This window comes from Chiloscyllium plagiosum, unplaced genomic scaffold (genome assembly GCF_037043375.1).
Source record: "Chiloscyllium plagiosum isolate Xiang-an unplaced genomic scaffold, Cpla_swu_hap1 HiC_scaffold_47, whole genome shotgun sequence".
NCBI lineage: Eukaryota > Metazoa > Chordata > Chondrichthyes > Orectolobiformes > Hemiscylliidae > Chiloscyllium > Chiloscyllium plagiosum.
The window spans coordinates 24899256-24971344 of record NW_028270185.1 but is presented as its reverse complement, the minus strand read 5'-3'; positions in this window follow the sequence as shown (position 1 = coordinate 24971344).

Sequence of the window (72089 nt, the reverse complement as noted above, 5' to 3'; positions counted from 1 at the left end):
CACACACATACTTCACACCCACATTTACACACACCCACACACTAATACACACTTACACACACAAACACACAAACGTACACACACACTTTCACACAAACTCACACTTACACACATTTACACACACAAACACCTATACACTTACACACACACACTCACGCAAACACACACACTACACACTTACAGACATATGCAAAGAAACACAAACAGTTACACACACACTCCTTACAGGCACACACTTATACACACTACGTGTACACTACACGCACACTTAAACACATAAACACACACATACACACATGCAAACGCACACATACACATACAAACACACATATACACACACACACAAACACACACATACACACACAAACACACACACATTACACACACACAAACACACAAAGTATACACCCACACTTACACACACACCTACCCACAAACACACACTTACACACTAAAACACACAAAAACACATACACACTTACACACACACAAACACACACACATACAAACACACACACTACACACCCACACTTACACACACCTACACACAAACACACACTTACATACACAAACACATACACAAAAACACATACACACTTTCACGCACACACACAAACACACACATATAGACACACACACACAAACACACATACACTCACAAACACACACACATACACACAAACACACACTACACACCCACACTTACACACACCTACACACAAACACAAACTTACACACACTTACACAAACACATACACCCTTACACACACACACTTACACTCACACACAAACACACACGTATAGACACACACATGCACTCACACAAACTTACACACGCACTTCCACACACAAATACGAACACACAAACACACACAGGCACATACACACACTCACGTATGCACACACAAACACACAATCACACACACAAACACACGCACACAAACACACACACTTGCACATACAAACACACACACTTACACTCACACAACACACACACAAACACATACACACATGCAAACACACACATACACATACAAACACACACATATAGACACACACAATCACACACACACACTTCACACCCACACCTGCACACACCTACACACAAACACACAGACACTTACACACACTCCTTACACGCACACACTTATACACACTATACATACACTTAAACACACAAACACACACATACACACATGCAAACACAGACACATACACATACAAACACACACATATAGACACACACACATACACAAACACACACGCAAACACACACACTTACACACATTTACACACACACAAACACATACACACTTACTCACACACACTTACACTCACACACAAACACAAACACACACTTACACACACACACACACCTTACACGCCCACACTTACACACACACTAAGCGCACACTGAACACACTTACACACACACAAGCACACATAAATACACACGCAAACACCCACACATACACACAAACACAAAGATACAAACACACAAACACACACACACATGCACACAAACACGCACTTACACACACACACATGTGCACACTCACATACACACCCATATACACACACACTTACATGTACACAGACACACACTTACAGATACACATAAACACACACTTAGAGACACACATACGCACACACATGCACGCATGCTTACACACAATTAATTATACTCAAATGACCACACACACTTACACACACACAAACACACACACACATACACACGCTGCACACCCACGCACACACTTACACATACAAACACACACACTTACACTCACACGACCACACACACGCCTACACACACACATAAACACACACACGCACTTTACACACACACTGAACACACACTTACACACAAGCACACACTTACACACACACCAACACACAAAATTTCACACACACTTACACACACATAAACACACACACTAACACACACACACTTACACTTACACACACAAACACACAAACTTACACACACTTCCACACAAACTCCCACTTACACACATTTACACACACAAACACCGATACACTTACACACACACAAATGTGCACACTCATATACACACCCATATACACACACACTTACATGTACACATACACACACTTACAGCCACACATAAACACACACACATGCACACATACTTACACACGCACATGCACGCATGCTTACACACAATTAATTACACTCAGATGACCACACACACACTTACACACACACACAAACACACACACATACACACGCTGCACACCCACGCACACACTTACACATACAAACACACACTTACACTCACAAGACCACACACACGCCTACACACACATAAACACACACACGCACTTCACACACACACTGAACACACACTTACACACAAGCACACACACATATACACATACAAACACACACATATAGACACACACACAAATACACACATACACACACAAACACACACACATTACACACACACAAACACACAAAGTACACACCCACACTTACACACACATCTACACACAAACACACACTTACACACTAAAACACACAAAAACACATACACACTTACACACACACAAACACACACACATACACACACAAACACACACTTACATACACAAACACATACACAAAAACACATACACACTTTCACTCACACACAATCACACACATATAGACACACACACACAAACACACATAGACTCACAAACACACACACATACACACACAAACACACACTACACACCCACACTTACACACACCTACACACAAACACAAACTTACACACACTTACACAAACACATACACCCTTACACACACACACTTACACTCACACACAAACACACACGTAAACACACACACATGCTCTCACACACACTTACACACGCACTTACACAGACAAATACAAACACACAAACACACACAGGCACATACACACACTCACTTATGCACACACAAACACACAATCACACACACAAACACACGCACACAAACACACACACTTGCACATACAAACACACACACTTACACTCACACGACACACACACAAACACATACACACATGCAAACACACACATACACATACAAACACACACATATAGACACACAATCACACACACACTTCACACCCACACTTGCACACACCTACACACAAACACACACTTACACACACTCCTTACACGCACACACTTATACACACTACGCAAACACTATACATACACTTAAACACACAAACACACACATACACACATGCAAACACACACACATACACATACAAACACACACAAACACACACACACTACACACACACATTTACACACACCTACACACTAATAAATACTTACACACACAAACACATACACACTTACACACACTCTTACACTCACACACACACACAAACACGCATAAACACACACTTACACTTACACACGCAAACACACACTTACCCACACACTTACACACATTTACACACACAAACACATACACACTTACTCACACACACTTAAACTCACACACACACAAACACACAGACACACACTTGCACACGCACACACCTTACACTCCCACACATACACACACATTAAGCGCACACCACACACACTTACACACACAAACACACATAAAAACACACGCAAACACCCACAAATACACACAAACACAATGATACAAACACACAAACACACACACATGCACACAAACACGCACTTACACACACACACAAATGTGCACACTCATATACACACCCATATACACACACACATACATGTACACATACACACACTTACAGCCACACATAAACACACACACATGCACACATACTTACACACGCACATGCACGCATGCTTACACACAATTAATTACACTCAGATGACCACACACACACTTACACACACACACAAACACACACACATACACACGCTGCACACCCACGCACACACTTACACATACAAACACACACTTACACTCACACGACCACACACACGCCTACACACACACATAAACACACACACGCACTTCACACACACACTGAACACACACTTACACACAAGCACACACTTACACACACACCAACACACAAAATTTCACACACACTTGCACACACATAAACACACACACTAACACACACACACACACTTACCCACACAAACTTACACACACACTTACACACAAACTCCCACTTACACACATTTACACACACAAACACCGATACACTTACACTCACACACTCACGCAAACACACACACTACACACTTACAGACATACGCAAAGAAACACAAACACTTACACACACACTCCTTACAGGCACACACTTATACACACTACGTGTATACTACACGCACACTTAAACACATAAACACACACAGACACACATGCAAACACACACATACACATACAAACACATACATATAGACACACACATACACAAAAACACACACACTACACACCCACATTTACACACACCTACACACTAATACACACTTACACACACAAACACATACACACTTACGCACACTCTTACACTCACACACACACACAAACACACATAAACACACACTTACACACACACGCAAACACACACACTTACCCACACACTTACACACATTTACACACACACACAAACACATACACACTTACTCACACACACTTACACTCACACACAAACACAAACACACACTTACACACACACACTTACACTCACACACACAAACACAAACACACACTTACACACACACACACACCTTACACGCCCACACTTACACACACACTAAGCGCACACTGAACACACTTACACACACACAAGCACACATAAATACACACGCAAACACCCACACATACACACAAACACAAAGATACAAACACACAAACACACACACACATGCACACAAACACGCACTTACACACACACACATGTGCACACTCACATACACACCCATATACACACACACTTACATGTACACATACACACACTTACAGACACACATAAACACACACTTAGAGACACACATACGCACACACATGCACGCATGCTTACACACAATTAATTATACTCAAATGACCACACACACTTACACACACACATACACACGCTGCACACCCACGCACACACTTACACATACAAACACACACACTTACACTCACACGACCACACACACGCCTACACACACACATAAACACACACACGCACTTCACACACACACTGAACACACACTTACACACAAGCACACACTTACACACACACCAACACACAGAATTTCACACACACTTACACACACATAAACACACACACTAACACACACACACTTACACTTACACACACAAACACACAAACTTACACACACTTACACACAAACTCCCACTTACACACATTTACACACACAAACACCGATACACTTACACACACACAAATGTGCACACTCATATACACACCCATATACACACACACTTACATGTACACATACACACACTTACAGCCACACATAAACACACACACATGCACGCATGCTTACACACAATTAATTACACTCAGATGACCACACACACTTACACACACACACAAACACACACACATACACACGCTGCACACCCACGCACACACTTACACATACAAACACACACTTACACTCACAAGACCACACACACGCCTACACACACATAAACACACACACGCACTTCACACACACACTGAACACACACTTACACACAAGCACACACACACACAAACACACAAAATTTCACACACACTTACACACACATAAACACACACACAAACACACACACACACTTACACTTACCCACACAAACTTACACACACACTTACACACAAACTCACACTTACACACATTTACACACACAAACACCTATACACTTACACACACACACTCACGCAAACACACACACTACACACTTACAGACATACGCAAAGAAACACAAACACTTACACACACACTCCTTACAGGCACACACTTATACACACTACGTGTACACTACACGCACACTTAAACACATAAACACACACATACACACATGCAAACACACACATACACATACAAACACACACATATAGACACACACACAAATACACACATACACACACAAACACACACACATTACACACACACAAACACACAAAGTACACACCCACACTTACACACACACCTACACACAAACACACACTTACACACTAAAACACACAAAAACACATACACACTTACACACACACAAACACACACACATACACACACAAACACACACTTACATACACAAACACATACACAAAAACACATACACACTTTCACTCACACACAATCGCACACATATAGACACACACACACAAACACACATAGACTCACAAACACACACACATACACACACAAACACACACTACACACCCACACTTACACACACCTACACACAAACACAAACTTACACACACTTACACAAACACATACACCCTTACACACACACACTTACACTCACACACAAACACACACGTAAACACACACACATGCTCTCACACACACTTACACACGCACTTACACAGACAAATACAAACACACAAACACACACAGGCACATACACACACTCACTTATGCACACACAAACACACAATCACACACAAACACACGCACACAAACACACACACTTGCACATACAAACACACACACTTACACTCACACGACACACACACAAACACATACACACATGCAAACACACACATACACATACAAACACACACATATAGACACACACAATCACACACACACTTCACACCCACACTTGCACACACCTACACACAAACACACACTTACACACACTCCTTACACGCACACACTTATACACACTACGCACACACTATACATACACTTAAACACACAAACACACACATACACACATGCAAACACACACACATAGACATACAAACACACACATATAGACACACACACATACACACAAACACACACACACTACACACCCACATTTACACACACCTACACACTAATAAATACTTACACACACAAACACATACACACTTACACACACTCTTACACTCACACACACACAAACACGCATAAAAACACACTTACACTTACAAACGCAAACACACACTTACCCACACACTTACACACATTTACACACACAAACACATACACACTTACTCACACACACTTAAACTCACACACACACAAACACACAGACACACACTTACACACGCACACACCTTACACTCCCACACATACACACACACTAAGCGCACACCACACACACTTACACACACAAACACACATAAAAACACACGCAAACACCCACAAATACACACAAACACAATGATACAAACACACAAACACACACACATGCACACAAACACGCACTTACACACACACACACAAATGTGCACACTCATATACACACCCATATACACACACACATACATGTACACATACACACACTTACAGACACACATAAACACACACACATGCACACATACTTACACACGCACATGCACGCATGCGTACACACAATTAATTACACTCAGATGATAACACACACACTTACACACACACACAAACACACACACATACACACGCTGCACACCCACGCACACACTTACACATACAAACACACACTTACACTCACACGACCACACACACGCCTACACACACACATAAACACACACACGCACTTCACACACACACTGAACACATACTTACACACAAGCACACACTTACACACACACCAACACACAAAATTTCACACACACTTACACACACATAAACACACACACTAACACACACACACACACTTACCCACACAAACTTACACACACACTTACACACAAACTCCCACTTACACACATTTACACACACAAACACCGATACACTTACACTCACACACTCACGCAAACACACACACTACACACTTACAGACATACACAAAGAAACACAAACACTTACACACACACTCCTTACAGGCACACACTTATACACACTACGTGTATACTACACGCGCACGTAAACACATAAACACACACAGACACACATGCAAACACACACATACACATACAAACACATACATACACAAACACATACACAAAAACACACACACTACACACCCACATTTACACACACCTACACACTAATACACACTTACACACACAAACACATACACACTTACGCACACTCTTACACTCACACACACACAAACACACACTTACACACACTTACACACACACGCAAACACACACACTTACCCACACACTTACACACATTTACACACACACAAACACATACACACTTACTCACACACACTTACACTCACACACAAACACAAACACACACTTACACACACACACACCTTACACGCCCACACTTACACACACACTAAGCGCACACTGAACACACTTACACACACACAAGCACACATAAATACACACGCAAACACCCACACATACACACAAACACAAAGATACAAACACACAAACACACACACACATGCACACAAACACGCACTTACACACACACACATGTGCACACTCACATACACACCCATATACACACACACTTACATGTACACATACACACACTTACAGACACACATAAACACACACACATGCACACATACTTACACACGCACATGCACGCATGCTTACACACAATTAATTACACTCAGATGACCACACACACATTTACACACACACACAAACACACACACATACACACGCTGCACACCCACGCACACACTTACACATACAAACACACACTTACACTCACAAGACCACACACACGCCTACACACACATAAACACACACACGCACTTCACACACACACTGAACACACACTTACACACAAGCACACACACACACCAACACACAAAATTTCACACACACTTACACACACATAAACACACACACTAACACACACACACTTACACTTACCCACACAAACTTACACACACACTTACACACAAACTCACACTTACACACATTTACACACACAAACACCTATACACTTGCACACACACACTCACGCAAACACACACACTACACACTTACAGACATACGCAAAGAAACACAAACACTTACACACACACTTCTTACAGGCACACACTTATACACAATACGTGTACACTACACGCACACTTAAACACATAAACACACACAGCCACACATGCAAACACACACATACACATACAAACACACACACATAGACACACACACACACACAAACACACACACATTACACACACACAAACACACAAAGTACACACCCACACTTACACACACACCTACACACAAACACACACTTACACACTAAAACACACAAAAACACATACACACTTACACACACACAAACACACACACATACACGCACAAACACACACTTACATACACAAACACATACACAAAAACACATACACACTTTCACTCACACACAATCACACACATATAGACACACACACACAAACACACATAGACTCACAAACACACACACACATACACACAAACACACACTACACACCCACACTTACACACACCTACACACAAACACAAACTTACACACACTTACACAAACACATACACCCTTACACACACACACTTACACTCACACACAAACACACACGTAAACACACACACATGCTCTCACACACACTTACACACGCACTTACACAGACAAATACAAACACACAGACAAACACTTACACACGCACACACCTTACACTCCCACACATACACACACACTAAGCGCACACCACACACACTTACACACACAAACACACATAAAAACACACGCAAACACCCACAAATACACACAAACACAAAGATACAAACACACAAACACACACACATGCACACAAACACGCACTTACACACACACACAAATGTGCACACTCATATACACACCCATATACACACACACATACATGTACACATACACACACTTACAGACACACATAAACACACACACATGCACACATACTTACACACGCACATGCACGCATGCTTACACACAATTAATTACACTCAGATGACCACACACACACTTACACACACACACAAACACACACACATACACACGCTGCACACCCACGCACACACTTACACATACAAACACACACTTACACTCACACGACCACACACACGCCTACACACACACATAAACACACACACGCACTTCACACACACACTGAACACACACACAAACACACACACATACACACGCTGCACACCCACGCACACACTTACACATACAAACACACACTTACACTCACAAGACCACACAAACGCCTACACACACATAAACACACACACGCACTTCACACACACACTGAACACACACTTACACACAAGCACACACACACACACCAACACACAAAATTTCACACACACTTACACACACATAAACACACACTAACACACACACACTTACACTTACCCACACAAACTTACACACACACTTACACACAAACTCACACTTACACACATTTACACACACAAACACCTATACACTTGCACACACACACTTACGCAAACACACACACTACACACTTACAGACATACGCAAAGAAACACAAACACTTACACACACACTTCTTACAGGCACACACTTATACACAATACGTGTACACTACACGCACACTTAAACACATAAACACACACAGCCACACATGCAAACACACACATACACATACAAACACACACACATAGACACACACACACACAAACACACACACATTACACACACACAAACACACAAAGTACACACCCACACTTACACACACACCTACACACAAACACACACTTACACACTAAAAAACACAAAAACACATACACACTTACACACACACAAACACACACACATACACGCACAAACACACACTTACATACACAAACACATACACAAAAACACATACACACTTTCACTCACACACAATCACACACATATAGACACACACACACAAACACACATAGACTCACAAACACACACACACATACACACACAAACACACACTACACACCCACACTTACACACACCTACACACAAACACAAACTTACACACACTTACACAAACACATACACCCTTACACACACACACTTACACTCACACACAAACACACACGTAAACACACACACATGCTCTCACACACACTTACACACGCACTTACACAGACAAATACAAACACACAGACACACACTTACACACGCACACACCTTACACTCCCACACATACACACACACTAAGCGCACACCACACACACTTACACACACAAACACACATAAAAACACACGCAAACACCCACAAATACACACAAACACAAAGATACAAACACACAAACACACACACATGCACACAAACACGCACTTACACACACACACAAATGTGCACACTCATATACACACCCATATACACACACACATACATGTACACATACACACACTTACAGACACACATAAACACACACACATGCACACATACTTACACACGCACATGCACGCATGCTTACACACAATTAATTACACTCAGATGACCACACACACACTTACACACACACACAAACACACACACATACACACGCTGCACACCCACGCACACACTTACACATACAAACACACACTTACACTCACACGACCACACACACGCCTACACACACACATAAACACACACACGCACTTCACACACACACTGAACACACACACAAACACACACACATACACACGCTGCACACCCACGCACACACTTACACATACAAACACACACTTACACTCACAAGACCACACAAACGCCTACACACACATAAACACACACACGCACTTCACACACACACTGAACACACACTTACACACAAGCACACACACACACACCAACACACAAAATTTCACACACACTTACACACACATAAACACACACACTAACACACACACACTTACACTTACCCACACAAACTTACACACACACTTACACACAAACTCACACTTACACACATTTACACACACAAACACCTATACACTTGCACACACACACTTAAGCAAACACACACACTACACACTTACAGACATACGCAAAGAAACACAAACACTTACACACACACTTCTTACAGGCACACACTTATACACAATACGTGTACACTACACGCACACTTAAACACATAAACACACACAGCCACACATGCAAACACACACATACACATACAAACACACACACATAGACACACACACACACACAAACACACACACATTACACACACACAAACACACAAAGTACACACCCACACTTACACACACACCTACACACAAACACACACTTACACACTAAAAAACACAAAAACACATACACACTTACACACACACAAACACACACACATACACGCACAAACACACACTTACATACACAAACACATACACAAAAACACATACACACTTTCACTCACACACAATCACACACATATAGACACACACACACAAACACACATAGACTCACAAACACACACACACATACACACACAAACACACACTACACACCCACACTTACACACACCTACACACAAACACAAACTTACACACACTTACACAAACACATACAACCTTACACACACACACTTACACTCACACACAAACACACACGTAAACACACACACATGCTCTCACACACACTTACACACGCACTTACACAGACAAATACAAACACACAAACACACACAGGCTCATACACACACTCACTTATGCACACACAATCACACACACAAACACACGCACACAAACACACACACTTGCACATACAAACACACACACTTACACTCACACGACACACACACAAACACATACACACATGCAAACACACACATACAAATACAAACACACACATATAGACACACACAATCACACACACACACTTCACACCCACACTTGCACACACCTTCACACAAACACACACTTACACACACTCCTTACACGCACACACTTATACACACTACGCACACACTATACATACACTTAAACACACAAACACACACATACACACATGCAAACACACACACATACACAGACAAACACACACATATAGACACACACACATACACACAAACACACACACACTACACACCCACATTTACACACACCTACACACTAATAAATACTTACACACACAAACACACACACACTTACACTCACACGACACACACACAAACACATACACACATGCAAACACACACATACACATACAAACACACACATATAGACACACACACTTAAACCCACACTTGCACACACCTACACACAAACACACACTTACACACACTCCTTACACGCACACACTTATACACACTACGCACACACTATACATACACTTAAACACACAAACACACACATACACACATGCAAACACACACACATACACATACAAACACACACATATAGACACACACACATACACACAAACACACACACACTACACACCCACATTTACACACACCTACACACTAATAAATACTTACACACACAAACACATACACACTTACACACACTCTTACACTCACACACACACACACACAAACACGCATAAACACACACTTACACTTACACACGCAAACACACACTTACCCACACACTTACACACATTTACACACACAAACACATACACACTTACTCACACACACTTAAACTCACACACACAGAAACACACAGACACACACTTACACACGCACACACCTTACACTCCCACACATACACACACACTAAGCGCACACCACACACACTTACACACACACAAACACACATAAAAACACACGCAAACACTCACAAATACACACAAACACAAAGATACAAACACACAAACACACACACATGCACACAAACACGCACTTACACACACACAAATGTGCACACTCATATACACACCCATATACACACACACATACATGTACACATACACACACTTGCAGACACACATAAACACACACACATGCACACATACTTACACACGCACATGCACGCATGCTTACACACAATTAATTACACTCAGATGACCACACACACGCTTACAAACACACACAAACACACACACATACACACGCTGCACACCCACGCACACACTTACACATACAAACACACACTTACACTCACAAGACCACACACACGCCTACACACACATAAACACACACACGCACTTCACACACACACTGAACACACACTTACGCACAAGCACACACACACACCAACACACAAAATTTCACACACACTTACACACACATAAACACACACACTAACACACACACACTTACACTTACCCACACAAACTTACACACACACTTACACACAAACTCACACTTACACACATTTACACACACAAACACCTATACACTTACACACACACACTCACGCAAACACACGCACTACACACTTACAGACATACGCAAAGAAACACAAACACTTACACACACACTCCTTACAGGCACACACTTATACACACTACGTGTACACTACACGCACACTTAAACACATAAACACACACATACACACATGCAAACACACACATACACATACAAACACACACATATAGACACACACACAAATACACACATACACACACAAACACACACACATTACACACACACAAACACACAAAGTACACACCCACACTTACACACACCTACACACAAACACACACTTACACACTAAAACACACAAAAACACATACACACTTACACACACACAAACACACACACATACACACACAAACACACACTTACATACACAAACACATACACAAAAATACATACACACTTTCACTCACACACAATCACACACATATAGACACACACACACAAACACACATAGACTCACAAACACACACACATACACACACAAACACACACTACACACCCACACTTACACACACCTACACACAAACACAAACTTACACACACTTACACAAACACATACACCCTTACACACACACACTTACACTCACACACAAACACACACGTAAACACACACACATGCTCTCACACACACTTACACACGCACTTACACAGACAAATACAAACACACAAACACACACAGGCACATACACACACTCACTTATGCACACACAAACACACAATCACACACACAAACACACGCACACAAACACACACACTTGCACATACAAACACACACACTTACACTCACACGACACACACACAAACACATACACACATGCAAACACACACATACAAATACAAACACACACATATAGACACACAATCACACACACACACTTCACACCCACACTTGCACACACCTACACACAAACACACACTTACACACACTCCTTACACGCACACACTTATACACACTACGCACACACTATACATACACTTAAACACACAAACACACACATACACACATGCAAACACACACACATACACATACAAACACACACATATAGACACACACACATACACACAAACACACACACACTACACACCCACATTTACACACACCTACACACTAATAAATACTTACACACACAAACACATACACACTTACACACACTCTTACACTCACATACACACAAACACGCATAAACACACACTTACACTTACACACGCAAACACACACTTACCCACACACTTACACACATTTACACACACAAACACATACACACTTACTCACAAACACTTAAACTCACACACACACAAACACACAGACACACCCTTACACACGCACACACCTTACACTCCCATACATACACACACACTAAGCGCACACCACACACACTTACACACACAAACACACATAAAAACACACGCAAACACCCACAAATACACACAAACACAAAGATACAAACACACAAACACACACACATGCACACAAACACGCACTTACACACACACACAAATGTGCACACTCATATACACACCCATATACACACACACATACATGTACACATACACACACTTTCAGACACACATAAACACACACACATGCACACATACTTACACACGCACATGCACGCATGCTTACACACAATTAATTACACTCAGATGACCACACACACACTTACACACACACACAAACACACACACACATACACACGCTGCACACCCACGCGCACACTTACACATACAAACACACACTTACACTCACACGACTACACACACGCCTACACACACACATAAACACACACACGCACTTCACACACACACTGAACACACACACAAACACACACACATACACACGCTGCACACCCACGCACACACTTACACATACAAACACACACTTACACTCACAAGACCACACACACGCCTACACACACATAAACACACACACGCACTTCACACACACACTGAACACACACTTACACACAAGCGCACACACACCAACACACAAAATTTCACACACACTTACACATCCATAAACACACACACTAACACACACACAATTACACTTACCCACACAAACTTACACACACACTTACACACAAACTCACACTTACACACATTTACACACACAAACACCTATACACTTACACACACACACTCGCGCAAACACACACACTACACACTTACAGACATACGCAAAGAAACACAAACACTTACACACACACTCCTTACAGGCACACACTTATACACACTACGTGTACACTACACGCACACTTAAACACATAAACACACACATACACACATGCAAACACACACATACACATACAAACACACACATATAGACACACACACAAATACACACATACACACACAAACACACACACATTACACACGCACAAACACACAAAGTACACACCCACACTTACACACACACCTACACACAAACACACACTTACACACTAAAACACATACACACTTACACACACACAAACACACACACACACACACACAAACACACACTTACATACACAAACACATACACAAAAATACATACACACTTTCACTCACACACAATCACACACATATAGACACACACACACAAACACACATAGACTCACAAACACACACACATACACACACAAACACACACTACACACCCACACTTACACACACCTACACACAAACACAAACTTACACACACTTACACAAACACATACACCCTTACACACACACTTACACTCACACATAAACACAGACGTAAACACACACACATGCTCTCACACACACTTACACACGCACTTACACAGACAAATACAAACACACAAACACACACAGGCACATACACACACTCACTTATGCACACACAAACACACAATCACACACACAAACACACGCACACAAACACACACTTTCACATACAAACACACACACTTACACTCACACGACACACACACAAACACATACACACATGCAAACACACACATACACATACAAACACACACATATAGACACACACAATCACACACACACACTTCACGCCCACACTTGCACACACCTACACACAAACACACACTTACACACACTCCTTACACGCACACACTTATACACACTACGCACACACTATACATACACTTAAACACACAAACACACACATACACACATGCAAACACACACACATACACATACAAACACACACATATAGACACACACACATACACACAAACACACACACACTACACACCCACATTTACACACACCTACACACTAATAAATACTTACACACACAAACACATACACACTTACACACACTCTTACACTCACACACACACACACACAAACACGCATAAACACACACTTACACTTACACACGCAAACACACACTTACCCACACGCTTACACACATTTACACAAACAAACACATACACACTTACTCACACACACTTAAACTAACACACACACAAACACACAGACACACACTTACACACGCACACACCTTACACTCCCACACATACACACACACTAAGCGCACACCACACACACTTACACACACAAACACACATAAAAACACACGCAAACACCCACAAATACACACAAACACAAAGATACAAACACACAAACACACACACATGCACACAAACACGCACTTACACACACACACAAATGTGCACACTCACATACACACCCATATACACACACACTTACATGTACACATACACACACTTACAGACACACATAAACACACACACGCACTTCACACAAACACTGAACACACACTTACACACAAGCACAAACTTACACACACACCAACACACAAAATTTCACACACACTTACACACACATAAACACACACACTAACACACACACACACTTACCCACACAAACTTACACACACACTTACACACAAACTCCCACTTACACACATTAACACACACAAACACCGATACACTTACACACACACACTCACGCAAACATACACACTACACACTTACAGACATACGCAAAGAAACACAAACACTTACACACACACTCCTTATAGGCACACACTTATACACACTACGTGTACACTTCACGCACACTTAAACACATAAACACACACAGACACACATGCAAACACACACATACACATACAAACACACACATATAGACACACACATACACAAAAACACACACACTACACATCCACATTTACACACACCTACACACTAATACACACTTACACACACAAACACATACACACTTACGCACACTCTTACACTCACACACACAAACACACATAAACACACACTTACACACACACGCAAACACACACACTTACCCACACACTTACACACATTTACACACACACAAACACATACACACTTACTCACACACACTTACACTCACACACACAAACACAAACACACACTTACACACACACACAGACCTTACACGCACACACTTACACACACACTAAGCGCACACTGAACACACTTACACACGCACAAGCACACATAAATACACACGCAAACACCCACACATACACACAAACACAAAGATACAAACACACAAACACACACACACATGCACACAAACACGCACTTACACACACACACATGTGCACACTCACATACACACCCATATACACACACACTTACATGTACACATACACACACTTACAGACACACATAAACACACACTTAGAGACACACATACGCACACACATGCACGCATGCTTACACACAATTAATTATACTCAAATGACCACACACACTTACACACACAAACACACACACACATACACACGCTGCACACACTTACACATACAAACACACACACTTACACTCACACGACCACACACACGCCTACACACACACATAAACACACACACGCACTTCACACACACACTGAACACACACTTACACACAAGCACACACTTACACACACACCAACACACAAAATGTCACACACACTTACACACACATAAACACACACACTAACACACACACACTTACACTTACACACACAAACACACAAACGTACACACACTTACACACAAACTCCCACTTACACACATTTACACACACAAACACCGATACACTTACACACACACAAATGTGCACACTCATATACACACCCATATACACACACACTTACATGTACACATACACACACTTACAGACACACATAAACACATACACATGCACACATACTTACACACGCACATGCACGCATGCTTACACACTTACTCACACACACTTACACTCACACACACACAAACACAAACACACACTTACACACACACACACCTTACACGCCCACACTTACACACACACTAAGCGCACACTGAACACACTTACACACACACAAGCACACATAAATACACACGCAAACACCCACACATACACACAAACACAAAGATACAAACACACAAACACACACACACATGCACACAGACACGCACTTACACACACACATGTGCACACTCACATACACACCCATATACACACACACATACATGTACACATACACACACTTACAGACACACATAAACACACACACATGCACACATACTTACACACGCACATGCACGCATGCTTACACACAATTAATTACACTCAGATGACCACACACACACTTACACACACACACAAACACACGCTGCACACCCACGCACACACTTACACATACAAACACACACTTACACTCACAATACCACACACACGCCTACACACACATAAACACACACACGCACTTCACACACACACTGAACACACACTTACACACAAGCACACACACACACACACCAACACACAAAATTTCACACACACTTACACACACATAAACACACAGACTAACACACACACACTTACACTTACCCACACAAACTTACACACACACTTTCACACAAACTCCCACTTACACACATTTACACACACAAACACCTATACACTTACACACACACACTCACGCAAACACACACACTACACACTTACAGACATACGCAAAGAAACACAAACACTTACACACACACTCCTTACAGGCACACACTTATACACACTACGTGTACACTACACGCACACTTAAACACATAAACACACACATACACACATGCAAACACACACATACACATACAAACACACACATATAGACACACACAAACACACACATACACACAAACACACACACATTACATACACACAAACACACAAAGTACACACCCACACTTACACACACACCTACACACAAACACACACTTACACATTAAACCACACAAAAACACATACACACTTACACACACACAAACACACACACATACACACACAAACACACACTTACATACACAAACACATACACAAAAACACATACACACTTTCACTCACACACACAATCACGCACATATAGACACACACACACAAACACACATAGACTCACAAACACACACACATACACACACAAACACACACTACACACCCACACTTACACACACCTACACACAAACACAAACTTACACACACTTACACAAACACATACACCCTTACACACACACACTTACACTCACACACAAACACACACGTAAACACACACACATGCTCTCACACACACTTACACACGCACTTACACAGACAAATACAAACACACAAACACACACAGGCACATACACACACTCACTTATGCACACACAAACACACAATCACACACACAAACACATGCACACAAACACACACACTTGCACATACAAACACACACACTTACACTCACACGACACACACACAAACACATACACACATGCAAACACACACATACACATACAAACACACATATAGACACACACAATCACACACACACACTTCACACCCACACTTGCACACACCTACACACAAACACACACTTACACACACTCCTTACACGCACACACTTATACACACTACGCACACACTATACATACACTTAAACACACAAACACACACATACACACATGCAAACACACACACATACACATACAAACACACACATATAGACACATACATATACACACAAACGCACACACACTACACACCCACATTTACACACACCTACACACTAATAAATACTTACACACACAAACACATACACACTTACACACACTCTTACACTCACACACACACACACACAAACACGCATAAACACACACTTACACTTACACACGCAAACACACACTTACCCACACACGTACACACATTTACACACACAAACACATACACACTTACTCACACACACTTAAACTCACACACACACAAACACACAGACACACACTTACACACGCACACACTTACACTCCCACACATACACACACACTAAGCGCACACCACACACACTTACACACACAAACACATATAAAAACACACACAAACACCCACAAATACACACAAACACAAAGATACAAACACACAAACACACACACATGCACACAAACACGCACTTACACACACACAAATGTGCACACTCATATACACACCCATATACACACACACATACATGTACACATACACACACTTACAGACACACATAAACACACACACATGCACACATACTTACACACGCACATGCACGCATGCTTACACACAATTAATTACACTCAGATGACCACACACACACTTACACACACACAAACACACACACATACACACGCTGCACACCCACGCACACACTTACACATACAAACACACACTTACACTCACACGACCACACACACGCCTACACACACACATAAACACACACACGCACTTCACACACACACTGAACACACACTTACACACAAGCACACACTTACACACCAACACACAAAATTTCACACACACTTACACACACATAAACACACACACTAACACACACACACACACTTACCCACACAAACTTACACACACACTTACACACAAACTCCCACTTACACACATTTACACACACAAACACCGATACACTTAAACACACACACTCACGCAAACACACACACTACACACTTACAGACATACGCAAAGAAACACAAACACTTACACACACACTCCTTACAGGCACACACTTATACACACTACGTGTACACTACACGCACACTTAAACACATAAACACACACAGACACACATGCAAACACACACATACACATACAAACACACACATATAGACACACACATACACAAAAACACACACACTACACACCCACATTTACACACACCTACACACAAACACACACTTACACATTAAACCACACAAAAACACATACACACTTACACACACACAAACACACACACATACACACACAAACACACACTTACATACACAAACACATACACAAAAACACATACACACTTTCACTCACACACACAATCACGCACATATAGACACACACACACAAACACACATAGACTCACAAACACACACACATACACACACAAACACACACTACACACCCACACTTACACACACCTACACACAAACACAAACTTACACACACTTACACAAACACATACACCCTTACACACACACACTTACACTCACACACAAACACACACGTAAACACACACACATGCTCTCACACACACTTACACACGCACTTACACAGACAAATACAAACACACAAACACACACAGGCACATACACACACTCACTTATGCACACACAAACACACAATCACACACACAAACACACGCACACAAACACACACACTTGCACATACAAACACACACACTTACACTCACACGACACACACACAAACACATACACACATGCAAACACACACATACACATACAAACACACATATAGACACACACAATCACACACACACACTTCACACCCACACTTGCACACACCTACACACAAACACACACTTACACACACTCCTTACACGCACACACTTATACACACTACGCACACACTATACATACACTTAAACACACAAACACACACATACACACATGCAAACACACACACATACACATACAAACACACACATATAGACACATACATATACACACAAACGCACACACACTACACACCCACATTTACACACACCTACACACTAATAAATACTTACACACACAAACACATACACACTTACACACACTCTTACACTCACACACACACACACACAAACACGCATAAACACACACTTACACTTACACACGCAAACACACACTTACCCACACACGTACACACATTTACACACACAAACACATACACACTTACTCACACACACTTAAACTCACACACACACAAACACACAGACACACACTTACACACGCACACACTTACACTCCCACACATACACACACACTAAGCGCACACCACACACACTTACACACACAAACACATATAAAAACACACACAAACACCCACAAATACACACAAACACAAAGATACAAACACACAAACACACACACATGCACACAAACACGCACTTACACACACACAAATGTGCACACTCATATACACACCCATATACACACACACATACATGTACACATACACACACTTACAGACACACATAAACACACACACATGCACACATACTTACACACGCACATGCACGCATGCTTACACACAATTAATTACACTCAGATGACCACACACACACTTACACACACACAAACACACACACATACACACGCTGCACACCCACGCACACACTTACACATACAAACACACACTTACACTCACACGACCACACACACGCCTACACACACACATAAACACACACACGCACTTCACACACACACTGAACACACACTTACACACAAGCACACACTTACACACCAACACACAAAATTTCACACACACTTACACACACATAAACACACACACTAACACACACACACACACTTACCCACACAAACTTACACACACACTTACACACAAACTCCCACTTACACACATTTACACACACAAACACCGATACACTTACACTCACACACTCACGCAAACACACACACTACACACTTACAGACATACGCAAAGAAACACAAACACTTACACACACACTCCTTACAGGCACACACTTATACACACTACGTGTACACTACACGCACACTTAAACACATAAACACACACAGACACACATGCAAACACACACATACACATACAAACACACACATATAGACACACACATACACAAAAACACACACACTACACACCCACATTTACACACACCTACACACTAATACACACTTACACACACAAACACATACACACTTACGCACACTCTTACACTCACACACACACAAACACACATCAACACACTCTTACACACACACGCAAACACACACACTTACCCACACACTTACACACATTTACACACACACAAACACATACACACTTACTCACACACACTTACACTCACACACACACACACACAAACACACACTTACACACACACACACACCTTACACGCCCACACTTACACACACACTAGACGCACACTGAACACACTTACACACACACAAGCACACATAAATACACACGCAAACACCCACACATACACACAAACACAAATATACAAACACACAAACACACACACACATGCACACAAACACGCACTTACACACACACACATGTGCACACTCACATACACACCCATATACACACACACTCACATGTACACATACACACACTTACAGACACACATAAACACACACTTAGAGACACACATACGCACACACATGCACGCATGCTTACACACAATTAATTATACTCAAATGACCACACACACTTACACACACACAAACACACACACACATACACACGCTGCACACCCACGCACACACTTACACATACAAACACACACACTTACACTCACACGACCACACACACGCCTACACACCCACATAAACACACACACGCACTTCACACACACACTGAACACACACTTACACACAAGCACACACTTACACACACACCAACACACAAAATTTCACACACACTTATACACACATAAACACACACACTAACACACACACACTTACACTTACACACACAAACACACAAACTTACACACACTTACACACAAACTCCCACTTACACACATTTACACACACAAACACCGATACACTTACACACACACAAATGTGCACACTCATATACACACCCATATACACACACACTTACATGTACACATACACACACTTACAGCCACACATAAACACACACACATGCACACATACTTACACACGCACATGCACGCATGCTTACACACAATTAATTACACTCAGATGACCACACACACACTTACACACACACACAAACACACACACATACACACGCTGCACACCCACGCACACACTTACACATACAATCACACACACGCCTACACACACATAAACACACACACGCACTTCACACACGCACTGAACACACACATACACACAAGCACACACACACACACACCAACACACAAAATTTCACACACACTTACACACACATAAACACACAGACTAACACACACACACTTACACTTACCCACACAAACTTACACACACACTTTCACACAAACTCACACTTACACACATTTACACACACAAACACCTATACACTTACACACACACACTCACGCAAACACACACACTACACACTTACAGACATATGCAAAGAAACACAAACAGTTACACACACACTCCTTACAGGCACACACTTATACACACTACGTGTACACTACACGCACACTTAAACACATAAACACACACATACACACATGCAAACACACACATACACATACAAACACACACATATAGACACACACACAAACACACACATACACACACAAACACACACTTACACACTAAAACACACAAAAACACATACACACTTACAGACACACAAACACACACACATACACACACAAACACACACTTACACACACCTACACACAAACACACACTTATACACAATTACACACACAAACACATACACCCTTACACACACACACTTGCACACACACTGAAAGACACACCTAAACACACACACATGCACTCACACACACTTACACACACAAATACAAACACACATACACACACAGGCACATACACACACGCACTTACGCACACACAAACACACAATCACACACACTTACACATACAAACACACACACTTACACTCACACGACACACACACACAAACAAACACATACACACATGCAAACACACACATTCACATACAAACACACACATATAGACACACACAAACACACTTCACACCCACACACTAATACACACTTACACACACAAACACACAAACGTACACACACTTACACACAAACTCACACTTACACACATTTACACACACAAACACCTATACACTTACACACACACTCACGCAAACACACACACTACACACTTACAGACATACGCAAAGAAACACAAACACTTACACACACTCTCCTTACAGGCACACACTTATACACACTACGTGTACACTACACGCACACTTAAACACATAAACACACACAGACACACATGCAAACACACACATACACATACAAACACACACATATAGACACACACACAAACACACACATACACACACAAACACACACACATTACACACACACAAACACACAAAGTACACAGCCACACTTACACACACACCTACACACAAACACACACTTACACACTAAAACACACAAAAACACATACACACTTACACACACACAAACACACACACATACACACACCTACACACAAACACAAACTTACACACACTTACACAAACACATACACCCTTACACACACACACTTACACTCACACACAAACACACACGTAAAGACACACACATGCACTAACACACACTTACACACGCACTTACACACGCAAATACAACACACAAACACACACAGGCACATACACACACTGACTTATGCACACACAAACACACAATCACACACACAAACACACGCACACAAACACACACACTTGCACATACAAACACACACACTTACACTCACACGACACACACACAAACACATACACACATGCAAACACACACATACACATACAAACACACACATATACACACACACAATCACACACACACACTTCACACCCACACCTGCACACACCTACACACAAACACACAGACACTTACACACACTCCTTACACGCACACACTTATACACACTACGCACACACTATACATACACTTAAACACACAAACACACATAAACACATACACACATGCAAACACACACACATACACATACAAACACACACATATAGACACACACACATACACAAAAACACACACACTACACACCCACATTTACACACACCTACACACTAATACACACTTACACACACAAACACATACACACTTACGCACACTCTTACACTCACACACACACAAACACACATAAACACACACTTACACACACACGCAAACACACACACTTACCCACACACTTACACACATTTACACACACACAAACACATACACACTTACTCACACACACTTACACTCACACACACACAAACACACACTTACACACACACACACACCTTACACGCCCACACTTACACACACACTAAGCGCACACTGAACACACTTACACACACACAAGCACACATAAATACACACGCAAACACCCACACATACACACAAACACAAAGATACAAACACACAAACACACACACACATGCACACAAACACGCACTTACACACACACACATGTGCACACTCACATACACACCCATATACACACATTTACACACACACAAACACATACACACTTACTCACACACACTTACACTCACACACACACATGTACACATACACTCACTTATAGACACACATAAACACACACTTACAGACACACTTACTTACGCACACACATGCACGCATGCTTACACACAATTAATTACACTCAGATGACCACACACACTTACACACACACAAACACACACACACATACACACGCTGCACACCCAAGCACACGCTTACACATACAAAAACACACACTTACACTCACACGACAACACACACGCCTACACACACACATAACCACACACGCGCACTTCACACACACACTGAACACACACTTACACACAAGCACACACTTACACACACCAACACACAAAATTTCACACACACTTACACACAAACTCCCACTTACACACATTTACACACACAAACACCGATACACTTACACACACACACTCACGCAAACACACACTACACACTTACAGACATACCCAACGAAATACACACACTTACACAGACACTCCTTACAGGCACACACTTATACACACTACGTGTACACTACACGCCCGCTTAAAGACATAAACACACACATACGCACATGCAAACACACACATACACATACAAACACACACATATAGACACACACACAAACACACACATACACACAAACACGCACATACACACAAACACGCACATACACACACACAAACACACACAGTACACCCCCACACTTACACACACACCTACACACAAATACACACACTTACACACAAATACACACAAAAACACATACACACTTACACAGACACAAACACTCACACATACACACACAAACACACACACTACACACACACACCTACACACAAACACACACTTACACACACAAACACACACACACTTACACTCACACAAACACGCACACTACACACTTACAGACATACACAAACACACACTTACACACACACTCCTTACACGCACACACTTGTACACACTATGCACACACTAGACACACACTTAAAAACACAAACACAAATACACACATGCAAACACACACACATACACATACAAACACACACACTACACACCCACACTTACACACACCTACACACAAACACACACTTACATACACAAACACATACACAAAATACACACTTACACTCACACACACGCAAACACACACATATAGACAGACACAAACACACATACACACAGAAACACACACACACATACACACACAAATACACACTACACACCCAAACTTACACACACCTACACACAAACACACACTTACACACAATTACACACACAAACACATACACCCTTACACACACACACTTACACTCACACTCAAAGACACACCTAAACACACACACATGCACTCACACACATTTACACACGCACTTACACACACAAATACAAACACACATACACACACAGGCACATACACACACGCACTTATGCACACAATCACACACACAAACACACGCACACAAACACACACACTTACACATACAAACACACACTTACACTCACACGACACACACACACAAACAAACAGATACACACATGCAAACACACACATTCACATACAAACACACACATATAGACACACACAAACACACACACACTTCACACCCACACTTACACACACTTACACACACTCCTTACACGCACACACTTATACACACTACGCACACACTATACATACACTTAAACACACAAACACACACATACACACATGCAAACACACACATACAAACACACACATATAGACACACACACATACACACAAACACACACACATACTTCACACCCACATTTACACACACCCACACACTAATACACACTTACACACACAAACACACAAACGTACACACACACTTACACACAAACTCACACTTACACACATTTACACACACAAACACCTATACACTTACACACACACACTCACGCAAACACACACACTACACACTTACAGACATATGCAAAGAAACACAAACAGTTACACACACACTCCTTACAGGCACACACTTATACACACTACGTGTACACTACACGCACACTTAAACACATAAACACACACATACACACATGCAAACGCACACATACACATACAAACACACATATACACACACACACAAACACACACATACACACACAAACACACACACATTACACACACACAAACACACAAAGTATACACCCACACTTACACACACACCTACCCACAAACACACACTTACACACTAAAACACACAAAAACACATACACACTTACACACACACAAACACACACACATACAAACACACACACTACACACCCACACTTACACACACCTACACACAAACACACACTTACATACACAAACACATACACAAAAACACATACACACTTTCACGCACACACACACACACACACATATAGACACACACACACAAACACACATACACTCACAAACACACACACATACACACAAACACACACTACACACCCACACTTACACACACCTACACACAAACACAAACTTACACACACTTACACAAACACATACACCCTTACACACACACACTTACACTCACACACAAACACACACGTATAGACACACACATGCACTCACACAAACTTACACACGCACTTCCACACACAAATACGAACACACAAACACACACAGGCACATACACACACTCACGTATGCACACACAAACACACAATCACACACACAAACACACGCACACAAACACACACACTTGCACATACAAACACACACACTTACACTCACACAACACACACACAAACACATACACACATGCAAACACACACATACACATACAAACACACACATATAGACACACACAATCACACACACACACTTCACACCCACACCTGCACACACCTACACACAAACACACAGACACTTACACACACTCCTTACACGCACACACTTATACACACTATACATACACTTAAACACACAAACACACACATACACACATGCAAACACAGACACATACACATACAAACACACACATATAGACACACACACATACACAAACACACACGCAAACACACACACTTACACACATTTACACACACACAAACACATACACACTTACTCACACACACTTACACTCACACACAAACACAAACACACACTTACACACACACACACACCTTACACGCCCACACTTACACACACACTAAGCGCACACTGAACACACTTACACACACACAAGCACACATAAATACACACGCAAACACCCACACATACACACAAACACAAAGATACAAACACACAAACACACACACACATGCACACAAACACGCACTTACACACACACACATGTGCACACTCACATACACACCCATATACACACACACTTACATGTACACAGACACACACTTACAGATACACATAAACACACACTTAGAGACACACATACGCACACACATGCACGCATGCTTACACACAATTAATTATACTCAAATGACCACACACACTTACACACACACAAACACACACACACATACACACGCTGCACACCCACGCACACACTTACACATACAAACACACACACTTACACTCACACGACCACACACACGCCTACACACACACATAAACACACACACGCACTTTACACACACACTGAACACACACTTACACACAAGCACACACTTACACACACACCAACACACAAAATTTCACACACACTTACACACACATAAACACACACACTAACACACACACACTTACACTTACACACACAAACACACAAACTTACACACACTTCCACACAAACTCCCACTTACACACATTTACACACACAAACACCGATATACTTACACACACACAAATGTGCACACTCATATACACACCCATATACACACACACTTACATGTACACATACACACACTTACAGCCACACATAAACACACACACATGCACACATACTTACACACGCACATGCACGCATGCTTACACACAATTAATTACACTCAGATGACCACACACACACTTACACACACACACAAACACACACACATACACACGCTGCACACCCACGCACACACTTACACATACAAACACACACTTACACTCACAAGACCACACACACGCCTACACACACATAAACACACACACGCACTTCACACACACACTGAACACACACTTACACACAAGCACACACACATATACACATACAAACACACACATATAGACACACACACAAATACACACATACACACACAAACACACACACATTACACACACACAAACACACAAAGTACACACCCACACTTACACACACACCTACACACAAACACACACTTACACACTAAAACACACAAAAACACATACACACTTACACACACACAAACACACACACATACACACACAAACACACACTTACATACACAAACACATACACAAAAACACATACACACTTTCACTCACACACAATCACACACATATAGACACACACACACAAACACACATAGACTCACAAACACACACACATACACACACAAACACACACTACACACCCACACTTACACACACCTACACACAAACACAAACTTACACACACTTACACAAACACATACACCCTTACACACACACACTTACACTCACACACAAACACACACGTAAACACACACACATGCTCTCACACACACTTACACACGCACTTACACAGACAAATACAAACACACAAACACACACAGGCACATACACACACTCACTTATGCACACACAAACACACAATCACACACACAAACACACGCACACAAACACACACACTTGCACATACAAACACACACACTTACACTCACACGACACACACACAAACACATACACACATGCAAACACACACATACACATACAAACACACACATATAGACACACAATCACACACACACTTCACACCCACACTTGCACACACCTACACACAAACACACACTTACACACACTCCTTACACGCACACACTTATACACACTACGCACACACTATACATACACTTAAACACACATACACACATGCAAACACACACACATACACATACAAACACACACAAACACACACACACTACACACCCACATTTACACACACCTACACACTAATAAATACTTACACACACAAACACATACACACTTACACACACTCTTACACTCACACACACACACAAACACGCATAAACACACACTTACACTTACACACGCAAACACACACTTACCCACACACTTACACACATTTACACACACAAACACATACACACTTACTCACACACACTTAAACTCACACACACACAAACACACAGACACACACTTGCACACGCACACACCTTACACTCCCACACATACACACACATTAAGCGCACACCACACACACTTACACACACAAACACACATAAAAACACACGCAAACACCCACAAATACACACAAACACAATGATACAAACACACAAACACACACACATGCACACAAACACGCACTTACACACACACACAAATGTGCACACTCATATACACACCCATATACACACACACATACATGTACACATACACACACTTACAGCCACACATAAACACACACACATGCACACATACTTACACACGCACATGCACGCATGCTTACACACAATTAATTACACTCAGATGACCACACACACACTTACACACACACACAAACACACACACATACACACGCTGCACACCCACGCACACACTTACACATACAAACACACACTTACACTCACACGACCACACACACGCCTACACACACACATAAACACACACACGCACTTCACACACACACTGAACACACACTTACACACAAGCACACACTTACACACACACCAACACACAAAATTTCACACACACTTGCACACACATAAACACACACACTAACACACACACACACACTTACCCACACAAACTTACACACACACTTACACACAAACTCCCACTTACACACATTTACACACACAAACACCGATACACTTACACTCACACACTCACGCAAACACACACACTACACACTTACAGACATACGCAAAGAAACACAAACACTTACACACACACTCCTTACAGGCACACACTTATACACACTACGTGTATACTACACGCACACTTAAACACATAAACACACACAGACACACATGCAAACACACACATACACATACAAACACATACATATAGACACACACATACACAAAAACACACACACTACACACCCACATTTACACACACCTACACACTAATACACACTTACACACACAAACACATACACACTTACGCACACTCTTACACTCACACACACACAAACACACATCAACACACACTTACACACACACGCAAACACACACACTTACCCACACACTTACACACATTTACACACACACAAACACATACACACTTACTCACACACACTTACACTCACACACACACACACACAAACACACACTTACACACACACACACACCTTACACGCCCACACTTACACACACACTAGACGCACACTGAACACACTTACACACACACAAGCACACATAAATACACACGCAAACACCCACACATACACACAAACACAAATATACAAACACACAAACACACACACACATGCACACAAACACGCACTTACACACACACACATGTGCACACTCACATACACACCCATATACACACACACTCACATGTACACATACACACACTTACAGACACACATAAACACACACTTAGAGACACACATACGCACACACATGCACGCATGCTTACACACAATTAATTATACTCAAATGACCACACACACTTACACACACACAAACACACACACACATACACACGCTGCACACCCACGCACACACTTACACATACAAACACACACACTTACACTCACACGACCACACACACGCCTACACACACACATAAACACACACACGCACTTCACACACACACTGAACACACACTTACACACAAGCACACACTTACACACACACCAACACACAAAATTTCACACACACTTACACACACATAAACACACACACTAACACACACACACTTACACTTACACACACAAACACACAAACTTACACACACTTACACACAAACTCCCACTTACACACATTTACACACACAAACACCGATACACTTACACACACACAAATGTGCACACTCATATACACACCCATATACACACACACTTACATGTACACATACACACACTTACAGCCACACATAAACACACACACATGCACACATACTTACACACGCACATGCACGCATGCTTACACACAATTAATTACACTCAGATGACCACACACACACTTACACACACACACAAACACACACACATACACACGCTGCACACCCACGCACACACTTACACATACAATCACACACACGCCTACACACACATAAACACACACACGCACTTCACACACGCACTGAACACACACATACACACAAGCACACACACACACACACCAACACACAAAATTTCACACACACTTACACACACATAAACACACAGACTAACACACACACACTTACACTTACCCACACAAACTTACACACACACTTTCACACAAACTCACACTTACACACATTTACACACACAAACACCTATACACTTACACACACACACTCACGCAAACACACACACTACACACTTACAGACATATGCAAAGAAACACAAACAGTTACACACACACTCCTTACAGGCACACACTTATACACACTACGTGTACACTACACGCACACTTAAACACATAAACACACACATACACACATGCAAACACACACATACACATACAAACACACACATATAGACACACACACAAACACACACATACACACACAAACACACACTTACACACTAAAACACACAAAAACACATACACACTTACAGACACACAAACACACACACATACACACACAAACACACACTTACACACACCTACACACAAACACACACTTATACACAATTACACACACAAACACATACACCCTTACACACACACACTTGCACACACACTGAAAGACACACCTAAACACACACACATGCACTCACACACACTTACACACACAAATACAAACACACATACACACACAGGCACATACACACACGCACTTACGCACACACAAACACACAATCACACACACAAACACACGCACACAAACACACACACTTACACATACAAACACACACACTTACACTCACACGACACACACACACAAACAAACACATACACACATGCAAACACACACATTCACATACAAACACACACATATAGACACACACAAACACACTTCACACCCACACACTAATACACACTTACACACACAAACACACAAACGTACACACACACTTACACACAAACTCACACTTACACACATTTACACACACAAACACCTATACACTTACACACACACTCACGCAAACACACACACTACACACTTACAGACATACGCAAAGAAACACAAACACTTACACACACTCTCCTTACAGGCACACACTTATACACACTACGTGTACACTACACGCACACTTAAACACATAAACACACACAGACACACATGCAAACACACACATACACATACAAACACACACATATAGACACACACACAAACACACACATACACACACAAACACACACACATTACACACACACAAACACACAAAGTACACACCCACACTTACACACACACCTACACACAAACACACACTTACACACTAAAACACACAAAAACACATACACACTTACACACACACAAACACACACACATACACACACCTACACACAAACACAAACTTACACACACTTACACAAACACATACACCCTTACACACACACACTTACACTCACACACAAACACACACGTAAAGACACACACATGCACTAACACACACTTACACACGCACTTACACACGCAAATACAACACACAAACACACACAGGCACATACACACACTGACTTATGCACACACAAACACACAATCACACACACAAACACACGCACACAAACACACACACTTGCACATACAAACACACACACTTACACTCACACGACACACACACAAACACATACACACATGCAAACACACACATACACATACAAACACACACATATACACACACACAATCACACACACACACTTCACACCCACACCTGCACACACCTACACACAAACACACAGACACTTACACACACTCCTTACACGCACACACTTATACACACTACGCACACACTATACATACACTTAAACACACAAACACACATAAACACATACACACATGCAAACACACACACATACACATACAAACACACACATATAGACACACACACATACACAAAAACACACACACTACACACCCACATTTACACACACCTACACACTAATACACACTTACACACACAAACACATACACACTTACGCACACTCTTACACTCACACACACACAAACACACATAAACACACACTTACACACACACGCAAACACACACACTTACCCACACACTTACACACATTTACACACACACAAACACATACACACTTACTCACACACACTTACACTCACACACACACAAACACACACTTACACACACACACACACCTTACACGCCCACACTTACACACACACTAAGCGCACACTGAACACACTTACACACACACAAGCACACATAAATACACACGCAAACACCCACACATACACACAAACACAAAGATACAAACACACAAACACACACACACATGCACACAAACACGCACTTACACACACACACATGTGCACACTCACATACACACCCATATACACACACACATACATGTACACATACACACACTTATAGACACACATAAACACACACTTACAGACACACTTACTTACGCACACACATGCACGCATGCTTACACACAATTAATTACACTCAGATGACCACACACACTTACACACACACAAACACACACACACATACACACGCTGCACACCCAAGCACACGCTTACACATACAAAAACACACACTTACACTCACACGACAACACACACGCCTACACACACACATAACCACACACGCGCACTTCACACACACACTGAACACACACTTACACACAAGCACACACTTACACACACCAACACACAAAATTTCACACACACTTACACACAAACTCCCACTTACACACATTTACACACACAAACACCGATACACTTACACACACACACTCACGCAAACACACACTACACACTTACAGACATACCCAACGAAATACACACACTTACACAGACACTCCTTACAGGCACACACTTATACACACTACGTGTACACTACACGCCCGCTTAAAGACATAAACACACACATACGCACATGCAAACACACACATACACATACAAACACACACATATAGACACACACACAAACACACACATACACACAAACATGCACATACACACAAACACGCACATACACACACACAAACACACACAGTACACACCCACACTTACACACACACCTACACACAAATACACACACTTACACACAAATACACACAAAAACACATACACACTTACACAGACACAAACACTCACACATACACACACAAACACACACACTACACACACACACCTACACACAAACACACACTTACACACACAAACACACACACACTTACACTCACACAAACACGCACACTACACACTTACAGACATACACAAACACACACTTACACACACACTCCTTACACGCACACACTTGTACACACTATGCACACACTAGACACACACTTAAAAACACAAACACAAATACACACATGCAAACACACACACATACACATACAAACACACACACTACACACCCACACTTACACACACCTACACACAAACACACACTTACATACACAAACACATACACAAAATACACACTTACACTCACACACACGCAAACACACACATATAGACAGACACAAACACACATACACACAGAAACACACACACACATACACACACAAATACACACTACACACCCAAACTTACACACACCTACACACAAACACACACTTACACACAATTACACACACAAACACATACACCCTTACACACACACACTTACACTCACACTCAAAGACACACCTAAACACACACACATGCACTCACACACATTTACACACGCACTTACACACACAAATACAAACACACATACACACACAGGCACATACACACACGCACTTATGCACACAATCACACACACAAACACACGCACACAAACACACACACTTACACATACAAACACACACTTACACTCACACGACACACACACACAAACAAACAGATACACACATGCAAACACACACATTCACATACAAACACACACATATAGACACACACAAACACACACACACTTCACACCCACACTTACACACACTTACACACACTCCTTACACGCACACACTTATACACACTACGCACACACTATACATACACTTAAACACACAAACACACACATACACACATGCAAACACACACATACAAACACACACATATAGACACACACACATACACACAAACACACACACATACTTCACACCCACATTTACACACACCCACACACTAATACACACTTACACACACAAACACACAAACGTACACACACACTTACACACAAACTCACACTTACACACATTTACACACACAAACACCTATACACTTACACACACACACTCACGCAAACACACACACTACACACTTACAGACATATGCAAAGAAACACAAACAGTTACACACACACTCCTTACAGGCACACACTTATACACACTACGTGTACACTACACGCACACTTAAACACATAAACACACACATACACACATGCAAACGCACACATACACATACAAACACACATATACACACACACACAAACACACACATACACACACAAACACACACACATTACACACACACAAACACACAAAGTATACACCCACACTTACACACACACCTACCCACAAACACACACTTACACACTAAAACACACAAAAACACATACACACTTACACACACACAAACACACACACATACAAACACACACACTACACACCCACACTTACACACACCTACACACAAACACACACTTACATACACAAACACATACACAAAAACACATACACACTTTCACGCACACACACACACACACACATATAGACACACACACACAAACACACATACACTCACAAACACACACACATACACACAAACACACACTACACACCCACACTTACACACACCTACACACAAACACAAACTTACACACACTTACACAAACACATACACCCTTACACACACACACTTACACTCACACACAAACACACACGTATAGACACACACATGCACTCACACAAACTTACACACGCACTTCCACACACAAATACGAACAGACAAACACACACAGGCACATACACACACTCACGTATGCACACACAAACACACAATCACACACACAAACACACGCACACAAACACACACACTTGCACATACAAACACACACACTTACACTCACACAACACACACACAAACACATACACACATGCAAACACACACATACACATACAAACACACACATATAGACACACACAATCACACACACACACTTCACACCCACACCTGCACACACCTACACACAAACACACAGACACTTACACACACTCCTTACACGCACACACTTATACACACTATACATACACTTAAACACACAAACACACACATACACACATGCAAACACAGACACATACACATACAAACACACACATATAGACACACACACATACACAAACACACACGCAAACACACACACTTACACACATTTACACACACACAAACACATACACACTTACTCACACACACTTACACTCACACACAAACACAAACACACACTTACACACACACACACACCTTACACGCCCACACTTACACACACACTAAGCGCACACTGAACACACTTACACACACACAAGCACACATAAATACACACGCAAACACCCACACATACACACAAACACAAAGATACAAACACACAAACACACACACACATGCACACAAACACGCACTTACACACACACACATGTGCACACTCACATACACACCCATATACACACACACTTACATGTACACAGACACACACTTACAGATACACATAAACACACACTTAGAGACACACATACGCACACACATGCACGCATGCTTACACACAATTAATTATACTCAAATGACCACACACACTTACACACACACAAACACACACACACATACACACGCTGCACACCCACGCACACACTTACACATACAAACACACACACTTACACTCACACGACCACACACACGCCTACACACACACATAAACACACACACGCACTTTACACACACACTGAACACACACTTACACACAAGCACACACTTACACACACACCAACACACAAAATTTCACACACACTTACACACACATAAACACACACACTAACACACACACACTTACACTTACACACACAAACACACAAACTTACACACACTTCCACACAAACTCCCACTTACACACATTTACACACACAAACACCGATATACTTACACACACACAAATGTGCACACTCATATACACACCCATATACACACACACTTACATGTACACATACACACACTTACAGCCACACATAAACACACACACATGCACACATACTTACACACGCACATGCACGCATGCTTACACACAATTAATTACACTCAGATGACCACTCACACACTTACACACACACACAAACACACACACATACACACGCTGCACACCCACGCACACACTTACACATACAAACACACACTTACACTCACAAGACCACACACACGCCTACACACACATAAACACACACACGCACTTCACACACACACTGAACACACACTTACACACAAGCACACACACATATACACATACAAACACACACATATAGACACACACACAAATACACACATACACACACAAACACACACACATTACACACACACAAACACACAAAGTACACACCCACACTTACACACACACCTACACACAAACACACACTTACACACTAAAACACACAAAAACACATACACACTTACACACACACAAACACACACACATACACACACAAACACACACTTACATACACAAACACATACACAAAAACACATACACACTTTCACTCACACACAATCACACACATATAGACACACACACACAAACACACATAGACTCACAAACACACACACATACACACACAAACACACACTACACACCCACACTTACACACACCTACACACAAACACAAACTTACACACACTTACACAAACACATACACCCTTACACACACACACTTACACTCACACACAAACACACACGTAAACACACACACATGCTCTCACACACACTTACACACGCACTTACACAGACAAATACAAACACACAAACACACACAGGCACATACACACACTCACTTATGCACACACAAACACACAATCACACACACAAACACACGCACACAAACACACACACTTGCACATACAAACACACACACTTACACTCACACGACACACACACAAACACATACACACATGCAAACACACACATACACATACAAACACACACATATAGACACACAATCACACACACACTTCACACCCACACTTGCACACACCTACACACAAACACACACTTACACACACTCCTTACACGCACACACTTATACACACTACGCACACACTATACATACACTTAAACACACAAACACACACATACACACATGCAAACACACACACATACACATACAAACACACACAAACACACACACACTACACACCCACATTTACACACACCTACACACTAATAAATACTTACACACACAAACACATACACACTTACACACACTCTTACACTCACACACACACACAAACACGCATAAACACACACTTACACTTACACACGCAAACACACACTTACCCACACACTTACACACATTTACACACACAAACACATACACACTTACTCACACACACTTAAACTCACACACACACAAACACACAGACACACACTTGCACACGCACACACCTTACACTCCCACACATACACACACATTAAGCGCACACCACACACACTTACACACACAAACACACATAAAAACACACGCAAACACCCACAAATACAAACAAACACAATGATACAAACACACAAACACACACACATGCACACAAACACGCACTTACACACACACACAAATGTGCACACTCATATACACACCCATATACACACACACATACATGTACACATACACACACTTACAGCCACACATAAACACACACACATGCACACATACTTACACACGCACATGCACGCATGCTTACACACAATTAATTACACTCAGATGACCACACACACACTTACACACACACACAAACACACACACATACACACGCTGCACACCCACGCACACACTTACACATACAAACACACACTTACACTCACACGACCACACACACGCCTACACACACACATAAACACACACACGCACTTCACACACACACTGAACACACACTTACACACAAGCACACACTTACACACACACCAACACACAAAATTTCACACACACTTGCACACACATAAACACACACACTAACACACACACACACACTTACCCACACAAACTTACACACACACTTACTCCCACTTACACACATTTACACACACAAACACCGATACACTTACACTCACACACTCACGCAAACACACACACTACACACTTACAGACATACGCAAAGAAACACAAACACTTACACACACACTCCTTACAGGCACACACTTATACACACTACGTGTATACTACACGCACACTTAAACACATAAACACACACAGACACACATGCAAACACACACATACACATACAAACACATACATATAGACACACACATACACAAAAACACACACACTACACACCCAAATTTACACACACCTACACACTAATACACACTTACACACACAAACACATACACACTTACGCACACTCTTACACTCACACACACACACAAACACACATAAACACACACTTACACACACACGCAAACACACACACTTACCCACACACTTACACACATTTACACACACACACAAACACATACACACTTACTCACACACACTTACACTCACACACAAACACAAACACACACTTACACACACACACACTTACACTCACACACACAAACACAAACACACACTTACACACACACACACACCTTACACGCCCACACTTACACACACACTAAGCGCACACTGAACACACTTACACACACACAAGCACACATAAATACACACGCAAACACCCACACATACACACAAACACAAAGATACAAACACACAAACACACACACACATGCACACAAACACGCACTTACACACACACACATGTGCACACTCACATACACACCCATATACACACACACTTACATGTACACATACACACACTTACAGACACACATAAACACACACTTAGAGACACACATACGCACACACATGCACGCATGCTTACACACAATTAATTATACTCAAATGACCACACACACTTACACACACACATACACACGCTGCACACCCACGCACACACTTACACATACAAACACACACACTTACACTCACACGACCACACACACGCCTACACACACACATAAACACACACACGCACTTCACACACACACTGAACACACACTTACACACAAGCACACACTTACACACACACCAACACACAGAATTTCACACACACTTACACACACATAAACACACACTAACACACACACACTTACACTTACACACACAAACACACAAACTTACACACACAAACACACAAACTCCCACTTACACACATTTACACACAAACACCGATACACTTACACACACACAAATGTGCACACTCATATACACACCCATATACACACACACTTACATGTACACATACACACACTTACAGCCACACATAAACACACACACATGCACACATACTTACACACGCACATGCACGCATGCTTACACACAATTAATTACACTCAGATGACCACACACACTTACACACACACACAAACACACACACATACACACGCTGCACACCCACGCACACACTTACACATACAAACACACACTTACACTCACAAGACCACACACACGCCTACACACACATAAACACACACACGCACTTCACACACACACTGAACACACACTTACACACAAGCACACACACACAAACACACAAAATTTCACACACACTTACACACACATAAACACACACACAAACACACACACACACTTACACTTACCCACACAAACTTACACACACACTTACACACAAACTCACACTTACACACATTTACACACACAAACACCTATACACTTACACACACACACTCACGCAAACACACACACTACACACTTACAGACATACGCAAAGAAACACAAACACTTACACACACACTCCTTACAGGCACACACTTATACACACTACGTGTACACTACACGCACACTTAAACACATAAACACACACATACACACATGCAAACACACACATACACATACAAACACACATATATAGACACACACACAAATACACACATACACACACAAACACACACACATTACACACACACAAACACACAAAGTACACACCCACACTTACACACACACCTACACACAAACACACACTTACACACTAAAACACACAAAAACACATACACACTTACACACCCACAAACACACACACATACACACACAAACACACACTTACATACACAAACACATACACAAAAACACATACACACTTTCACTCACACACAATCGCACACATATAGACACACACACAAACACACATAGACTCACAAACACACACACATACACACACAAACACACACTACACACCCACACTTACACACACCTACACACAAACACAAACTTACACACACTTACACAAACACATACACCCTTACACACACACACTTACACTCACACACAAACACACACGTAAACACACACACATGCTCTCACACACACTTACACACGCACTTACACAGACAAATACAAACACACAAACACACACAGGCACATACACACACTCACTTATGCACACACAAACACACAATCACACACAAACACACGCACACAAACACACACACTTGCACATACAAACACACACACTTACACTCACACGACACACACACAAACACATACACACATGCAAACACACACATACACATACAAACACACACATATAGACACACACAATCACACACACACTTCACACCCACACTTGCACACACCTACACACAAACACACACTTACACACACTCCTTACACGCACACACTTATACACACTACGCACACACTATACATACACTTAAACACACAAACACACACATACACACATGCAAACACACACACATAGACATACAAACACACACATATAGACACACACACATACACACAAACACACACACACTACACACCCACATTTACACACACCTACACACTAATAAATACTTACACACACAAACACATACACACTTACACACACTCTTACACACACACACACACACACAAACAAGCACACATAAATACACACGCAAACACCCACACATACACACAAACACAAAGATACAAACACACAAAAACACACACACACATGCACACAAACACGCACTTACACACACACATGTGCACACTCACATACACACCCATATGCACACACACTTACATGTACACATACACAAACTTACAGACACACATAAACACACACTTACAGACACACATACGCACACACATGCACGCATGCTTACACACAATTAATTATACTCAAATGACCACACACACTTACACACACACAAACACACACACACATACACACGCTGCACACCCACGCACACACTTACACATACAAACACACACACTTACACTCACACGACCACACACACGCCTACACACACACATAAACACACACACGCACTTCACACACACTTACACACAAGCACACACTTACACACACACCAACACACAAAATTTCACACACACTTACACACACATAAAAACACACACTAACACACACACACTTACACTTACACACACAAACACACAAACTCCCACTTACACACATTTACACACACAAACACCGATACACTTACACACACACAAATGTGCGCACTCATATACACACCCATATACACACACACTTACATGTACACATACACACACTTACAGCCACACATAAACACACAAACATGCACACATACTTACACACGCACATGCACGCATGCTTACACACAATTAATTACACTCAGATGACCACACACACACTTACACACACACACAAACACACACACATACACACGCTGCACACCCACGCACACACTTACACATACAAACACACACTTACACTCACAAGACCACACACACGCCTACACACACATAAACACACACACGCACTTCACACACACACTGAACACACACTTACACACAAGCACACACACACACACCAACACACAAAATTTCACACACACTTACACACACATAAACACACACACTAACACACACACACTTTCACTTACCCACACAAACTTACACACACACTTACAGACAAATTCACACTTACACACATTTACACACACAAACACCTATACACTTACACACACACACTCACGCAAACACACACACTACACACTTACAGACATACGCAAAGAAACACAAACACTTACACACACACTCCTTACAGGCACACACTTATACACACTACGTGTACACTACACGCACACTTAAACACATAAACACACACATACACACATGCAAACACACACATACACATACAAACACACACATATAGACACACACACAAATACACACATACACACACAAACACACACACATTACACACACACAAACACACAAAGTACACACCCACACTTACACACACACCTACACACAAACACACACTTACACACTAAAACACACAAAAACACATACACACTTACACACACACAAACACACACACATACACACACAAACACACACTTACATACACAAACACATACACAAAAACACATACACACTTTCACTCACACACAATCACACACATATAGACACACACACACAAACACACATAGACTCACAAACACACACACATACACACACAAACACACACTACACACCCACACTTACACACACCTACACACAAACACAAACTTACACACACTTACACAAACACATACACCCTTACACACACACACTTACACTCACACACAAACACACACGTAAACACACACACATGCTCTCACACACACTTACACACGCACTTACACAGACAAATACAAACACACAAACACACACAGGCACATACTCACACTCACTTATGCACACACAAACACACAATCACACACACAAACACACGCACACAAACACACACACTTGCACATACAAACACACACACTTACACTCACACGACACACACACAAACACATACACACATGCAAACACACACATACACATACAAACACACACATATAGACACACACAATCACACACACACACTTCACACCCACACTTGCACGTACCTACACACAAACACACACTTACACACACTCCTTACACGCACACACTTATACACACTACGCACACACTATACATACACTTAAACACACAAACACACACATACACACATGCAAACACACACACACATACACATACAAACACACACATATAGACACACACACATACACACAAACACACACACATTACACACCCACATTTACACACACCTACACACTAATAAATACTTACACACACAAACACCTACACACTTACGCACACTCTTGCACTCACACAAACACGCATAAACACACACTTACACTTACACACGCAAACACACACTTACCCACACACTTACACACATTTACACACACAAACACATACACACTTACTCACACACACTTAAACTCACACACACACAAACACACAGACACACACTTACACACGCACACACCTTACACTCCCACACATACACACACACTAAGCGCACACCACACACACTTACACACACAAACACACACAAAAACACACGCAAACACCCACAAATACACACAAACACAAAGATACAAACACACAAACACACACACATGCACACAAACACGCACTTACACACACACATGCACGCATGCTTACACACACCTACACACTAATAAATACTTACACACACAAACACATACACACTTACACACACTCTTACACTCACACACACACACAAACACGCATAAACACACACTTACACTTACACACGCAAACACACACTTACCCACACACTTACACACATTTACACACACAAACACATACACACTTACTCACACACACTTAAACTCACACACACACAAACACACAGACACACACTTACACACGCACACACCTTACACTCCCACACATACACACACACTAAGCGCACACCACACACACTTACACACACAAACACACATAAAAACACACGCAAACACTCACAAATACACACAAACACAAAGATACAAACACACAAACACACACACATGCACACAAACACGCACTTACACACACACACAAATGTGCACACTCATATACACACCCATATACACACACACATAAATGTAAACATACACACACTTACAGACACACATAAACACACACACATGCACACATACTTACACACGCACATGCACGCATGCTTACACACAATTAATTACACTCAGATGACCACACACACACTTACACACACACACAAACACACACGCATACACACGCTGCACACACTTACACATACAAACACACACTTACACTCACACGACCACACACACGCCTACACACACACATAAACACACACACGCACTTCACACACACACTGAACACACACACAAACACACACACATACACACGCTGCACACCCACGCACACACTTACACATACAAACACACACTTACACTCACAAGACCACACACACGCCTACACACACATAAACACACACACGCACTTCACATACACACTGAACACACACTTACACACAACCACACACACACACCAACACACAAAATTTCACACACACTTGCACACACATAAACACACACACTAACACACACACACTTACACTTACCCACACAAACTTACACACACACTTACACACAAACTCACACTTACACACATTTACGCACACAAACACCTATACACTTACACACACACACTCACGCAAACACACACACTACACACTTACAGACATACGCAAAGAAACACAAACACTTACACACACACTCCTTACAGGCACACACTTATACACACTACGTGTACACTACACGCACACTTAAACACATAAACACACACATACACACATGCAAACACACACATACACATACAAACACACACATATAGACACACACACAAATACACACATACACACACAAACACACACACATTACACACACACAAACACACAAAGTACACACCCACACTTACACACACACCTACACACAAACACACACTTTCACACTAAAACACATACACACTTACAGACACACAAACACACACACACACACAAACACACACTTACATACACAAACACATACACAAAAACACATACACACTTTCACTCACACACAATCACACACATATAGACACACACACACAAACACACATAGACTCACAAACACACACACATACACACACAAACACACACTACACACCCACACTTACACACACCTACACACAAACACAAACTTACACACACTTACACAAACACATACACCCTTACACACACACTTACACTCACACACAAACACAGACGTAAACACACACACATGCTCTCACACACACTTACACACGCACTTACACAGACAAATACAAACACACAAACACACACAGGCACATACACACACTCACTTATGCACACACAAACACACAATCACACACACAAACACACGCACACAAACACACACACTTTCACATACAAACACACACACTTACACTCACACGACACACACACAAACACATACACACATGCAAACACACACATACACATACAAACACACACATATAGACACACAATCACACACACACACTTCACACCCACACTTGCACACACCTACACACAAACACACACTTACACACACTCCTTACACGCACACACTTATACACACTACACACACACTATACATACACTTAAACACACAAACACACACATACACACATGCAAACACACACACATACACATACAAACACACACATATAGACACACACACATACACACACACATACACACACACTACACACCCACATTTACACACACCTACACACTAATAAATACTTACACACACAAACACATACACACTTACACACACTCTTACACTCACACACACACACACACAAACACGCATAAACACACACTTACACTTACACACGCAAACACACACTTACCCACACACTTACACACATTTACACACATAAACACATACACACTTACTCACACACACTTAAACTCACACACACACAAACACACAGACACACACTTGCACACGCACACACCTTACACTCCCACACACACTTACACACACACAAACACACATAAAAACACACGCAAACACTCACACGTACACACAAACACAAAGATACAAACACACAAACACACACACATGCACACAAACACGCACTTACACACACACAAATGTGCACACTCATATACACACCCATATACACACACACATACATGTACACATACACACACTTACAGACACACATAAACACACACACATGCACACATACTTACACACGCACATGCACGCATGCTTACACACAATTAATTACACTCAGATGACCACACACACACTTACACACACACACAAACACACACACATACACACGCTGCACACCCACGCACACACTTACACATACAAACACACACTTACACTCACACGACCACACACACGCCTACACACACACATAAACACACACACGCACTTCACACAAACACTGAACACACACTTACACACAAGCACAAACTTACACACACACCAACACACAAAATTTCACACACACTTACACACACATAAACACACACACTAACACACACACACACACTTACCCACACAAACTTACACACACACTTACACACAAATTCCCACTTACACACATTTACACACACAAACACCGATACACTTACACACACACACTCACGCAAACACACACACTACACACTTACAGACATACGCAAAGAAACACAAACACGTACACACACACTCCTTACAGGCACACACTTATACACACTACGTGTACACTACACGCACACTTAAACACATAAACACACACAGACACACATGCAAACACACACATACACATACAAACACACACATATAGACACACACATACACAAAAACACACACTACACACCCACATTTACACACACCTACACACTAATACACACTTACACACACAAACACCTACACACTTACGCACACTCTTACACTCACACACACACAAACACACATAAACACACACTTACACACACACGCAAACACACACACTTACCCACACACTTACACACATTTACACAAACACATACACACTTACTCACACACACTTACACTCACACACACACAAACACAAACACACACTTACACACACACACACCTTACACGCCCACACTTACACACACACTAAGCGCACACTGAACACACTTACACACACAAGCACACATAAATACACACGCAAACACCCACACATACACACAAACACAAAGATACAAACACACAAACACACACACACATGCACACAAACACGCACTTACACACACACACATGCGCACACTCACATACACACCCATATACACACACACTTACATGTACACATACACACACTTACAGACACACATAAACACACACTTACAGACACACATACGCACACACATGCACGCATGCTTACACACAATTAATTATACTCAAATGACCACACACACTTACACACACACAAACACACACACACATACACACGCTGCACACCCACGCACACACTTACACATACAAACACACACACTTACACTCACACGACCACACACACGCCTACACACACACATAAACACACACACGCACTTCACACACACACTGAACACTCACTTACACACAAGCACACACTTACACACACACCAACACACAAAATTTCACACACACTTACACACACATAAACACACACACTAACACACACACACTTACACTTACACACACAAACACACAAACGTACACACACTTACACACAAACTCCCACTTACACACATTTACACACACAAACACCGATACACTTACACACACACAAATGTGCACACTCATATACACACCCATATACACACACACTTACATGTACACATACACACACTTACAGACACACATAAACACACACACATGCACACATACTTAAACACGCACATGCACGCATGCTTACACACAATTAATTACACTCAGATGACCACACACACGCTTACAAACACACACAAACACACACACATACACACGCTGCACACACTTACACATACAAACACACACTTACACTCACAAGACCACACACACGCCTACACACACATAAACACACACACGCACTTCACACACACACTGAACACACACTTACACACAAGCACACACACACACCAACACACAAAATTTCACACACACTTACACACACATAAACACACACACGAACACACACACACTTACACTTACCCACACAAACTTACACACACACTTACACACAAACTCCCACTTACACACATTTACACACACAAACACCGATACACTTACACTCACACACTCACGCAAACACACACACTACACACTTACAGACATACGCAAAGAAACACAAACACTTACACACACACTCCTTACAGGCACACACTTATACACACTACGTGTACACTACACGCACACTTAAACACATAAACACACACATACACACATGCAAACACACACATACACATACAAACACACACATATAGACACACACACAAATACACACATACACACACAAACACACACACATTACACACACACAAACACACAAAGTACACACCCACACTTACACACACACCTACACACAAACACACACTTACACACTAAAACGCACAAAAACACATGCACACTTACACACACACAAACACACACACACACACAAACACACACTTACATACACAAACACATACACAAAAACACATACACACTTTCACTCACACACAATCACACACATATATACATACACACACAAACACACATAGACTCACAAACACACACACATACACACACAAACACACACTACACACCCACACTTACACACACCTACACACAAACACAAACTTACACACACTTACACAAACACATACACCCTTACACACACACACTTACACTCACACACAAACACACACGTAAACACACACACATGCTCTCACACACACTTACACACGCACTTACACAGACAAATACAAACACACAAACACACACAGGCACATACACACACTCACTTATGCACACACAAACACACAATCACACACACAAAAACACACACACTTGCACATACAAACACACACACTTACACTCACACGACACACACACAAACACATACACACATGCAAACACACACATACACATACAAACACACACATATAGACACACACAATCACAACACACACTTCACACCCACACTTGCACACACCTACACACAAACACACACTTACACACACTCCTTACACGCACACACTTATACACACTACGCACACACTATACATACACTTAAACACACAAACACACACATACACACATGCAAACACACACACATACACATACAAACACACACATATAGACACACACACATACACACAAACACACACACACTACACACCCACATTTACACACACCTACACACTAATAAATACTTACACACACAAACACATACACACTTACACACACTCTTACACTCACACACACACACAAACACGCATAAACACACACTTACACTTACACACGCAAACACACACTTACCCACACACTTACACACATTTACACACACACACAAACACATACACACTTACTCACACACACTTACACACACACACACCTTACACGCCCACACTTACACACACACTAAGCGCACACTGAACACACTTACACACACAAGCACACATAAATACACGCGCAAACACCCACACATACACACAAACACAAAGATACAAACACACAAAAACACACACACACATGCACACAAACACGCACTTACACACACACATGTGCACACTCACATACACACCCATATACACACACACTTACATGTACACATACACACACTTACAGACACACATAAACACACACTTACAGACACACATACGCACACACATGCACGCATGCTTACACACAATTAATTATACTCAAATGACCACACACACTTACACACACACAAACACACACACACATACACACGCTGCACACCCACGCACACACTTACACATACAAACACACACACTTACACTCACACGACCACACACACGCCTACACACACACATAAACACACACACGCACTTCACACACACTTACACACAAGCACACACTTACACACACACCAACACACAAAATTTCACACACACTTACACACACATAAAAACACACACTAACACACACACACTTACACTTACACACACAAACACACAAACGTACACACACTTACGCACAAACTCCCACTTACACACATTTACACACACAAACACCGATACACTTACACACACACAAATGTGCGCACTCATATACACACCCATATACACACACACTTACATGTACACATACACACACTTACAGCCACACATAAACACACAAACATGCACACATACTTACACACGCACATGCACGCATGCTTACACACAATTAATTACACTCAGATGACCACACACACACTTACACACACACACAAACACACACACATACACACGCTGCACACCCACGCACACACTTACACATACAAACACACACTTACACTCACACGACCACACACACGCCTACACACACACATAAACACACACACGCACTTCACACACACACTGAACACACACACAAACACACACACATACACACGCTGCACACCCACGCACACACTTACACATACAAACACACACTTACACTCACAAGACCACACACACGCCTACACACACATAAACACACACACGCACTTCACACACACACTGAACACACACTTACACACAAGCACACACACACACCAACACACAAAATTTCACACACACTTACACACACATAAACACACACACTAACACACACACACTTACACTTACCCACACAAACTTACACACACACTTACACACAAACTCACACTTACACACATTTACACACACAAACACCTATACACTTACACACACACACTCACGCAAACACACACACTACACACTTACAGACATACGCAAAGAAACACAAACACTTACACACACACTCCTTACAGGCACACACTTATACACACTACGTGTACACTACACGCACACTTAAACACATAAACACACACATACACACATGCAAACACACACATACACATACAAACACACACATATAGACACACACACAAATACACACATACACACACAAACACACACACATTACACACACACAAACACACAAAGTACACACCCACACTTACACACACACCTACACACAAACACACACTTACACACTAAAACACATACACACTTACACACACACAAACACACACACACACACACAAACACACACTTACATACACAAACACATACACAAAAACACATACACACTTTCACTCACACACAATCACACACATATAGACACACACACACAAACACACATAGACTCACAAACACACACACATACACACACAAACACACACTACACACCCACACTTACACACACCTACACACAAACACAAACTTACACACACTTACACAAACACATACACCCTTACACACACACTTACACTCACACACAAACACAGACGTAAACACACACACATGCTCTCACACACACTTACACACGCACTTACACAGACAAATACAAACACACAAACACACACAGGCACATACACACACTCACTTATGCACACACAAACACACAATCACACACACAAACACACGCACACAAACACACACACTTTCACATACAAACACACACACTTACACTCACACGACACACACACAAACACATACACACATGCAAACACACACATACACATACAAACACACACATATAGACACACACAATCACACACACACACTTCACACCCACACTTGCACACACCTACACACAAACACACACTTACACACACTCCTTACACGCACACACTTATACACACTACGCACACACTATACATACACTTAAACACACAAACACACACATACACACATGCAAACACACACACATACACATACAAACACACACATATAGACACACACATACACACAAACACACACACACTACACACCCACATTTACACACACCTACACACTAATAAATACTTACACACACAAACACATACACACTTACACACACTCTTACACTCACACACACACACACACAAACACGCATAAACACACACTTACACTTACACACGCAAACACACACTTACCCACACACTTACACACATTTACACACATAAACACATACACACTTACTCACACACACTAAAACTCACACACACACAAACACACAGACACACACTTGCACACGCACACACCTTACACTCCCACACATACACACACACTAAGCGCACACCACACACACTTACACACACACAAACACACATAAAAACACACGCAAACACTCACACATACACACAAACACAAAGATACAAACACACAAACACACACACATGCACACAAACACGCACTTACACACACACAAATGTGCACACTCATATACACACCCATATACACACACACATACATGTACACATACACACACTTACAGACACACATAAACACACACACATGCACACATACTTACACACGCACATGCACGCATGCTTACACACAATTAATTACACTCAGATGACCACACACACACTTACACACACACACAAACACACACACATACACACGCTGCACACCCACGCACACACTTACACATACAAACACACACTTACACTCACACGACCACACACACGCCTACACACACACATAAACACACACACGCACTTCACACAAACACTGAACACACACTTACACACAAGCACAAACTTACACACACACCAACACACAAAATTTCACACACACTTACACACACATAAACACACACACTAACACACACACACACTTACCCACACAAACTTACACACACACTTACACACAAACTCCCACTTACACACATTTACACACACAAACACCGATACACTTACACACACACACTCACGCAAACACACACACTACACACTTACAGACATACGCAAAGAAACACAAACACTTACACACACACTCCTTACAGGCACACACTTATACACACTACGTGTACACTACACGCACACTTAAACACATAAACACACACAGACACACATGCAAACACACACATACACATACAAACACACACATATAGACACACACATACACAAAAACACACACTACACACCCACATTTACACACACCTACACACTAATACACACTTACACACACAAACACATACACACTTACGCACACTCTTACACTCACACACACACACAAACACACATAAACACACACTTACACACACGCAAACACACACACTTACCCACACACTTACACACATTTACACACACACAAACACATACACACTTACTCACACACACTTACACTCACACACACACAAACACAAACACACACTTACACACACACACACACCTTACACGCCCACACTTACACACACACTAAGCGCACACTGAGCACACTTACACACACACAAGCAGACATAAATACACACGCAAACACCCACACATACACACAAACACAAAGATACAAACACACAAACACACACACACATGCACACAAACACGCACTTACACACACACACATGTGCACACTCACATACACACCCATATACACACACACTTACATGTACACATACACACACTTACAGACACACATAAACACACACTTACAGACACACATACGCACACACATGCACGCATGCTTACACACAATTAATTATACTCAAATGACCACACACACTTACACACACACAAACACACACACACATACACACGCTGCACACCCACGCACACACTTACACATACAAACACACACACTTACACTCACACGACCACACACACACATAAACACACACACGCACTTCACACACACACTGAACACACACTTACACACAAGCACACACTTACACACACACCAACACACAAAATTTCACACACACTTACACACACATAAACACACACACTAACACACACACACACTTACCCACACAAACTTACACACACACTTACACACAAACTCCCACTTACACACACAAACACCGATACACTTACACACACACACTCACGCAAACACACACACTACACACTTACAGACATACGCAAAGAAACACAAACACTTACACACACACTCCTTACAGGCACACACTTATACACACTACGTGTACACTACACGCACACTTAAACACATAAACACACACATACACACATGCAAACACACACATACACATACAAACACACACATATAGACACACACACAAATACACACATACACACACAAACACACACGCATTACACACACACAAACACACACCTACACACAAACACACACTTACACACACAAACACACAAAAACACATACACACTTACACACACACAAACACACACACATACACACACACTTACATACACAAACACATACACAAAAACACATACACACTTTCACTCACACACAATCACACACATATAGACACACACACACAAACACACATAGACTCACAAACACACACACATACACACACTACACACCCACACTTACACACACCTACACACAAACACAAACTTACACACACTTACACAAACACATAAACCCTTACACACACACACTTACACTCACACACAAACACACACGTAAACACACACACATGCTCTCACACACACTTACACACGCACTTACACAGACAAATACAAACACACAAACACACACAGGCACATACACACACTCACTTATGCACACACAAACACACAATCACACACACAAACACACGCACACAAACACACACACTTGCACATACAAACACACACACTTACACTCACACGACACACACACAAACACATACACACATGCAAACACACACATACACATACAAACACACACATATAGACACACACAATCACACACACACACACTTCACACCCACACTTGCACACACCTACACACAAACACACACTTACACACACTCCTTACACGCACACACTTATACACACTACGCACACACTATACGTACACCTAAACACACAAACACACACATACACACATGCAAACACACACACATAGACATACAAACACACACATATAGACACACACACATACACACAAACACACACACACTACACACCCACATTTACACACACCTACACACTAATAAATACAAACACACACATACACACACAAACAAACACATACACACATTCCAACACACACACATACACATACAAACACACACATATACACACACAAATACACACACACTTCACACCCACACTTGCACACACCTACGCACAAACACACACTTACACACACAAACACACACTCCTTGCACGCACACACTTATACACACTACGCACACACTATACATACACTTAAACACACAAACACACACATACACACATGCAAACACACACACATACACATACAAACACACACATATAGACACACACACATACACACAAACACACACACACTTCACACCCACATTTACACACACCTAAACACTAATACACACTTACAGACACTAACACATACACACTTACACCCACACTTACACACACCTACACACAAACACACACTTACACACACTTACTCACACACACTTAAACTCACACACACACACTTACACTCACACTCAAACACACACGTAAACACACACACATGCACTCACACACACTTACACACGCACTTACACACAGAAATACAAACACACAAACAAACACAGGCACATACACACACGCACTTATGCACACACAAACACACAATCACACACACACAAACACACGCACACAAACACACACACTTACAAACAAACACACACACATACACACACACACAAACAAACACATACACACATGCAAACACACACACATACACATACAAACACACACTACACACCCACACTTACACACAGCTACACACAAACACACACTTACATACACAAACACATACACAAAAACACATACACACTTACACTCACACACACACAAACACACATACACACACAAACACACACATACACATACAAACACACACTACACACCCACACTTACACACAGCTACACACAAACACACACTTACACACGCAAGCACATACACCCTTACACACACACACTTACACTCACACACAAACACGTAAACACACACACATGCTCTCACACACACTTACACACGCACTTACACACACAAATACAAACACACATACACACACAGGCACATACACACACGCACTTATGCACACACAAACACACAATCACACACACAAACACACGCACATAAACACGCACACTTACACATACAAACACACACACTTACACTCACACGACACACACACACAAACAAACACATACACACATGCAAACACACACATTCACATACAAACACACACATATAGACACACACAAACACACACACACACTTCACACACACACTTACACACACTCCTTACGCGCACACACTTATACACACTACGCACACACTATACATACACTTAAACACACAAACACACACATACACACATGCAAACACACACACATACAAACACGCACATATAGACACACACACATACACACAAACACACACACACACTTCACACCCACATTTACACACACCCACACACTAATACACACTTACACACACAAACACACAAACTTACACACACACTTACACACAAACTCACACTTACACACATTTACACACACAAACACCTATACACTTACACACACACACTCACGCAAACACACACACTACACACTTACAGACATACGCAAAGAAACACAAACACTTACACACACACTCCTTACAGGCACACACTTATACACACTACGTGTACACTACACGCACACTTAAACACATAAACACACACATACACACATGCAAACACACACATACACATACAAACACACACATATAGACACCCACACAAACACACACATACACACACAAACACACACACATACACACACAGTACACACCCACACTTACAAACACACCTACACACAAACACACACACACACAAAAACACACAAAAACACATACACACTTACACACACACAAACACACACATACACACACAAACACACATACATACACACACAAACACACACACTACACACACACCTACACACAAACACACACTTACACACACAAACACACACACACTTACAGACATACACAAACACACACTTACACGTACACTTACACACACACTCCTTACACTTGTACACACTATGCACACACTACACTCACACTTAAAAACACAAACGCACATTCACACATTCAAATACACACACATACACATGCAAACACACACACTACACACCCACACTTACACACACCTACACACAAACACACACTTACATACACAAACACATACACAAAAACACATACACACTTACACTCACACACACAAACACACACATATAGACACACACACAAACACACACACATACACACACAAGCACACACTACACACCCACACTTTCAGACACCTACACACAAACACACACTTACACACACTTACACAATACATACACCCTTACACACACACACTTACACTCACACACAACCACAGACGTAAACACACACACATGCGCTCACACACACTTACACACGCACTTACACACACAAATACAAACACACAAACACACACAGGCACATACACACACGCACTTATGCACACACAAACACACAATCACACACACAAACACACGCACACAAACACACACACTTACACACACTCACACGACACACACACACCAACAAACACATACACACATGCAAACACACACACATACACATACAAACGCACACATATAGACACACACAAACACACACACACACTTCACACCCACACTTGCACACACCTACACACAAACACACACTCCTTACACGCACACACTTATACACACTACGCACTCACTATACATACACTTAAACACACAAACACACACATACACACATGCAAACACACACACATACACATACAAACACACACATATAGACACACACATACACACAAAAACACACACACTTCACACCCACATTTACACACACCTACACACTAATACACACTTACACACACAAACACATACACACTTACACACACCCTTCCACACACACGCAAACACACATAAACACACACTTACACTTACACACACAAACACACACATACACACATGCAAACACACACACATACACATACAAACACACACATATAGACACACACATACACACAAACACACACACACTTCACACCCACATTTACACACACCTACACACTAATACACACTTACACACACAAACACATACACACTTACACACACTCTTACACTCACACACACACACAAACACACATAAACACACACTTACACTTACACACACAAACACACACATACACACATGCAAACACACACACATACACATACAAACACACACATATAGACACACACATACACACAAACACACACACACTTCACAACCAATTTACACACACCTACACACTAATACACACTTACACACACAAACACATACACACTTACACACACTCTTAGACTCACACACACACAAACACACATAAACACACACTTACACTTACACACGCAAACACACACACTTACCCACACACTTACACACATTTACACACACACAAACACACACACACTTCCTCACAAACACTTACACTCACACACACACAAACACAAACACACACTTACACACACACCTTACGCGCCCACACTTACACACACACTAAGCGCACACTACACACACTTACACACACACAAACACACATAAATACACACGCAAACACCCACACATACACACAAACACAAAGATACAAACACACAAACACACACACATGCACACAAACGCACACAAAAGTGCACACTCACATACACACCCATATATACACACACTTACATGTACACATACACACACTTACAGACATACATAAACACACACATGCACACATACTTACACACACACATGCACGCATGCTTACACACAATTACTTACACTCAGATGACCACACACACACCTACACACAAACACACACTTACACACACTTACACACAATCCTTACACGCACACACTTATACACACTACGCACACACTATACATACACTTAAACACACAAACACACACATACACACATGCAAACACACACACATACACTTACAAACACACACATAAAGACACACACACATACACACAAACACACACACACACTTCACACCCACATTTACACACACCTACACACTAATACACACTTACACACACAAACATATACACACTTACATACACTCTTACACTCACACAATCACACACAAAAACACATGCACACAAACACACACACTTACACATACAAACACACACACTTACACTCACACGACACACACACAAACACATACACACATGCAAACACACACACATACACATACAAACACACACATATAGACACACACAAACACACACACACACTTCACACCCACACTTGCACACACCTACACACAAACACACACTTACACACACTTACACACACTCCTTACACGCACACACTTATACACACTACGCACACACTATACGTACACTTAAACACATGCAAACACACACACATACACATACAAACACACACATATAGACACACACATACACACAAACACACACACACTTCACACCCACATTTACACACACCTACACACTAATACACACTTACACACACAAACACATACACACTTACACACTCACTTACACTCTCTCTCACACACACACACATAAACACACACTTACACTTACACACGCAAACACGCACACTTACCCACACACTTACACACACACACAAACACATACACACTTACTCACACACACTTACACTCACACACACACAATCACAAACACACACTTACACACACACACCTTACAGACATACATAAACACACACACATGCACACATACTTACACACACACATGCACACATGCTTACACACAATTACTTACACTCAGATGACCACACACACACTTACACACACACACAAACACACACACATACACACATAAACACACACTACACACCCACACTTACACACACCTACACACAAACACACACTTACACACACTTACACACACAAACACATACACCCTTACACACACACACTTACACACACATAAACACACACACATGCGCTCACACACACTTACACACGCACTTACACACACAAATACAAACACACAAACACACACAGGCACATACACACACGCACGTATGCACACACGAACACACAATCACAAACACACACACATACAAACAAACACACACACATACACACACACACAAACAAACACATACACACATGCAAACACACACACATACACATACAAACACACACATATAGACAGACACAAATACTCACACACTTCACACCCACACTTGCGCACACCTACACACAAACACACACTTACACACACAAACACACACTCCTTACACGCACACAGACTTACACACACACTTACAGACACACACTTACACACACAAACATACACACACTTATACACACAATATGCACAAACTACACACACACTTACATGCACAAACTCACACATGCGCACACACAACCCACACAAACACACACATACACACATGCAAACACACACACATACACGTACAAACACACACATATAGACACACACTTAAACACACATGCAAACACACACACATACACATACAAACACACACATATAGACACACACAAATACACACACACTTCACACCCACACTTGCACACACCTACACACAAACACACACTTACACACACAAACACACACTCCTTACACGCACACAGACTTACACACACACTTACAGACACACACTTACACACACAAACATACACACACTTATACACACACTATGCACAATCTACACACACACTTACATGCACAAAGTTACACATGCGCACACACTTACACACACAAACACATACACCCTTACACACACACACTTACACTCACACACACTTACACACACGTAAACACACACACATGCGCTCACACACACTTACACACGGACTTACACACACAAATACAAACACACAAACACACACAGGCACATACACACACGCACGTATGCACACACGAACACACACATACACACATGCAAACACACACACATACGCGTACAAACACACACATATAGACACACACTTAAACACACCCACACACACATTTACACATACACACACACATTTACACATACAAACACACACAAACATACACACACTTATACACACACACACCTACACTCACACGACCACACACACGCCTACACAACAAATAAACACACATACATACTTCATGCACACTGAACACACACTTACACACAAGCACACACTTACACACACACCAACACACACAACTTCACACACACACTTACACACACACAAGCACACACACTAACGCACACACACACGCACTTAAACACACACAAACACACATACTTACAAACACACACACAAACTCACACTGACACACATTTACACATATACACATACACACACACTTACACTCACACAAACACACACACAACACACTTACAGACATACACAAACACACAGTTACACACACTCGTTACACACACACACTTATACACACTACGTGCACACTACACACACGCTTAAACACACAAACACACACTTACACACACAAACACACACTCCTTACACGCACACAGACTTACACACACACTTACAGACACACACTTACACACACAAACATACACACACTTATACACACACTATGCACAAACTACACACACACTTACATGCACAAACTCACACATGCGCACACACAACCCACACAAACACACACATACACACATGCAAACACACACACATACACGTACAAACACACACATATAGACACACACTTAAACACACAAACACACCCACACACACATTTACACATACAAACACACACACCTACACTCACACGACTACACACACACCTACACTCACACGACCACACACACGCCTACACAACAAATAAACACACATACATACTTCATGCACACTGAACACACACTTACACACAAGCACACACTTACACACAGACCAACACACACAACTTCACACACACACTTACACACACACAAGCACACACACTAACGCACACACACATGCACTTACACACACACAAACACACATACTTACAAACACACACACAAACCCACACTGACACACATTTACACACACACACACATATACACATACACACACACTTACACTCACACAAACACACACACAACACACTTACAGACATACACAAACACACAGTTACACACACTCGTTACACACACACACTTATACACACTACGTGCACACTACACACACGCTTAAACACATAAACACACACATACACACATGCAAAGACACACATACACATACAAACACACACAAAGAGACATACGCAAAACACACACATATACACACAAACACACACACATACACACACACAAACACACACACCACACACCCACACTTACACACGCAGCTACACATAAACACACACTTACACACACAAACACACACACACTTACACTCACACAAACACACACTACACACTTACAGACATACACGAACACACACTTACACACACTCCTTACACTTGTACACACTATGCACACACTACACACACTTAAAAACACAAACACACATACACAAATGCAAATACACACACTACACACCCACACTTACACACACCTACACACAAACACACACTAACATACACAAACACATACACAAAAACACATACACACTTACACTCACACACACACAAACACACACGTATAGACACACACAAACACACATACACACACAAACACACACACATACACACACAAACACACACTACACACCCACACTTACACACACCTACACACAAACACACACTTACACACACTTACACAAACACATACACCCTTACACACACACACTGACACTCACACACAAACACACACGTAAACACACACACATGCGCTCACACACACTTACACACGCACTTACACACACAAATACAACACACAAACACACACAGGCACATACACACACGCACTTATGCACACACAAACACACAAACACACACACAAACAAACACACTTACACATACAAACACACACACTTACACTCACACGACACACACACACAAACAAACACATACACACATGCAAACATACACATACAAACACACACATATAGACACACACAAACGCACACACACACACACTTGCACACACCTACACACAAACACACACTTACACACACTTACACACACTCCTTACACGCACACACTTATACACACTACGCACACACTATACATACACTTAAACACACAAACACACACATACACACATACAAACACACACATATAGACACACACACATACACACAAACACACACACTCTTCACACCCACATTTACACACACCTGCACACTAATACACACTTACACACACAAACTCATACACACTTACACACGCACTTACACTCACACACACAAACACACACACTACACAGACTTACACACATATTTAATGACACACACTTCCACACACAAACATACACACACTTATACACACACTATGCACAAACTACACACACACTTACATGCACAAACTCACACATGGGCACACACAACCCACACAAACACACACATACACACATGCAAACACACACTCATACAAACACACACATATAGACACACACTTACCCACACAAACACGCCCACACACACATTTACACATACAAACACACACACCTACACTCACACGACCACACACACACCTACACTCACACGACCACACACACGCCTACACACACAAATTAACACACATTCACACTTCATGCACACTGAACACACACTTACACACAAGCACACACTTACACACACACTTACACACACACAAACACACACACTAACGCACACACACTTGCACTTACACACACACAAACACATACTTACAAACACACTTACACACAAACTCACACTGACACCCATTTACACACACAAACACATACACACTTACACACACTTACATTCACACAAACACACACACTACACACTTACAGACATACACAAACACACACTTACTCACACACTTCTTACACACACACTTATACACATTACGTGCACACTACACACACGCTTAAACCCATAAACACACACATACACACATGCAAAGACACACATACACATACAAACACAAACATATAGACATACGCAAAACACGCACATATACACACAAACACACACACATACACACACACAACCACACACACAACACACCCACACTTACACACACACCTACACATAAACACACACTTACACATAAACACATACTTACACACACAAACACACTTACACTCACACAAACACACACACTACACACTTACAGACACACAATCACACACACAAACACGCACTTACACACACACAAATGTGCACACTCACATACACACCCATATACACACACACACTTACATGTACACATACACACACTTACAGACACACATAAACACACACACATGCACACATACTTACACACACACATGCACGCATGCTTACACACAATTACTTACACTCAGATGACCACACACACACTTACACACACACAAACACACACACAAACAAACGCTACACACCCACGCACACACGTACACATACAAACACACACACTTACACTCACACGACCACACACACATAAACACACACACGCACTTCACACACACACTGAACACACACTTACACACAAGCACGCACTTACACACACACCAACACACAAAATTTCACACACACTTACACACACATAAACACACACACTGACACACACACACACTTACAATTACACACACAAACACACAAACTTACACACACTTACACACAAACTCACACTTACACACATTTACACACACAAACACCTATACACTTACACACACACACTCACACAAACACACACACTACACACTTACAGACATATGCAAAGAAACACACACACACTTACACACACACTCCTTACACTTATACACACTACGCACACACTATACATACACTTAAACACACATACACACATGCAAACACACACATACACATACAAGCACACACATATAGACACACACACAAACACACACACACACACAAACACACACTCCTTACACGCACACACTTATACACACTACGCACACACTATACATACACTTAAACACACAAACACACACATACACACATGCAAACACACACATACACATACAAACACACACATATAGACACACACATACACACAAACACACACACTCTTCACACCCACATTTACACACACCTACAGACTAATACACACTTACACACACACACTCACACTTACACACAAACACACACACTACACAGACTTACACACACACTTACTGACACACACTTACACACACAAACATACACACACTTACACACACACTATGCACAAACTACACACACAGTTACATGCACAAACTCACACATGCGCACACACAACCCACACAAACACACACATACACACATGCAAACACACACACACATACACGTACAAACACACACATATAGACACACACTTAAACACACAAACACACCCACACACACATTTACACATACAAACACACACACCTACACTCACACGACCACACACACACCTACACTCACACGACCACACACACGCCTACACAACAAATAATCACACATACATACTTCATGCACACTGAACACACACTTACACACAAGCACACACTTACACACACACCAACACACACAACTTCACACACACACTTACACACACACAAGCACACACACTCACGCACACACACATGCACTTACACACACACAAACACACATACTTACAAACACACACACAAACTCACACTGACACACATTTACACACACAAACACATATACACTTACACACACACTTACACTCGCACAAACACACACACAACACACTTACAGACATACACAAACACACAGTTACACACACTCGTTACACACACACACTTATACACACTATGTGCACACTACACACACGCTTAAACACATAAACACACACATACACACATTCAAAGACACATACACATACAAACACACACAAATAGACATACGCAAAACACACACATATACAAACAAACACACACACATACACACACAAACACACACACCACACACCCACACTTACACACACACCTACACATAAACACACACTTACACACACAAACACACACACACTTACACTCACACAAACACACACACTACTCACTTACAGACATACACAAACACACACTTACACACACACTCCTTACACTTGTACACACTATGCACACACTACACACACACTTAAAAACACAAACACACATACACTCACACACACACAAACACACACTTATAGACACACACACAAACACACATACACACACAAACACACACACATACACACACAAACACACACTACACACCCACACTTACAC